Source organism: Lipotes vexillifer, unplaced genomic scaffold (genome assembly GCF_000442215.2).
Source record: "Lipotes vexillifer unplaced genomic scaffold, Lipotes_vexillifer_v1.1 scaffold1470, whole genome shotgun sequence".
Taxonomy (NCBI): Eukaryota; Metazoa; Chordata; class Mammalia; order Artiodactyla; family Lipotidae; genus Lipotes; species Lipotes vexillifer.
Genome location: NW_006771008.1, coordinates 383,210 through 454,677, shown reverse-complemented (window position 1 = coordinate 454,677; position 71,468 = coordinate 383,210). Strand labels below are relative to the sequence as shown.

General features: G+C 38.4%; 2 pseudogenes; both read right to left on the bottom strand.

The window, feature by feature from the left end:
* Nucleotides 1–20,421: 20,421 nt before the first annotated feature.
* LOC103073983 (lysosome-associated membrane glycoprotein 1 pseudogene) lies at nt 20,422–26,249 on the bottom strand (annotated as a pseudogene).
* Nucleotides 26,250–28,485: 2,236 nt separating this feature from the next.
* On the bottom strand, nt 28,486–28,800 carry LOC103073159 (pterin-4-alpha-carbinolamine dehydratase pseudogene; annotated as a pseudogene).
* Nucleotides 28,801–71,468: the final 42,668 nt, after the last annotated feature.

Here is a 71,468-nt window from a genome sequence, read left to right as displayed (position 1 = left end):
ACTCTTTCAATTTTACCCAAATCTGTGTTTCTCACATTGCAATACTTAAGACCCCACATAAAGCTCTTTTGTTCTTTGCAGCCTTGATACTGATTACTGTTTGACACTTACATGTTTACTGTGGCTTGTTAACCTGCTCTAAAAACAGTTCCAAATGGGAAATTTCAAATCTACTTTGAGAAATAGAAAGAGTTGAAGGGCATCCCAAAGCATAGCTGAAGGACAACTGTGTTTTTAGGTAGTTACATTTGAAAGTATTTTTAAAATCACTTTGTATATGTATAGCCACTTTCAAATCAAATCAATTTTTAATAGTATTAGCCTCAAACCTATGAGTCAGTGTAATTTTTTTGGAAAATATATCTTTGAAGCAAGATTCGCAATTATTAAATAAATTTGTCCTACTGCTTAGAACATAATAGGCAGTTGATAAATGCTATTGGATACTTGAGTTTCAGTCAATTTAAATAAATAATAGGTTGAAGAACACTTGCTTGGAAATGGTAGTTTTTTTAATTATGATTTTATGATTATTATCTGGTAGTAAATGTAGTCTTACTATTGACACAGAATATTTAGGAAGTGAGCTTATAGAAGAATAGCCTACTTACCTGTATCATGATAGAACCTATATTTTTCATTCTGCCTACTACTTTCATATTTAAAGATACATTCCTGTGAGAGAAGCTTCGTAATATAGAATAAGTGCCTAGGTTTTTAGAAGCAATACAGATTACATAGATCAGGATTGCAAATCTGACCGTGGATTTGGCCTGTAATAGAGATCGCAACCATTAAAACATTACAAAATAAGTGACTAAGGTAGTTGACACAGCCCTAGTGGTTTAAAGGCTTTGCTCTCCCCTGTAAATGTCTTAAGCACTAAGATAAGTAATTAGACCACTAAGTCATTTAGAACTTTAGGTATCGAATTATGTCTTACCAGTACTTTATGGAAATTACCCGGAAGTAGCAGTAACTAGTTTATCTAACAAAATGACTGGGCTTAATTTTACCTACACCTGTGAAAAGGGAAATTTAGTCCACAAAGAAAGGGATATATTAATATAGGTGAGTGTGCCCTCTAGACGCGGAGCTACTCCTATCTTTAACTTAGTACATTGTAAAAGCAGACAAATATAGAATAGTGAAAGATGGTCAGACTTTTTGAAAGTGTAACTGATATGGTATCTTGGTGTACTGTGCTTGTATTAATATGATGAATATTTATTCTTAGTGCAAAAATTCTTCATAACAGATTTTGTTCACCTTTACCCTGTTGCATTTCCCTACTCTGTTCTCCCAAAAGAGTTAACTTTCCAATTTATATAGGAATATTATATATTATATACATAATATATATAATATGTATATAAATATATAAAACACATCACTCTGGATGTCTCAAAATGACGTATTTTTATCACAAGGACCCCCAGTTCATTCATGCCTTTCTTCAAATTGCTTTTCTTAATACAATATAAATGTATGAAGAGCTGGAAACCATACTAAACTATATTCCTGAGGAACTGTACCTTACTCCTACATTTCCCAAAAAGGATGCTTGGCACGTGCTTATTATTTACTGATTTAATGTGGAAGGGGAGCAAAGTATCCTCTCTTGGCCATCTCTCTATTTGTGTGACTTTGGAAAAATAACTTTCCCTTTCTGAGTCTTTTTCCTCATTTGATTACTGAACAATTTATGGTTATTCTGTGTATCCTATGATTATTCCCACTTTGCATGTGTGTACTGTCTGTACAGAAATTAAGGCATCAAGAATCTCTGTGTTTTCCAATTATTCTCCCCCAAGCTAGTTTCTGCTCAAAACATATATACACACATATGTAGATACATTTCTATTTCATCATTTTTTCCCTCTTGATAGAGAACATTATAAAAATAGTCTGTTGACTTCTTAATAAGATTTAAGAGTACATAAAAGGTAAAGGATTATCATTATTTCTCATTTGTTTATCGATGCACTCTTGTATTTAATGCTAATTTCATGCAATGTATTTTCCCCAGAGAACACCAGACAGCTTTGAAATTATTGTCTCACTAATCATTTGTAGAATTCTTGGAGGTAGGCTGGCAATAAATATCACATGTATTTTATAAAGAAATAATGGTCTAACGCAAGGTATGACTTATTAGCTCAGAGAATAAGAGATCATTAAAGGCAGATCTGCAATTGAACTAAGACATCTAGGTTTTCTGGCCAATGATATTGTACAACAAATAATGTCATATATGAAAACTGAATACAGAAAATTATCTTGTATAGTCAAGTTGTTATTTCAACGATAAAAAGAAATCAGGAACGTCTAGAGTCATTTCACACTGAAACAATAACTCCGCCAAGATGTTCGCAGCAATAATTCTTTGATCTCTATAACACATGGATGTACAATCAAAACCAGGGACCAAGAGGGAAAAAAATGTGATGCAACAGCCTTGGAAGCATCACCCCACTACTGTTGTGTGTAGGAGTTCAGAGCTATTCATATATATATATATATATATATATATATATATATATATATATATATATATATAAAAAATAGAATTCTGAAATTATGTATATATGATATATAAACTGGATTATTATTAAATGGATTAATAGAACACAATTCACTTCCTTCCCCACTTTGTAATCTCTGTTCTAAAATGTCAGGGCGCTCAGCTAATAACCCCAGTATATGATAGATACCAATCTCACCAGACAGACCCTGAGCCATAACAATACAAAACTATAGACCTGTACTTTCCAACAAATATATATTGAGCTTTATCTACTCAGCACTCCACTGAATTCTCTAGAAGGATTGAAAAAATTATATGACATTGTCTTAAACCTTTCAAGAAATAGGATTAAACATTCTCCCTGCACAATCTGAAGATCTTAATATGTTCCTTGAATGCTAGCTTTTCCATTGTCACTATAAGCACTATAAGCAAAACCTTTTGCTTATAAATTCTTTATTTTTAGTTTTATGAAGTATGTGGAGTGCCTGTGTTCTCTGCAAACTTTGCCTGGCTAGGCTACTCGGGTCTCAAGCTTCTCTTCCTTGGAAAATATCCTATGAGCCCTTGTTGAGGTTGGTTGCCCATCTCTGTTATACCCCTATACTTTCCCTATCCTGGCCTTTATACTACTTTATTGTAATTTTTCAGTTGTCTCTATCCTCTGCTAAACTGTAAATTCTACAATGACAGGGACACAGCACATAATGGGAAGATTACGAATTAATGAATGACTGTAGTTATACTTTCAGAATCTTATTGCTTGAAATATGCATATTAATTTCCAGGAATGTTACTATAAATCCAAGCCTTCCCAGGTACTGAAGACTTATAAGTTGAAAACCACTGATCTGTTATGTAAGTCAGAAGTTTTTACTCAAAATATATCAAGGTACTATCTTGCTATATAATGGAAATAAAATTTATAATAGCTCACATTTGTCACACACTCATCTGTGCCTGTATGATAAGCAGTTTACTTCATTATTGAATTCACTTTTCACAACAACTCCAAGATGTTAACACTCTTCCTATTTTATACCTAGGGCAAATTAATTTTATCAAGTAACCAAAGATCACATAGCTATTAAGTGATGAGGTCCAGAACTAAATTAGGGCAACCTACCAGTCTCCTCTTATCTACCATGCAACACTTATCACTATGCTTCTTGCATCAGTTATTAACTTATCTCGTGGCCTTTCACCCCTGTGATTTGTGATTCTCAGGCTGAGAAGCCATGTTTCTGCTTCTCCAGCTGTGTCTATGTTAGTCTCTGCCAAGAGGGGGCGTGTGAGGGCGACTGGAAGCGGGGAGGAGGGAGAGGAGGAGGAAGGCACATGCTCTTTCCTGTTTCATGTGGGATTCCTCTAGGCTTCTTGTCTGCATGTGTGTGCTACGGGTATTAGCCCTGAAGGTTTCTCACTCCAACAGAAGTCCTTTCTCTACCTGCAAGAAAGTCCAGTTTGCAACTGTCCAACTCTTTTTTTTTTTTTTTTTTTTTGCAGTATGCGGGCCTCTCACTGTTGCAGTTGCAGCACAGGCTCCGGACACGCAGGCTCAGCAGCCATGGCTCACAGGGCCAGCCGCCTCGCGGCATGTGGGATCTTCCCGGACCGGGGCACGAACCCGTGTCCCCTGCATCAGCAGGCGGACCCTCAACCGCTGCGCCACCAGGGAAGCCCCAGTTGTCCAACTCTTGCAGAACCAGCTTCATTAAGCTCTTCTCCTCGGAGGTCTGGGTCCCATGCCCTGTGGTTGCAAATTTCAATAACTTCATCTCTTTTTCCCCTAGTATTAAGAGATGAGGGCTGCTTCCAGCACTTGCAACCTCGGAGAAATCTAGACTTCTACTTCATTTAACTTAAATAACAACTTACACTGAAGTAACAGTCAAGCTACTGGTGTTCTCTGTCCTGACTGGACCTTGACCCATACAAACTCATATGTACAGCTATTAAATGATAGTCAGGAACTAGAACTGGGCCAGTCTACCAGCCACTGCTCTTATCTCATGTGAAATACTATTATTACTATGCTAACCTGTATGAAATTTATTAACTTGTCATCAATTTCTAAATAATAATACCAGCAAAGAAATAAATTAACAAAAACAATATAAAACTTGGAAATTGTCAAATTTAAATCATGCAACCCCATGGACTTCTTTAAATAATCTTTTCACTTCCCATATAGGCCATATATATAGATATGAAAACGTGCACCTCAGATTGGGACTTAAACACATGCCAGGACTCGAACACAGCCAACACCCACAGTCTTCCAACTGAAATCACACACTTGGTTTTGGGACTTAATGAAGCTCAGGTTGTTGATGTCTCATTGCAGACAGAATTTAGTGAGAGACAAAAGTGATAGGAAAGAAGTGGATTTATTTAGAGAAAAACACACTTCACAGACAGAGTGTGGGCCATCTCAGAAGGTGAGAAAAGGCCCCAGGGTATGGGGTTGTCACTTTTTAGAGGAGTGGGTAATTTCATAGGCTAATGAGTGGGAGGAGTATTCCAGCTATTTCAGCAAGGGGTGGGAATTTCCAGAAAATTGGGCCACCGCCCCCTTTTTGATCCTTGTGGTCAGTCTTGGAACTGTCATGGTGCCTGTGGGTGTGTCATTTAGCTTGCTGACGTGAGCATATACTGAGGCTCAAGGTCTAGTGGAAAAAGTCGACTTGTCTGCTATCTTGGATCCATTTGGTTCTAGTCAGTTTATGTCATGTCCTCGGATTATGTCATTCTTTCAAAGGTTGTGCCCTGCGTCCTTCCCTCCTGTTTCAGATATATATTTTGCTAGCTTGAGAACCAACTATATCTGTAGATATATAAACGTAGATCTCTACATAGATAGAAAGCTATATTAAAAAACTGATATTGGGCTTCCCTGGTGGCGCAGTGGTTGAGAGTCGTGCCCTGGTCCGGGAAGATCCCACATGCCGCGGAGCGGCTGGGCCCGTGAGCCATGGCCACTGAGCCTGCGCGTCCGGAGCCTGTGCTCCGCAACGGGAGAGGCCACAACAGTGAGAGGCCCACGTACCGCAAAAAACAAAAACAAAAAAACAAACCAAAAGAAGTAATATTACATAGCTAATATAAAGCTAAAAATAGCAACTAGTCCAACTCCTAATTTGGGCTTTGAGATGTTTGCTGAGGGAGTTAAGAATCATCACTTTCCACATCTAAAATAGATAATTAGAATGTCTGTACTTCCTATGCAGAATATATACCATAAGGAAATCTGTGAGTTTACTTTGTATTTCCAAGTTTAGTTACTAGATTGTCACTGCTGCTGCTGTTATTGTTTTCCACACCATTCTAGTGATAAGTTTAAGTGAAAATTTTTTATAAACTTGTCTTATTTGGAGAATTTTCAACAAGTGATATATATAGCCTTCATTTGCTCTTCAAATAATCAAATATTTTAATCACGTATACGCTAGGTAGAGCGCGAAGGGCTAGTTACACAATGGCAAACAAGGCAGAATATACAGTTCCTGCACTGCACCACATTCTAGGGGGGTAGACATGTTAAACAAGTGGGTATTTTATAAAAAGTATTTAACTTTAGGTCACTTATTTCTGAGGGTTTTTTTTTTTTGGCGGGGTGGGCATCTTTGGTGAACATAAGAAAATACCTCAATATACAACTGGATGATGATAATCAAAATTTTAAGATTTTTTTTCTAGAAAATGAATTTATTATCTCAAGTCTGCGCTACACAGAAACCTCGCAAGAACAAGGAGCTACAAAGTGAGTGTGTATTGATAACCCTACTTTCCCTAATTTTAGGCCATGTTCCCACTTAAATGTCTACACAGAGTTAAGTATGTTTGTGGAGTAACAAGGTGTGATTTCATTGACTTGTGAGTCATATTTACCTTTCATATGTACAATGCTCACGGCCCACACGCCAAACACTTTCAAAAGCTTCCTTTAGTATTACCACAGAGTGGCTTAGTTTGCCTCTATGAAAGGTTCCCTGACTGGAGGAAATGAGAGCAGGATATTAGTATCTGCCTCCTGTGCTCGCACCATTCATTGTCTTCTCTTGCTCTGTAGTCTGTAACTTTTGCTGTACCCAGGTACCACCCAGGAGGCTTAGAAATACAAATTTCTGAATTGTTAGAAATGCAAATTTTTGAACGCCACCTTCAGAGATTCCCACTCAACAGGTCTAGGGTGTGGATCACTGCATTTTCAAGAACAACTGCCAGTTGGGAAGCTCTGATGTAACAGAATCATTGCTTAGAATATTAATTAGGTGCACCAGAGTGAGAGTGAACCAGAAGACAGGTGTGATATGGGGCCAGGATCCGGAACATAATGTCAATTAAACCCCACATGGGTTCTGAAAACATCTCTTATCCCAAATAAGAGAAACTTTATATTATATATATTACGAACTATATATTTTGTAGTCAGTCAAATGTGGATAGTTATTTCTTTAAATAACTTGAAATATATCCTTGTATATCAAATTTAATAACTTCCAAACTTTGTGTTCATAAGAATTACCTGTAAGCTATTGCTAAAAATACTGATTCTTGGTCAGTATTTTGACCCTTGATTTCTGGGATCATTCTCTAATCACTCCAACCTTGGCTGCACATTGAAATCACTGGGGAGCTTTAAAAAATACTCATGCCCTTGAAATAAGTCAGACAGAGAAAGGCAAATGCCATATGATCTCACTTATATGTGGAATCTAAACGACAAACAAACACAGAAGAGCTCATAGATATAAAGAAGAGATTGGTGGTTGCCTGAGGTCAGAGGCGAGGGTAGGGTGTGAGGCGAAATAGGTGAAGCAGGTCAAAAGGTACAAACTTCCAGTTATAAAATAAATAAGTCATGGGAATGTAACGTAGAGCGTGGTGTCTATAATTACTAGTACTCTATTGTATGTTTGAAAGCTGCTGAGAGAGTAGATCTTACAAGTTCTCCTCACAAGAAAAACATCATTTGTTAACCATGCATGGTGATGGTTGTTAACTAGACCTATTGTGGTTATCAAGTCACAGTATATACAAATACTGAATCATTACATTGTACACCTGAAACTAATATAATGTTATATGTCAATTATATTTCAGAAATAAGTACAAAAAACAGTCACACCCAGGCCAAGCCCTAAAGATTTTATCACGTGGCCTGGATATCTAGAGCTTTAAATGTTCCCCAGGTGATTCTACAGAGCATGAGAAGTTGGGAAAAACTGCCCTAGGAGGCAAAGCCAGGAATGATCTCCTTCACAAAGTTCCCCAAAGTTCCCTAATCATCAGGCAGGTTTGTAGAACTTCAGATGAGCATCTTGAATGACAATAATTTGGGATTGATGATTCTGACATTTCCTGGGTCAAAATGCCTACTTTTAGTTGTCACTGACAACTGCATTAAATGCGCACACACACACTGTAGCATTTTTACCCTTATATTGCGAAATAAGGACTAAACACACAGATGACAAGTTATTATCGTAATAAGATTTGCTTTTTGACCAACGTGATGAAACATTACCTCCCTGAAAGATGATTTTTCTTTTTAGGGTGTGGTGTTAAAATTGCTTTTCCTGATTTAAACTTAACATTCATTTCCACGAAGCCCTTTAGAAGTCAAAGTGGAACAACTTGTTCCCAAGAAGAAAAGATTCCACCCACCTTCCATAAACTTAAACTGGAACACAATGTATGTCCCACTGAGTACAGCAGGACAGAGGGTATGTCTTAAACTGTACCCAAGAGGGCAGAAGGCTAGTTATTAAAATACCTCAGTGATATCCTACAACTCAGACATCAGGGTAGCACTGTGGCTTGAGTTGATGAAATCTTTTTTTTTTTAATAAATTTATTTATTTATTTTTGGCTGCATTGGGTCTTCGTTGCTGTGTGCGGGCTTTCTCTAGTTGTGGCGAGCGGGGGCTACTCTTTGTTGCGGTGCGCGGGCTTCTCATTGTGGTGGCTTCTCTTGTTGTGGAGCATGGGCTCCAGGCACGTGGGCTTCAGTAGTTGTGGCTCACGGACTCAGTAGTTGTGGCACGTGGGCTCTAGAGCACAGGCTCAGTAGTTGTGGTGCACGGGCTTAGTTGCTCTGCAGCATGTGGGATCTTCCTGGACCAGGGCTCGAACCCGTGTCCCCTGCATTGGCAGGCGGATTCTTAACCACTGCACCACCAGGGACGTCCCGTGAAATCCTGACGGTGATTTCCTCCATCATGTTCTGCAGCCATCTCACAGAATCATAAGACCTCAAATCTGAACTAGACAACAGAGACCTCTGGTCTAGTCCAACTGCCATGTTTGAAAGAAAAGGAAAACGATGAACAAAGAAATAATTTGCCTCCAGTCAACACCAGGAGTTAATGCCTGGTTTCCATGCCTCCCGAATTGAAGCCCAGGACTCTTAACCGCCCCCCGCATTGTCTGTTTCCTAACTCACTCACCTTTACACCAGCACTCTAAACTCTAGTAATTTAGGGGGGGTCTAACACTCCTTCTCCTTCACCTCTGAGGAGTAAAATAACAAACACTTGTCTGCTAGGAGGATGGAGCTTTGGCTGTGATTCAGAAGGCTTTAAAAGCCTTTGTGTTGTGCCCTTTCAATAGGTTTTCTATCTTTCCATTCCCTTGAGTCTTTTAGGGCAAGGCCTGAGTCAGGAAGATAAATACGTGAGCAATTTATTAAGCTGTGTTCTAGTCTTTAAGGAGATTTCACTTTCTTTTGACCCTTGTTTCCTTATTTCTGCTCATCTACTGTAGCCTCTGTGATGGTAAGATCTCATGAACAGGGTATGTGTTCCTGGAAATGGCCTGTTTTTCATTTAGGCCAGAATTTCTCCAACTGGTATGTATTCTTTGGCATCCTAGAATTCTCCGTGAGAAATTAAAATTAATTTGAGTGCATTCTGTAGCTTTTGGAAGACAACCTTTTATCCTAGTGCCCACATTTCTGTTGTGTTCAGAAGTGTGTTCTCATCAAATGAAGCCCAAGCCCAAATAACAGCACAGGATGCTACAGGAAGGAAAGTTTTGCAGTACAGTAAGTCCCCTACATACAAATGAGTTCTGTTCCAAGAGCACGTTCGTAAGTCCAATTTGTTTGTAAGTCCAATAAAGTTAGCCTAGGTACCCAACTAACACAATCGGCTATACAGTACTGTACTGTAATAGGTTTATAATACTTTTCACACGAATAATACCTAAAAAGAAAAATAAACACAAAAATAAAAAAAACATTTTTAATCTTACAGTACAGTACCTTAAAAAGTACAGTAGTAGAGTACAACAGCTGGCATACAGGGGCTGGCACTGAGTGAACAGGAAAGAAGAGTTATTGACTGGAGGAGGGAGAGGAGGTGGGAGATGGTAGAGCTGAAGGACCGTCAGCAGTAGGAGACGGAGGGCAAGCTGCAAATTCACTCATGCCTGACGTTGATGGCACAGGTTCTGGTTCCTTGCTGGATTCAATTCTATCTACCCTCTTGAGAAAACGATCCAGTGATGTCTGGGTAGTAGCTCTTTTTTCTCATCATAGATGACATGGTAGCACTGGATTGCATTCTGAACGGCTGCTGCAACCTTCGTGTATGGCTCTACCTTCAGGTCCTGTGCCTCAAAACCTAACAGTGTCTCCTCAAATAAAGAAAATCCCCTTGTCATTTCCTGCGTCATGAATCTCTTCACTTCTTCAGCTACTTCTTCTTCCTCTTGTCTCTCTTCATCCTGTCTCTGGGCCTCCAATTCCATCAGGTCTTCATTAGTCAGCTCCTCGTGTTGCACAGCAAGGAGTTCAGTGAAGTCGTTTTCTTGCAGGTCTAGCTTCAGCTTCTCGCTGAGGGTCACTAAGTTGCTGAAGACCTCTTTGGACTCCTCATCCACCTTCTCAAATCCATGAAAATCATGAACAAACTGCGGGCAAAAGTTCTTCCAAACCCTATTCATGACGATGGCCGTAACTTCACGCCAAGCAAAGTCAATGTTTTTTATGGCCTTGTAGATGTTATAGTGCTTCCAAAATTGTCACAAGGTTGTTCCAGATTCGTCACTCACCTTTACTGCCTGATGAAAAGTGTGACATAAATAATATTTCTTGAAAGTCACTATAACTCCCTGGTCCATAGGTTGGATGAGCGACATTAGTATTCGGTGGCACATGCAGTACTTTGACGTTGGGATGAAAGTTGTCCATGAATGGAGGGTGGCCCGGAACACTGTCGAGCAGCAAAAGAATGTTGAATGGGACATCCTTCTCTAAGAAGTATTTCTCTACCTCAGGGATAAAGTGGTGGAAAAAACCAGTCCTCAAAAATGAGGGGCTCTCCCTGGTGGCGCAGTGGTTGAGAGTCCGCCTGCCGATGCAGGGGACACGGGTTCGTGCCCCGGTCCGGGAAGATCTCACATGCCGCGGAGCGGCTGGGCCCGTGAGCCATGGCCACTGGGCTTGCGCGTCCGGAGCCTGTGCTCCGCAACGGGAGAGGCCACAACAGTGAGAGGCCCGCGTACCACAAAAAAAAAAAAAAAAAAAAAAAATGGCCTGTGTAACCCAGGCTTTGGGGTTACTCTTCCACACAACAGGAAGAGCCCTTGGTTACATTTTTAAGGGCTCTTGGGTTCTCTGGATGATAAACTAAGAGAGGCTTCAGCTTCATATCGCTGGAAGCATTGCCACAAAACAACAGAGTTAGCCTATCATTTGTTGCTTTATAGCCTGGCATCAACTTTTCCTCCTTACTGATATAACTTCAGTCTGGCATCCTCTTCCAGTACAATCCTGTCTCATCCACATTAAAACCCTGCTAGGGTAAATATGCACCTGCATCAATAATTTCTCAATGCATTTCAGGAAATTCCTGGGCAGCTACCTTATTTGTACTCACTGCCTCACCACTTACTTTTACATTGTGAAGGTTGGCTCTAGCCTTGATCTGATGAAACCAGCCATGGCTGGCATTAAAAGATGCACCCTCTGATCCTTCACCGTGTTTCTACTTCAAGTCTTCATAAAGCCTTTTACCTTTCTCTTGAATCAGCATTAAGTTGAGCGGAACTTGACGCTGATGCTGATCTTGCATCCACACACTGAGAAGTTTCTCCATCCGCTTCATCACTTTTCCATGCTTCTTCAGTTTTATTGTCGACATCACTGGCACAGCACACTTCACGTGTTCCATGATCTTGTCCTTGTTCTTTAGAACTATGCTGATGGTTGAATGATTCATGTTATATGAACGAGTGACATCTACCTCATTTTCGCCTCGTTCTACCCTCTCAATTCTCTTCACTTTTGTTTCCATTGTTGTTGCTTGGCACTTCTTAGTACCAAACACATCACCGCTGCTTATATGCTTGCTTCCGGACATCTTGGGCTCAAAATAAAGATACTGTACTACTGTACTCTATGCAGTACTGTACAGTAAAGTACACAAAAGTACAACCACTTGTAGAGGATGCACGAACGTGACAGTGTATGCCAGACACGTGAACTAACTTACGTGATTGGACATGTGAACTCACGTTCGCATCTTTGAAAGTTTGCACCTTGAAGGTTCGTACTGTAGTTCAAGTAAAGAAAAGTGGGAGGATAATTGAGTCATTACAGAACACATGGTAGGATAGACTCCATGGCAATCAGACTCTATTTTTATTGTAATTGGTAATCTGTTAGTTTGTAGCCACTTCTTTGTGCAAAACAACTCATTTCAGGAAAACATCTATATTTTTCCTCCATCATGCTCTGTAAACATCTTGCAGAATTACTTCACCTATAAGTAACATGGCAAAAAATAATTGTTATGTTCTCTATCCCAGCAATCATCAGATAAGATACTATATTTCAGTGGATTTCATATTCACCATAATACTGATCTTTAAGTGAATAAGACAGTCCTGTCTTAACAGTTATCAGATGACATCTCATTAAATTAACATTTTATATTGCTTGAGGGCAGTTTGATTATGTATGAAATTTGATTATACAGACTGAGCAAATGGTGATGGAGTAAATCTTCCTGGTCAAAAAACTCAGGCTCTAGAATTAGGATGTCTGGATCCAAATCTTAGTTTTCTAGAGCCTAGATCATTTTACTAGACAAGTTATTGACCATCTGTCTCTTAATTTCCTGATCTGTAAAATGATAATAATCTCTACTTCGTAGAGTTTTTTTGAAGATGAAATAAATCAGTGACACATGAAAAACAGTTATAATAGTGTTTGGTGTTATACTAATTGTTCAAAAAAATTGTTGTTGTTCAACAGTAGTGTTGAAGTTGAAATGTAGAAACATTTTAATTCTGATTTTACATCTTTCTACCATTTCTACCTTTAAATCCAGCACTGGTGATTTAGGTTCAGTAAAACAGCATTATCTGTCACAGCAAAAATATTTATTTTAAATTTCATTTAATGGGTAAAGAAGGTGCTGCCTTTGGAGTTAGGCAAGCAAGTCTCAGGGTGGGGGAGGGGGTCAGTATGTTCCGGGATGAATTTGGGAAAGTATTAAGAAACAAATGTTAATGCTAGTTTGATTTGAATGGGACACGGGATTATATGGTACAAGATAGAACTGAAAAGGTAGCTTGTTTTAATTTATTCATTCATTAGATATTTAGTAAATATTAAATAAGTACCTGGAACTAGGAATATAAAAACCAGGGGACTGCCTGTCTACTAAACCTATAAACATGTCATTACAATTATTTCCAGTGTTTTGGGAACCCAAGAGGAGATAAGCCATGGAAGGGCCAAGTAAGGCTTCTCCAAAAGGGTGATTTGTCAGCTTGGTCTTATAGGTTAGCAAGAGTTGCTTTTTCATGTGGAAACAGAGGTGGGAAAAGTATGTCAGGTCAAAGGAAAGCAGATAGTATGAAAGATGACAGTGAATTCCTTGGTTTGAGATAGAAATGGTGGAAGGTGCCAACTGGAGTCCGACTTGAGACTTTATCCGGTAGGGAGTGGAGAGTAGTGATCAGAACTGAGGGAAATGAACCCAAGTAGGGAGAGGTCAACATTTCAATAGGTTATAAAACAAGACAAAAACAATAGAGTATAAGATCTTTCTTTATGACAGAGCCAATGAGGAAAGTGAATGTATTTTGAAGATTATTTGTGTGTGTGTGTGTGTGTGTGTGTGTGTGTGCAGCTCAGATAAATGTTTATTTTACTGAAAATATTTGCAAAATTACAATATAAATACATGACTATATTAAGATAGGATCACTAATTTTTTTGAGTATCCTGAATATTGTAGAAAGAAGGGAATCGACAAGTAACTTGAGAGGTTAAAAAGAGGGAGAGATTCTTTTTTCTTTCTTTTTTTTTTTTTTGTTTGAGAATGAGTTCAAAGGGAGAGAGAGAAGGCCCAGGGATCAAGGAGAAGGGAGTACTACCGAAAAAGAGGGAGTTGTGCATGGAGGAGTGAGAGAGAGAGAGAGGAGAAGGGAGACAGATGGAGGGGGAGAGATTAAATATGGGAAAGAGAGAGAGAGAAAGAGAAGTACTAAAAGGAAGAGTTAACCTTGTAATATCTTATCCTCTCCACCCAGGCTCAGCTTCATGAGGACAAGAACCAAATTTATCTTGCTGCGCACTTCGTAGGAATTAAATAGATGCTTGTCTCAGAGGAGATAAGAGGGGCCTGGGTCATAAATAAGAAAAGGATGGTCTATGAGACTGCTCAGGTTGCCATAACAGAGTAGCAAAGACTGGAGGCCGTAAACAACAGAAATTTACTTTCTCACAGTTCTGGAGGCTGGAAGTCTGAGATCAGGGTGCCAGTATGGTCAGGTTCTGGTAAGAGCTCTTTTTCAGGCTTGTAGGCAGCTGCCATCTTGCTGTGTGCTCACTTGGCCTTTCTTTGGAAAGAGACAGAAGCCGGGGTCGGGGTGAGGGGAGCCTCTCAGAGATTCGGAGATCCCTCTCTGATGTCTCTTCTTAGGAAAACATTAATTTTATCAGATCAGGGCCTCAGCCTTATGACCTCATTTAACCTTAATTACATTTATAAAGGTCGTGTCTCCAAATACAGTCACATTGGTAGTTAGGGCTTCAACATATGGGTTGGGGCATGGGACGTGGGGGGAGGAACACAAACATTCAGTTTATAACAGATGGGTTAGGCTGTGAAATAAGAGGGGCAGGAAGGGTAAAGAATCCTTGCAAGAGAATAAAGAATAATTCAGTTTTTTCATTCCTTCGGCATTAAATTTAGGCAAATGAGGGAGGAGAGCTGAGCTGCAGCTCTAAGGCTCTGGAATAAATTCAGAGGAGCTGCTATTGCGGAATTACGGGCTTATCTATGCATTGCTCTCTAAACTCACCAGATTAAAAGAATCAACTATAATATTATTTTAAAAGCCAGTTTTCGTTGGAGATTGTTTCTCTGGGCCTGGGTTGAGGTTCTAAAATTTTTAAGAGGCCTCTAGAGAGATTTTTCTAGCTTCCAGCTGTGGGAAACTAGAAACCACAGAGAGAGGAAGTTAACTAAGAGTGAGTAAGAGGACTGGAAGATAAAGTTTGGGCTCAGGTCGAGGGGCGAAAGGAATGAGAAGTGTTGGTGAGAGTGCAGACAAAAACGTTGATCCCTACCTTGCAGGCTGAATAGGGATAGGAGTGAAGCCAAGGAGGGAGAATAGGCTTGGACAGTGAAGAAAGATTAAGGGGCTGTTAGCCCTAAAAAATGATGAGGGTGTGTTTACTGGGAGACTTAAAGAGCAGGCAGTTATAGTAAATGATTTCAGAGATCAAGGTTTCACTCGTAGCGTAGATTCTGAATTTGTGTCGACATGAATGCCATGGAAAATGACATAATAGTTCTTCTGGCTTTACTTCCTTCAAATCCATGATCTATAATGCTGCCAAGGAGCTCTTTTTAAAAGGAATGATCATTCTTTTCTGTGGCATCAAATACTTTCCTCACTCCCTTCTGTCTAAGGTATGCTTAGGGTGCTTCTTTATTGCCTGCAAACATTGTATACCATTAACACCTTACTACCTATACATCCTTGAAAATGCTTCATTCATTCATGTTATGCCTTTTATTGTGTACTTTCCTCTGCCAGGTCTACCTGGAAAAATGGCAAATTCATTTTTGTTCTGTAAAATCTCTATAGGGAGCTTTTGATAAACTATTCCTCCTTCCCACGCCCATCACACGTTAGCTCATCTTTTCCTTTGCTAGCCTACTTTTGTACTATGTATGTGCTTTCGTTGTTGATCTTAACACTTTAGGGTAAGCGTCACAAACCAAATACCTGCAGAAGGTGTGCATTTCAAATAAATGCCAGAGATAGGTAGGACGAAAGACCTTCATGTTACTTCATGGTACTTGTATTGTACCTAAATATAACACCTACAAGTTAAAGTTCTCTTTTAAACATTGTTGGTTTAACAAAACAAATCAAACAAAACACATCCAAGGCACACAGAGTCTTTTGCTACACAGGTCACGGCAGTTGTGAAATGAGAGGTCCACGTTGAGAAGCAGCAAATAAGAAAAGCAATTCCAATTTCTGGTCAAAGGGAATTGCATGTGTAAACAGAACGACACGATTAATCCAGCGTGGCATTGTAGGATAACAATGCCCCGAGAGATTTCCTGATGTATGTGTCTCTTACTCAAAGAGGCTCAAAGAAAACTAGTGACACGGGATCACTACTTAGCAAGGAGATGAAAGGATGAACTTTGAACTGCGATGTAGAGACCTATAGAGTCCAGCTGTCACTTTGTTGGCTCTGCCATCATAATGGCCTCTACAGTGTCTGGAAAAGACCATGTGATTTTTCCCAAAGTTATAAATCTTCTGCTGTGATTTATTTCTCTGTGCGTGGACTGGCTGGAGTCAGCCTAGAAGAGGACGCTTAAGAGAGTGTCTATGGAAGCAGGACTTGCAAGAATCCTTTCAGCTGCATCAGCAAAGGACAACTTTCATGTTTTTATTTTCTGACGGCTCACAAATCTCTAACCCCAGCCAAAAATTTCTCTCATGAGCTTCAGAGACAGATATCCATCCAACTCCGTCCTGAACATCTCTTAGATGACGTTACAGGCATATGCTCACAACTGAATCTCATTTCTCCATCACCGAAAACAAAAACAAAACACTGCTTTACTTCATGATTCACTTAGCTGCCCCATGCAGAAACCTATGAGTCATTTTGGAGAACTCCACTGTTCTCCCCTTCCTTATCTAACCAATCACCAAACCTTTTCAATTTCTCATCCTAACTCTCTTTTAAGTCCACTCCCAGTGATATAATTTCAGCTGGCTCAGGTAACTGACAGACTGAGTCCTGGCTCTTTTCCGATCTGTTTTTTTACATTGCAGTCAAAGTGATCTTTCTGAAATGCAAAGAGTAGCTTTAAGCTCTTTATCTCTTACTTCTCTTAGAATTCAGGACTCCTGAATACGGTCAAGAAAGCCCTGCTTAATTTGTCTCCTGGCTGTCTCTCTAGCGTCTTTTCTGCTATTCCCTCCCTCACCTCTCAGCCACTTGTTGATTCAACAAATATTGAGTGCCTACTATGTGCCCAAAAGTGGGGTAACAAAACAAGCAGAGGAATGACAGACATTTTTTAAAATTATATAACTATAGAATTGCACGTCGTGTTAAGTATTATGTAGGAAAAGTAGAGGGCACATTGAGAGAGTAACGTAATTTATATGACGTGACGTTATGCAGGGACCCCAATCCTGACATTCCAGCCGTAGCTTTCCTGAAAGAGCTATGTCTTCACACCTCTCCGACCCTCTTGTCCATCAACCCACTAACACCTGCTCATCTATGTCTCAGCCTATATGGTACTTCTTCCAAGAAGACAGCCCTGAGACTCAAAGCCTAGGTTTGCTATTTCTCCGTCCTCTGAAGTTTCCTCATCAGTTGTATTGTCCTTTTAGTTTCCTTTTCTGTAATTCCGTGATGCAGGGACTCTCTCTTTTATCACATTGGATCTTGACCTTCTAGCACAGTGACTGTTACAGAGTAAGCCCTCAATAAACATTCCCTGAATCAATACATGGAAGTACTGCTGACACTGACAGAGCTGAAGAAATTCTAGGGGATTCATGTTCACGAAAGCTCTGCCTTTTACCACTGACCCCTAGAATTAAATCTTAAAATCTTTCTCTTGTCCAGTTTGCCCAAACATCAACCCTATTTGTATTAATTGTCTGATATACGTCAGGTGCCTGACAACTGCAAGAGGGGAGAAGACTGCAAGTTGTATAAATGGATAGATGTAAAGGAGTTACTACTTAGGACCCAAGACCTGTGTCTTTATGACAAATATAATCTTGTTCTATCGCCAACGATTTCATCTACTGGCAGCCATCTTCAGCCCTACCTGTCCATGAGGCATCAACAGTTTAAGCCCTTATTTATTTGTTCTTACATTAATCAACCTGAAATGTGGCAATAAAACCCCTGCAAACCTGACATATTTGAGAAGAAGCATCGGTACTTGTGAAATAACATTTGTGAACAGTTGAGGAGGCATATTATGGAGACAGTGGTAAAAGCTTTAGGAAGATTACTTCATAAAAGGGCTAATGGGTGAGGTCAGTTTTCCTGAAAAGGAAACAATGAATTCATAACCAAATGACTGCCTTTCTGAATCCAGGTGTGTCATAAACACATCATCTGATGTAAATCATGTTATTGGTTGAGAACAGATTAAACAAATTCATACAAATCAGCCAGTTTCCACTTCCTTAACATCACTTCTTGGTTTACCAGGCCTGGTGGGCACTGGGCTTGCCGGTGACTCGTAGCCTTGGCAATCGCCAGACCTTGTGGAATTCTGTAGTTGATGACCCTCACACTTTGGGCCTTTCCTCCTGCACTTCACTGTTTAGCAGAAGACCCAGCATGACTATATTGTAAAGTTAGGAGGAAAGGCCTATCCATCTCATCTCACCCTACTGCTCAATGCATGTAGAACACCTGTAATGTAGCTCACAGAATTCTGATTGACACACACACATACTTTCTTGCAAAGGAAAGTGGGAGACAGAAATGTGAAAAGGTCAAGTTTAGGTTTCACAATGATCTGTTGAATTTTAAAACTCAAAGATGTTTTATAAGAGGAATTTCAAACAGCATGCTATTATTACCTAAACAACTTATCTCTATGCTTTTACTCATGTTGTTTCCTAGAATGCCTTCCTGTGTCCCTCAGCATCATCGTATTTTATGTTTAAATCCTACCCACCTACCCTAGGTCAAATGCCAACTCAACCACGAAATCTCAGATTTGCCCAGCAAGAAGTGATCTCTCCCTGTCTGTATGAGACCTTAACTTCTGAAACAAAGTGTATACACCTGAGCTTTCCTATGGGTTAAATTTCTTGAAGGCTTTGTATTTGGTAGGTGTTTACAAATATTTCTTTTTTTAAAAAAATAAATATATGGGCTTCCCTGGTGGCGCAGTGGTTGAGAGTCCACCTGCCGATGCAGGGGACACGGGTTCGTGCCCCGGTCCGGGAAGATCCCACATGTCGCAGAGCGGCTGGGCCCGTGAGCCATGGCCGCTGAGCCTGCGCGTCCGGAGCCTGTGCTCCGCAATGGGAGAGGCCACAAGAGTGAGAGGCCCGCGTACCGCAAATAAATAAATAAATTTATTTATTTATTTTTGGCTGCATTGGGTCTTCGTTGCTGCCTGCGGGCTTTCTCTAGTTGCCGCGAGCGGGGCCTAATCTTCCTTGCGGTGCGCAGGCTTCTCCTGATTGCGGTGGCTTCTCTTGTTGCAGAGCATGGGTTCTAGGCACAAGTGCTTCAGTAATTGTGGCTCATGGGCTCTAGAACACAGGCTCAGTAGTTGTGGCACACGGGCTTAGTTGCTCCGCGGCAACTTCTTCCCCGACCAGGGCTCGAACCCGTGTCTCCTGCACTGGCAAGCGGATTTCTTTTTTTCTTTCTTTCTTTTCTTTCTTTCTTTCTTTCTTTCTTTCTTTCTTTCTTTCTTTCTTTCTTTCCTTTCTTTCTTTCTTTCTTTCTTTCTTTCTTTCTTTCTTTCTTTCTTTCCTTCCTTCCTTCCTTCCTTCCTTTCTTTCTTCCTTCCTTTCTTTTCTTCCTTCCTTCTTTTCTTTCTTTCTTTTCTTCTCTTTTAACAAAAAGACTTTTTATCAGCATCCTTAGGGCAACGCATCCCAAGAGGGGATGCTCCTCAGCACACAGGCTACCCAGCTGCAAGTGATGAATCAGAGTGAAACGATTATTGTACACAGTGCAGACAAAGGATCACCCCAAACCTCCAACAGAAGAAGGAAAATTACTTTACAAAAAAAGTAAATAAAAACAACGCCCATTTTTCTATTTTAAAAGGTGCAAGCCCTCCAGTGGCAGAGCGTGGGAAGCCCGAGGACCCGGCGTCCTGGAGTACCGATGCTCGAGGGGCCAGCCTCTCAGGTCTGCTTCTTCGTACTACTGCTTGCTCTATGATTCTCGTTCCTACTGATTTCTTCAGCGCGTCAGGCTCACAGCTACCAGACTTCATCAAAGCATTAAGACCAGAGACTCTCCCTTTGCCAGGCTTACACCTGAGTAAAGAGTGAAGCGATCAAACACCAGAATCTTAAAAAGCCAAATGACAGTGGAGCCAGTGCCCATTTAGAAAAGCTGTCTTACCCTCCACCCCCCTTCCAGTCCTACTTTGGTAAACATTAATGTTTAACCAGTTAGCAAAATATTTAACCCAGTTAGCAAAATTTAACACCGTCATTTCCATAGTTGCTCTTTTGTGAATAGTAACTGTGGCCGGATGAACTTCACATTGGATAAAGCAGTTGCGAAAACCAGTTTGCAAGAAAGGGTGCCTCCCTCTCAACAAGCCCAGGCAACCGGCCCGAGGCCCTGCAGCTGCTGCTGGTCCGCGGCGGGTGCGGGCGGCCGGCTAGATGGTCTGGCAGCCCGCGTGGCTCCTTTTCCGGCCAATAAGGTAGGCGATGAGGACGCTGAGGACCAGCCCTGCCAGGGCGCCGCCCACGGCGATGGGGATCAGCATGCTGTTCTCACGCAGGCCCAAACTTGTCCCTGTCCACGCGGAACGCCGACCCACACCCTGAATAGGTCTCCGTGACCTGCACGCGCTCCTCAGCGTTGCCCTCGTAGGAGTTCGGCGGCTGCCTGCAGCGCGCACAGCGGGCCGTGGGCGGCCTTGAAGGCGGAGTCTCCGGCATCGGGCGGAGTCAGCGTCAGCTGGACTCCTTGCAGGAAAACGGCTGCAACTTGCGTTAATCGCAAACTGGAGCGCCAGGAGCTGGTTCCTGCCGCGGGGCTCCAGGGTCACCAGCTGGGCTGGGCAGCTCCCCCCAAAGGTGGTCTTGTTGGGGTTGATGCTGAACTCTCTGGTCACCGTTGTGTTGTCCCTCGTCCTGCAGGTGACGTTCAGCTGCAGCCCCATGCTGGCCAGCAGGCAGGTCCCGCTGGTGACGCTCACGTTGTACTTGGACCTCGAGGGTCTCTTGGGCGAGGACTGGGCGGCGCCGCCGAGGTGGGCGGGGAGGGCCAGTCTTACAGTGCGTTGCCTCCCTGCAGAAGCTGTTGTTGGAGAGGTAGGGCTGGAGGGTGGCGTCACGGAGCCCGATGGTCACGTTGCGCATGCGGATCTGGTTGCTGCTCACACACCTGTACCTTTTATTTATGTCTGCCTTGGTGTCGGTTACGGATTCCACAGTCTTGATTGCCCTGGAGCTCGAACTGAAGAAAATCCCTGTATCTGACAAGTTATAAACAAAACGCATCAGCTGGACACTAACGTGTTGCATTTCTTGTGAAACTTGTGAGGGTCAGCATATGGCCTCTTCCAAAAGCCATCAGGAGACTGGAGACAGAAGCATTCCCTTTGGGCAGGTGGATTCTTAACCACTGCACCACCAGGGAAGTCCCCAAATACTTGTTGATCGAATAAATAAATGAATTACACGATTAGGTAGAGTAGATGACCTCAAGTGTTCTAGAATATTGAATTAAATCCTGGATTTTGAAACGTCAGTATTCTTTGTAACTTTCTGCTACATAGGGGAGTTCATATTCAATCTTATAGTTGAGAACACTTCTCTGACTTCACAGCTTCCTTCTCTTTCCCCTGTTTCTTCAACCATAGTTTTAAATAGTTCTGTTTATTGAACTGGTTAAGTTTGGTCCCGCCTTAGGTGATTTGTACTAGCTATTTCCTGAGTCTGAAATTCCCTCCTGTCAAATTTTCTCTCTCTACATGACAGGAGCTTCATCATTCAGGTTTCAGGTCAGATACTCCTTGCTCAGAAAAGCCTTACTTAACTAAGCTAAATTAGCCTAGTCCATCATACCACCGTGTTTGATTTTCTTTATAGTATTGACTGAATTTATCTTCTCTATATTTTTCCTAGTTTATTTTTCTGCCTTCATTAGATTGAAACTTCTGTGGGAGAAGAAATCTTGTCTTTGTTGGTATAGGGCCAGCTCCAAGAAGAATGTTTGAAAATGGAAGATGCTCAATATCTAACTGTTCAATGAATGGATGAATAAAAGAACAGCTTCCGAACAGAAGTGCTTTTACATATATTTTTAGTGAAAAGCATCACGGCACACCAAAGCACATAGTTTTAGATGCTGAACTTTCACTGGGGAGGTGGCCTGATTTAAATTCTCTGTCGTATAGGAACTTGAGTCATAGCATCTGTAACACCTTATTAAGCGTATTGTTTATACCTTAAAGACAGGGCAGGCCCTTGATAATACATGTATTCACCTGTACTTAGCACAGTACTTCATGGCATTAAGTGGAACAAATTAAGTAAAGGATTAAGTAAATGTAGCTTGACTCTCAAACTCTGATTTATTTACTACTTACCCAATTCTTAATAATAATAGCTATCATTTTTGGAACAGCTACTCACTAGACAGGTGTTTTATATCCTTTATATTAATTCTTTTAAATAACCCTTTAAGGAAAGATTACCATAACCCATTTTAAAGATGACTCAAGCAACAAGTGATTCTTTGCCGTTGGACCGAGGTCTAGTTTCCAAAATTCATAATCTTAGTTTAATCAGTCAACTGCCTGTTCTTACTAGACTAAAAACATTTCAAATGTACTTGACAGTCAGCTTATTTGAACACTAATTATTATCTCAAACTTTGCTAAATACTTCCTAATTCTCTTCATAGCAAATAAACAGTTTGTAGCATGAATCTGTTCTTAATATCTAAACAAATCTATGGAGATTTTTGCTATACATCCAACCTGTCATTTTTAATAGTTTAATATAAAAATAGCTCTTTTGTGATTGTAAAAAAAATAATATAGTCATTGCAGGAAAAAAAAAGCTCAACTAATACAGAAGATATGGAGAAGAGAATAGAGCCTAAAATTCCATCTTAAGTATATATAAAATTTTACATGAACTGAATCAAATTGTATGTGATAGTTTCTTGTCTTTCACTTAGAATTATGTCATGCTACTATTTTTACAAAAAAAATTCAGGCACTATCATGTATATTTGGATTTATTATCTCTGTTTAACACAAATGGCACAAGTAAAAGCTACCCGGGTGAAATCCATTCTGACTTCATTTTGAAGTAGTCCAACTAATCTAACTCTACTAAAATCTAATTGGTTTAGTTTATGTTGTCAGGTTTATCATCACATATGCCTTCTCTAAGGCATAAAATCTACAGAAGTCTTAAACTGGGAACTGTATGCATATTTATTCAATAAACTACAAAGAACTGAAGCAGACTGGTTTTTATTTTTTAATGCTTCCTCTTTTCTGCTGCCTTTCAACTTTTGACAAAAACATTTTTTCACCAAAGGTCACAATAGTGAAGGTACCATTGGTTACTCCTTCCTTTCTCCCTGTGTCCTTTCTCTTTCACTTCATCTGCCACTGTCCAATCTTAGAAGCCTGAACCCAGGCTATTACAATTCTCACATATATTTTACCTGCTCCAACTCATACTGTATATATCATATCATTATCAGACAGATCTTCCTGAAATATCTATTTTTTATAAAATTATACCCAAGCATCTTAATCAGATATTCCAAGTCTTCCACAACCTGGGCTCAGCCTACTTTCCACTTCCTCTCTACCTCCCGGGCTCTGCATTACATCTAGGCTACCCTACACACATGTTCTTTCATTCAGTACCCTTTTCTAGGAAAAATGTTCCTTAAGTCTTTTGTACCCTTTAACACTAAAATATCATCTTCTCCTGAAGTCTCCTGTGACTACTCCATCTAATATATTTCTACGTAATGCAGGTATCTTCCATATAATTCATTCGTTCCTGAATTATATTTATTGAATATTTACTATGGACCAGATACTGTTCAGGGCACTGGGAATATATCAGATAATAAAGTGGACAAAATCCTCTGACTTCATGGAATTTCTGCTCTTATGGAGAGACAGTATGCATAATATACAAGGACGGGAAAGAGAGGGCATCAGGATTGCCGGTGAGTACTTCCAATAATTAACAAAATGTTAAGTGTATCCTAGGGGTAGGCAAACTTATTCTGTAAATGACCAGATAGTAAATACTTTACACTGTGTGGACCATGTGGTCTCTGCCATAACCATTCAACTTGACCATTTTAGCAAAAACGCAGCCTGTGTCTCAATAAAACTTTATTTATGAACACTGAAATTTGAATTTCATGTAATTTCCATGTGCCACAGAATATAATTCTTCTTCTGACTTATGTATTTCTCAACTGAAAATGTAAGTGCCATTCTTACTTTGTGGGCCATACAAACACAGACAGGGGGCCAGATTCAGCCCACGGGTTATAGTTTACCAACTCCTGTGAACACCATTGAAAGGCTGAGATTAGTGAAGACTTGGGGAAGAGTGAGCATGTGGACACGTGAGAGTAGAGTATTCTAGGCAGAGGGTATAGTCATTGCAAAGTTTGTGAGACAAAGACACACCTCCAGTGTGGCTGGCGCAGGTAGAGTGAGAGAGAGAGGAGCAGCAATAAAGGTGAGAATGGATAATGCGATTGATCTGCATTCACAGGTGACAACGATAGGTTCTTAGACCTGGAAAAGGAAACTCTTAGAGACTGTCTAGCTCCTGGAGAGCCAGCTTTGATTGGCGTACTGTCAACAAAGATTCTGAGACCACATTGTCTTAGCCAGACCACTTCTATGATCAATTAGCAATGCACACTCAGGTGTGAGGGCTATTGGTTGCTATGCATTTGTGTTCTTCATCTAGTCTACCCACCGCATTTTCACCACTAGGACACACTAAGCTGTCAGCTGTTTACATGACATATTCAACATGTTCATCTAATTAATAACAGGAATTCTGAGTGCCAGATTAGTGATCTTCACTGTATCTTGGTCCTTCCCTGTTTCAGTTTTTACACTTAGGGCAGTGATCAATACATATCTTTCCTGGAGAAGCTGAAAAGATACTAAAATTAAAAGCTGTATAGAGATAAGAATTACCAATGCAAATTTTATTCCCTTAGCTCTATAAAACCCTTATAGTTTCTAAAGTACTTATGACTTTATCTTATTAGAGTTTTAGGGTGGTCCTATGAATCCTTATTATCCCATAAAACGATCCCAGGGCCCTAAAATGAAAAAAGCAGGCCTTCCAGGCAGCTCTTAAATTGCATTTTCTTGTGGTCGCTGAGATTTATTTTCACAATTCCACGTATAAAGTTTAGCTTAAAATTATTACCAATTTTTTTTCATAATTGTTACTAAAATACTTATTAGTGTATTTAGAGCAAAAGGAAGGAAGAACCAACATTTCCAAAATGTTCAACGATAAGCTTAAAACTGCCATTCTTACTGTGCATCGTGGGGAAAAAGAGGAGGAGTTCATGCTGAGCTACTGTGATGACTAATGAAATTTTTATTCTTTTCAATAAGAAGAGCTTTAACAATTAGGCTGTGTTATAATGAAATGTTCATTTGTCCAAACTCTGATTCCTGGTCCATCAATACCTCTTTGTGAGAGGTACATCCCTAAAATATGCCTTTGTCTTGAATGGAATGCAACCAGAGGCGTTTAGTGCAAGGACTCTCAGTAAGGCAGCCTGAAATGAACAATGGGCTTCAGTAGAGCTAAAATTAAAATGTATATATATATTTTCTGTACCATGTGTTATTCATTAGTCAGATATTCACCTGACTAAATATCTAAAACAATGAGTAAAACTTCACATTTTAATATGATTATAAATAAATGTTTAAAAATCCAAATTGTAAGGGAAGTATATTTTACGTTCTCCATATCGGTATAAAGGACATCTGGAAAATACTTTTTTGTTGTATAGTTTTAAGGGATCTCAGTTCAAAACTATCTAAAGATTTTAAATAGCCCACACTTTCCTAGACATATTTTCGGTTTTATAATTTGATAATAAGTGTTCACTTTTCCTCCTTATGTTTCTAATGCAGCTGGAATCGATTGGGATCTATTTTAATCACTTTCTTATTCTTATACTATTTCATCTCCTCTCATTACTATTTAACATTTAGGGAGGGCCAACAAAATGCTGGGTCTGTATTAAATATGACCTTAGTCACAGTGGGCTCACATTTCCAACACGACAGGAAAGAACGTTGTATTTATAAAGAATGTACATAGCAGAGAATGGAAGCGACATGATAATAATTGGGAGGATTTACATTACCTGTAAGTTGATTCTGGTTCTTTTCGTAGCTTGAGATAATTCCAAAATGCCACTGATGTTGCTAAAGGGGGACATTTTAGCAGGGATGGCATTTGCATAGAGTAGTAGAGACTGTCAGTCTCCTGGAGATGGAGAGACGTGAGGCACAGGCAGAAGTGGGATCAGTGAGCAGCAATGACAGTAAGAAGGGTCCATGACACTACTGACACTACTAAATCTTACATTGTTTTATGGACAACCCATGGCTTCATGGACAGCTAAGGAGTCTTTGGTCTCTGTTCTGCTATCTTTATCTTCCAACCCATGTTAGAGCATCTAATGGGATACTGGAACCATTGGGCCTAATTATTTTCTCATGGACAATGCTTATGTTCTGTTTTCCTGCTCCTGGAATGAGATCCCACTTTTTGTGTCTAGGTAATTTTACACACACACACACACACACACACACACACACATGCTCAGTGAAAGTCACCTGCTCTGAAAAACTTTTCTGGTATCTACAGTCTGAATTAAATGTCCCTCATTTGAACTCTTATAGTATCTTGAGCACACGTGCATTCTTACATGATTATATGTGTTTTTTGATTATATGTACTTTTAACATATGATTGTATTCTTTTATATTTTTCTAAGTTTCTCTTAAAAATTATAAAATACTTGACAACAAGGAATATCTCTGATTGAAATGCATATATATCTCTAGTGCCGAACACTCTTCCTGGAGAGTGACAGGCACTCTAGAAATGCTTATTATTCTTCTTTCTGAAGAACAGAAGAGTAATATTTCTCATTCCATTTTTTTTTTGCCCCTTCCAGGTAATTTTTTAACTGTTAGAAAGATGCTCTAGGTGAAAGAGAAATAAAATTCCAGGTACTATGGCTTTATAGGAGCTTTTGTAAAAGTGGAAGTGATTTTAAAATGATAAAAAGTGATTCGTTGCGTTTATCAACACATAGTATATGTTCCCAATGTCACCCATAAAAGTTAGTTACAGTGAAAAACTATTGCAGGTAAAACTAGCTTGTCTTGGGCTTCCCTGGTGGCGCAGTGGTTGAGAGTCCGCCTGCCGATGCAGGGGACGCGGGTTCGTGTCCCGGTCCGGGAGGATCCCGCGTGCCGCGGAGCGGCTGGGCCCGTGGGCCATGGCCGCTGCGCCTGCGCGTCCGGAGCCTGTGCTCCGCGACGGGAGAGGCCACAACAGTGAGAGGCCCGCGTACCGCAAAAAAAAAAAAAAAAAACTAGCTTGTCTTAACAGGGTGTTTTGTAAAGCTTGTGTAAAATATCATCTCAGGCAGAATTGACCTAAACAAGGAACATGTTTTATCTTCAGAGACAATTTGCTTAGAGACATCGTTAATAGAATAAGTAGTGCCTGCATATAATCATTGATATAGTCCTGAGAAGCTGCCAGCATCCATACTGGTCATTTCCTCTGCCCACCATCATGTTGAGATCATCATGAATTATTTTAGGCTAATGTTGTAACTACTAGGAGAGATAACACTAGAAAGTTGTCATTTCTCACTTGTTAACAGCAGTGAGAGCTTTCTACTCACTGCTTTCTAAGAACTGTTTGCAAGAATAGGAGCAGAAGACAGGTTGTGCATTAAGAAGAGAAATGTGCAAAACCACAGAATCTGAAGTTTATCTTATAACAGCACTAGCTAGAAGATATTTGTGGGACTTTGTAAGACAGTGTCAATTCTTGGGGGGCTTTCATTGATCATCTATTTTATTGATCATCTCCTGGAGATGGAGAGAACTGAGGCACCGGCAGATGTGGGAGCAGAATAAAGGAGTGGAAATTTTGAACTTTATACTTCCATATTTCTTTTATTTCCAAGTGAAACAGTGTTTTTATTGGAGGCATAATAGCACATGCATGTCTGTCACACAGGATGAGGATGACTTTAGGGTTCTGGTTTCTAAGATCAGACTTTATCTTAGACACACTTTCCATCACAGCTTCTTGGAAAATGAATCAGGAAGAGAGCAAGACACTGCCTGGAAAGAAATCGTTGCTGTCGCTAGAAAGTTGTAAAGCAAGAGAAGAACTTATTCAAATCAGTGTACATGTAAAGGAGCCCCAAGGAGGAAGAGAGTGGTGTGCGGAAAAGTGGTCTAAGTTCTGGTGTTGGCGGTGATGCTGGCCTTTTTCGATGGCAGAGACTTGCCTCTAAACGGAGGCAACAGGATAGACTTGTCGGTTTTGACTGCAGCAACATTTCGGGGCTCCCCAGTTCCCTCTCTGGATCCCCAGTTCAGTCCCCCCTTTCCCCTGAAGAACTCAGAGAGGAAGGGCAGGGTCTATGTCACGGACACTGCTACTTGCTCGATGAAGCTGGCCAAATTTATGTCCAGTTCTGAAAGGCCTGCACACTCGTGAGTGCTCGGGGTGATGTGGGCCTTGTCGTAAATGTTAAACCATTCAGGATGGTGGTCCAGTTTCTCAGCCTGCAGGGCCACTCTCATCATGAAGCCAAAAGCCCTACTGAAGTCTTTGAAATGGAACTGCTAGAAGGTGACATCCTGGCCATTCGGCTCGTTCCACCCCATGGCCCGCAGGTCTGGCAGCAGCTGGTACTTCTCCTCAGCACTTAGCCTGTGTGCTTTGCCAGCCATGCTGTGTGTAGCATGGACGCCGGCCGCAGCAGGTGGCAGCGGAGGAGACGAGCGTGTCCTATAGCTCCATATTTCTAAGAGATACTTACCATCTAAGTTTTTATAATAACTGAGAGAATAAAATGAAAGGTTCATACCATATCATTAGAAGGCTCTTGGGTGGGGTGCTTTTTTTTTGTAACTCTCAACCTTTTGTTTTTTTTAAATTAATTTTTATTGGAATATAGTTGATTTACAATGTTGTGTTAGTTTCAGGTGTACAGCAAAGTGAATCAGTTATACATATACATATATCCACTCTTTTTTATATTCTTTTCCCATATAGGTCATTTACAGAGTATTGAGTAGAGTTCCCTGTGCTATCCAGTAGGTTCTTATTATCTATTTTATATATAGCAGTCTGCATATGTCAACCCCAGTCTCCCTATTTATCCCTCCCTGGGTGGGATGCTTAATAAAGAACAAGATAGGCAAGGAAAAACACTTAAAGCTAATAATTCAGAGTATGACATAACAGGGTTAGGGTTAGTGTCTACTGGTTTCACACATTTTACAAGTTTGTTTAAAGCTAGTAAGAGAGAGAAAATGGGGAATTACCAAAAAAAGTTGAATGGCAGGCACAACAGTGGATGGCCCTGAGAGCAATTAGAAGCTTGAAAGATTTCTGGAATAGTACATCTGACCTTGACTATAAAGGAAATAAATGGAATAGAATATAGTTGATTTACAATGTTGTGTTAGTTTCAGGTGTACAGCAAAGTGAATCAGTTATACATATACATATATCCACTCTTTTTTATATTCTTTTCCCATATAGGTCATTTACAGAGTATTGAGTAGAGTTCCCTGTGCTATCCAGTAGGTTCTTATTATCTATTTTATATATAGCAGTCTGCATATGTCAACCCCAGTCTCCCTATTTATCCCTCCCTGGGTGGGATGCTTAATAAAGAACAAGATAGGCAAGGAAAAACACTTAAAGCTAATAATTCAGAGTATGACATAACAGGGTTAGGGTTAGTGTCTACTGGTTTCACACATTTTACAAGTTTGTTTAAAGCTAGTAAGAGAGAGAAAATGGGGAATTACCAAAAAAAGTTGAATGGCAGGCACAACAGTGGATGGCCCTGAGAGCAATTAGAAGCTTGAAAGATTTCTGGAATAGTACATCTGACCTTGACTATAAAGGAAATAAAAGAAAATGAAATGCTAACAGAGTTTGGACTTAACACATTTATGAAATGCTAGCGGAGTTTGGACTTAACACATTTATCAGCTGCCTGAGGTTTTAGTTACAGAAATCTGTTTGTTTTACATAAAAATAACAATAATAATAACTAATAAATATTGGTCATTCTACTGATAAGCACTTGCTAAGTACTCCTTTTATCCTCTCCGCCACCCTATAAGGTACATATCCTTTTTATCAGCATTTTACCAATAAGGAAACTGACACACAAGAAGGTTAAATCATTTGCTCAAAGTAAATGGTAAAGTGCGTTTTGAGGCCAAGGAGTCTGATTCCAAATCAGAGTTGAACTCTTATCCATTAAGCTATAATACATTGATTAAAAATTATCTTAAAGTAGATCCAACAAGAGTTCTTTAAAAACTCAACAGTGTTAAAACTGGTATAGATGATCTTATTTACAAAGCAGAAATAGAGACACAGATGTAGAGAACAAATGCATGATACCAAGAGGGAAGGGGGGGCATGAATTGGGAGACTGGGACTGACACATATACACTATTGATACCATGTATAAAATAGATAACTAATGAGAACCAACTGTACAGCACAGGGAACTCTACTCAATGCTCTGTGGCGACCTAAATGGGAAGGAAACCCAAAAAAGAGGGGATATACGTATACGTAGAGCTGATTCACTTTGCTGTACAGTAGAAACTAACACAACATTGTAAAGCAACTATACTCTACTAAAAACTAAAAACAAATTCTAAACCAAAAAACAAAAACAAAAACAAAAGCAAAACCTCAACAGTGTTTTAAAAGTGATGTCCTTGGAAAGATGTAAAGCCTGTGGAAGTTATTGTACTTCATCCCCAAGGTGTCTGCCAGTTCTTCCTGTTGTTGCTAATAAGCATCTGTTGTCCTAATCTGCTAAAGGGGAAGCAGAGTTTGCTCTGGAGACAGCCATCTTCCCGTCCACCCACTTCCATCCTGTGGGCTGCAGCGGTCCTCTTGAGACACTTGAGCCCTCCAGCCTGAAAGCTCTCTCTATCCTAGTAAGGGCAAGCCAGATGAGGCCCAACTGGATGGGCATCTCCACACAGAAAAATGAAGTGGACGGTATCTCTGTTTTTGTTCACGTTCCCTAAGACTCTGATACGGGACTTATGCTCACACAGACGAAGACGTTATTCTCTCTGATGTCAGAGATTTAGGTCCCTGGCAGGCAACTCAAATCCCAGAATGGGGTTAAGACTCAGACTGCCCCAGTTATCCATTCACCACTTCTTTTTTTTTTTTTTTTTTTTTTAGCTCTGTAGCAACACATATATGGTTTTCTTTTGACAAAGGATAGACAAAATTTCAGGAGAAATATCTAATCATTACTAGAAACTTGTTGAGAATAAACTCACAAATAAAGTACATTTTAAAATTTACCCATTCACCATAACGTGATAAAACACTCCTTTAAAATTCTATGATTTTATGCCAGCATATTTTGGCAGTGCTTTCATGTACATCATATTCACAAAATCACAGAATTATACCACTGAAAGGCTCTTACACACTCTAGTCCTGTGCCTGATTCAGAGAGACTAAACAGCTTAAAGGCCTCCCAGTTACAATTTCCATGTCCTTTCCATTATACCTCATTGTCTTGGAATTCTGACAACTCAAAAAGGTAAATAGTGACAAGAGTTAACACAGAGCCTCAGACCACTTGAATCATCAGATGGCATTGTGGCATTTTTTAAAACATAGTACTCTCTCTCATATACCAATAACCTGTTATCCATCACATAACTTCTTACAGTGAGACTGCCCAACTCATGTAACTTCAGTGAATACCCTTTTAGAAGACACCCCTGAGAACTTTACAGTTTAGATTTGATTATAGTCAGTTTTACATGTCTTTGTATCACATTATATGTCCTATCTTACCAAACTTCTATCTTACAGATACTGACCATATCTACTATTTTATGTAAACCTCCCCTTAGTGCTTTGGTGTCCAGTTTTATGAAATCACTTTTTTAATAAATCACTTTTCCTTGGACAAGCCATGTCTCCCTAAGCCTTTTTGTTGGTTGTTTCTGAATTTAATCTGTGAAACACCCTTCCATTTTCTTCCCAAGGAGGAATCTATCACATTCCTCTATGCCCAGCATGGTACCTGAATGTGTACCTTAGAATCAGACACTTGCCTAAATATACATCTTAAAAAGAAAGCCATAAATAAGTAATTGTTTTGGCCACTTTGGCAACTGCCTATTTCAACATGATCCAAATTCAGTATTCTCACACACTTACCAAAAGAACAGGACCCTTTCTCTTGGACAACAGGATCCTTTCTCTCGCTAGAGCTTCAGGAGGATGTTTCAGAGATTAATAGGGTTCCTGCATCCCTGCAATTTGCTTGAATTAGATTAACATAGTGATAACGTGAAATACCAGCCACACCTTAAATACGTTACTTCGCTTTCCGAGCAGATCCAAACACATGCTTAGATGAAGTCAGAGCCCATGTGGTTGGGCTTAAAAGATAAGGCAAAGGACTCTCTCTCTAGGATGTGTCTTCACCTGCTTGTACTTCTGTCTGAAATCTAACCTCTAATTTCGATTATTTTGAGTGAAGCAATAGATCTGTGCTCATCACGTTTGCCTTTAGAATATGTAATAGCAAATGATGCAGTCATTAAAATTAGCTATCTTTTGTCACTCCTTTTCCAATATAATAATTAAAACTAGCCTCTAACAGGTTGACATAGTACAGGTGGGGATAAACGAGAACTACGATGACAGCCTGGGGTTTCTGGGTATAAAATATGATGGAGGAGAGAAAAAAAAAAAGTGGGAAATGGAAAATTGTCAGACAGTTCTCAGTTTGAAACTTTGATTAGGACTAGCTGCGTTTCCCAAGGTTTCTAGAACATCTTGGAGTACAACCAAGACATAGGTGTTCCCTGCAGAACCTGAAACTTGGCTATGGGCACGTCCTTGGGCAAACAATATGGGTCTCCAGTCAGGAAGATCCTGAATTTTCAGAATTCATGCCAGACCAGGAAAAACTTCCCTCTTGCCCTTTTGCCAGGGACTCAGTCCAAAGAAGCTGTAACATGTTTTTCTTCTAAAAAGATTATTAAAAGAAATATGTGCAGTTAAGATACTGTGGGTTCTTATAGACTTCACACTTCTTATATACGTAGTTCAAATGAGCGGGCCAAAAGAACATCTCTCAACAGAAGGAAAATGTTCAGCCTGAGCAAAGCTGAGCGGCTTAATAATAATGGCTTGGTACATAGATGGTTCATTATAAAGGTGAAAACTGCCAAACTGATCACTCTCTGTGCTGTAGTTATAACAGAAAGAAGTGGATTCACAGTATAGGAAGTATGTGAAACGTAAAGGAGAACATTTCACTAGTGGTAGCGCCTAACTGCAGATCCCTTTCCTTGTTGTGATTCACCAATGTTATGCCAAAGGATGATACTGAGTAACTTGGAAAGGTACTTCATTAACTTTTATTTTAATCATTATTAACCTTCTAAACCACAAAGATAAGAACTGTTTCCTAGTATTTTGTAATAAGGTAAACTATTTTGTCAATGAAGTGATGTTAGCAAAGAACAGTGAGGTAAAAGATTATTTTAAAAAATTTAGTGTATGTGTGTTTAATTTTTGCACATCTTCAAGCTAAATATATAAAAGCAGAGTTGCTGAAAGAGGTCCAGTATATTCCCTTAGATGATTTCTGGAGCTATAGAATTCTAGAAATTCTATGCGAGAATCCCTATCACTCTTCCTTCTAATTTTACATAGTTTTGTTCTAGGTTTAAAAGTGTTCCAGCTAACAAGAATGGTGTTTGAACCTCAATTCACTGTTGCTTAGAAGGATATCTATTCTTATTGGCCCAGGGATCTGGGCGTTATCTTCCCTGACTCTCCCAACACCCTCCTCTACACACATATCTGTTTTCCCATTCAAATTTTAATTCAAATGAAATATTTCTTCAGAATTGTCCATTCAATATATTTTGCTTATTATTTTATGCTCTTTCTCAATTTCACCTTTTTATGGTAGAAAAGCATTTGCTTTAGTCTACTTTTGAACTAAGAATGCAATAAAATCCAGTTTTTCACAGATGTAATAATTTAAATTTCTAAATCAAATTATATCTGAGGAGCAGGGAATTATAAAGCAGTGAGCTGGGAGAAACAGGGAAATTGAACATCACTAAACATCATTAATTATTAGAGAAATGCAAATCAAAACTATAAATGAGGTATCACCTCACACTAGTCAGAATGACCATCATCAAAAAATCTACAAACATGGGCTTCCCTGGTGCCGCAGTGGCTGAGAGTCCGCCTGCCGATGCAGGGGACACGGGTTCGTGCCCCGGTCCGGGAAGATCCCACATGCCTCGGAGCGGCTGGGCCCGTGAGCCATGGCCGCTGAGCCTGCGCGTCCACAGCCTGTGCTCCGCAATGGGAGAGGCCACAACAGTGAGAGGCCCGCGTACCACACACACACACACACAAAACTACAAACAACAAATGCTGGAGAGGGTGTGGAGAAAAAGACACACTCTTGCACTGTTGGTGAAAATGTAAATTGATACACGCCACTATGGAGAACAGTATCGAGGTTCCTTAAATCTAAAAATAGAACTACCATATGACCCAGCAATCCCACTACTGGGCATATACCTGGAGAAAACCATAATTCGAAAAGATACATGCACCCCAATGTTCATCGCAGCACTATTTACAATAGCCAGGACATGGAAGCAACCTAAATGACCATCATCAGAGGAATGGATAAAGGAGATGTGGTACATATATACAATGGATATTATTCAGCCATAAAAGAGAATGAAATAATGCCATTTGCAGTGACATGGATGGACCTAGAGATTGTCATACTGAGTGAAGTAAGTCAGACAGAGAAAGACAAATATCATATCATATTATATGTGGAATCTAAAAAAATGGCACAAATGAACCTATTTACAAAACGGAAATAGAGTCACAAATGTAGAAAACAAACTTATGGTTACCAGGGGGGAAAGGAGGGGAGGGATAAATTGGGAGATTGGGATTGACATATGCACACTACTATATATAAAATAGATAACTAGTAAGACCCTACTGTATAGCACAGGGAATTCTACTCAATACTCTGTAATGACGTATATGGGAATAGAATCTAAAAAAGAGTGGAGATATGTATGTGTATAACTGATTCACTTTGCTGTACAGCAGAAACTAACCCAACATTGTATATCAGCTATATGCCAATAAAAATTAATTTTAAAAATGCTAAAAAAATTAAATAAATACATTTCTAAACTAAATTATATCTGAGGAACAGGGATTATAAAGCAGTGAGTTGGGAGAAACAGGGAAATTGAAATGGTTTGTGCCTCCAAAGTATTTGCCTTGAAGCTATCACCACACCTGACTAGATCCACACTCATGACAGGAGTAGCAGTGGGTGTATTTTGAGTAGTTAGACAACTTACTCATTCAGCTCTGCTTATAAACTAAGAGTGCTTCCATTTTTAAACTTAAAGGAAATTTTGAGTGAGTTCTCAATAAATACTAGTAGTTTTCTTCCTCAGAACTCGCATTCATCAAAGAACACTATCACAGCTATAAAGAAATGATCAATAAACTAACAAAAATAATCCAATATTAAATTCATTTTTTTCTTTCAAACTTACAAAATCCAAGGTCTTATTTCTCACATTCAGATATATGACAAAATAAATGCAAAATATCAATGTTCATAAAGAGTGTTAGAGACCACTGATCCCCTAGAATCTGTTCTGTTCTCCTTCCATAGGAAAAAAGAGTTAAAACCATAGCTGGTCACTCAGAGCTACTCTTTCTCACCAGCCAGAGGAAACATGTGACTGAGTTCTCACCAGTGGAATGCTAGCAGAAGGCACTGTGCCACCTCCAGGCTGGGTCTTACCACACCACGAGTGCTACTTTGTACCTCCTCTCTTCCCACTGGGGGAACTGGACATAATGGCAATCAGACTTCAATGTGCAGATGAGGACAATGCCCCGGAGGATGGTAGAGCAAGCCCTACTCATCAGCATCTCTGGGTGACTTCATAAAGTCCAACTACCCTTCCTGGACTTTTACATGTAAGAGAGAAATAAACTATCTCCATTGGAGCCATTGCGTTTTTGTACCTCTTTTCTATGTAGTCTTCACCATAAACTAATACCAATGGAGATCTAATATAAATCCACTTGAGGCATTTTTTTTTCCCTAAGTGGGACATTTCGTTACTAGAATTGGATATGATTCAAGTGATTAAGTGAAGGGAGCCCTATCCTTTGTATATTTATTTATTAGTTCATGCCAACGTTAGTTATAAACAAGAAAGAGAAACAATTAGCAGAGATTAGGAAAAGGCATTGCATTGGTATTCAAAAAAAAAGTTGGGTAGACAATACAGTTGTTTAACTTGAGGGTTTTCTGCTTTGTTTAATGTAACAATATGTTATAAGAGTGATATGTATAAGAAGCAATGTAATTGAATTGGTCTTGATCAATGACGTTTGAACTTTACAATTATGTTCTAAGAGCAATAAAACTGCTTTAAAATATAAATTTTCTATAGGGTAAATAAATTTATTGTATTTATTCTTAAATTCTTCAGAACTTAACACCTTCCTGCCCATTAGAACAATTTTTTGAAGTTAGTCTTTAATAATATGGAGGTTCTTAGTTCTTTAACTATTTCATTGTAGCAGAACAGACTAATGAAAAAATTTATAAAAATTATTGAATGATTTGGAAACCAATGTCCATTTAATTATGGCCAAAATTTATAGGAAGCTGGAGAAAGTTCTTGTCTAATAAGCACTAGGTCAGTGTCAAAAAATTGAAGGGCACAAAGTACTCCTGCTACATAAGGCTAAGGGAGTATTTTTTGGTGGGGCAAATTTTGAGCTCAGCTGACAGCAGCATCATGCTTTCTGGTTCAAATGACTTAGTCATTTAAAAGTTTGAAAGTCACAAAGCACCAAGCTGATCTCCCTGTGCTATGCAGCTGCTTCCCACTAGCTATCTGTTTTACGTTTGGTAGTGTATATATGTCCATGCCACTCTCTCACTTCATCCCAGCTTACCCTTCCCACTCCCCGTGTCCTCAAGTCCATTCTCTACGTCTGTGTCTTTATTCCTGTCCTGCCCCTGGATAGGGAGAGTGAGAGGGAGATGCAAGAGGGAGGAGATATGGGGATATATGTATATATATAGCTGACTGACTTTGTTATAAAGCAGAAACTAATACACCATTGTAAAGCAATTATACTCCAATAAAGATGTTAAAAAGAAAAAAAATACTAGAGCTGAATTGGTAAGAATAAAAATAGCAAGTTAAGAAAGATGGAATAAAAGAAATGAAAAAATAAAAGACTGAAACACCAAAAACAAAATAAAATAAATCTGGTTTTAAATACTACAGTCAAACAACAACAAAAAAGTTTGAAAGTGTCTGGGCCATGCCATTAGAGAGCAATCTCTGCTCAGAGAAAACAGACAGGCTCCCTAAGAACAAGGCAGCAAAGGAGACAGCTAATGAAGGACAGCTAATGAAGTTCTGATTGTTCCACTGAGGTGTGCAGGGCAGGAAATCTCCATTTACAAGCACATCTTTGACCTTCCTAAATCCTATTGCTTGGCAACAACTTCCGACAACAATTTATGTATTGGAAAGTATCCTTTGACTAATAATTTTTTCCTCATACTTACACTGACATTAAAAATATGGGAACATTTTCTTTTGGGGGATGTTATAGTGGACACGCTCTTCAGTAGTTAGAATCCATTATCTCCTTCACCTTCCACAGCGAATCCTAATATTATTTAGTTACCTGCATCTCAGCCATGTAGCTTAAGTGCCTCTTAGAAAGTGGACCTGGTAGTTCTAAAGCTAATCCCACTCCCATTTTTAGCTTTTGGCTCAGAGACAGGCATGCGCAACACTCAGAATCCTGAGATTCTTACAGTGATTTGCAGGGAGTTTGTAGAAAAGATCCTCTTCACTATTCTGGAAGAATTTCAGGAAGCCACTCTCTCTTACATTTGCTATGAACAAATAGGCATGTGTCTTCCATTGCAATTGTCAGCCATTCTAGGGATTAATATTAGAAGGAATATGACAATGGAGGTCATGGTGGAGAGACAGAAGGACACTGAGGCTTGAGAACCTTCTTAGAGTGCTAGATCTATCAAACTCAAAGCCTGCCTCTCTTTGGATTTTCAGTTGCATTAGTCAACTCCTACCATGTAATCCAGCCTCAACTGGTTTTTCGTTTACTTGTTTTTTTGTTTTTTATTTAATTACTCACAAATCATCTTAGATGACATATATGGTCATAAAATATACTGTGTAAGCCTGGCTGGGGTGTGCAACATGTGACCAGCAAACTTTTCCAAACTAGGATACATAAGAAATACTCTTGCTGTTGAGTCAATAATGTTTGCTGGTTGGGCCCATCAACAAGTTTGACCCCACTTTTTAATTTTATTTAAGTATATTGATTTCTGATATTAGTTTCAGATATACAAGATAGTGAGTCAATAGTTTTATAGATTTATACTCCATTTAAAGTTATAAAATATTGGCTATATTTTCTGTGCTTTATAATGTATCCTTGTAGCTTATTTATGTATTTTATACATAGTAGTTTCTTAATCCCCTGCCTCTATCTTCTGCCTCCCCGCTTCCCTCTCTCCACTGGTAACCACTAGCTTGTTCTCTATATCTGTAAGTCTGCTTCTGTTTTATTATATTCACTCATCTAAATCATATTTTAGATTCCATATGTAAGTGATAACATACAGTATTTGTCTTTCTTTGTTTGACTTATTTCACTAAGCATAATATCCTCCAGGTCCTTCCATGTTGTTGCAAATGGCAAAATTTCATTCTTCTCTATGGCTGAGTAATATTCCATTGTTTATATATACCACAGCTTCTTTATCCATTCATCTGTTGATGAACATTTAAGCTGCTTCATATCTTAGCTATTATAAATAATCCTGCATGTTATTATTATAAATAATAATGAACGTTAGGGTGCATGATCTTTTTGAATTAATGTCTTCATTTTCTTCTGAAATTACCCAGGAATGTAATTTCTAGATCATATGGTAGTTCTGTTTTTTAGTTGTGTGAGGAAACTCCACACTGTTTTCCATAGTGGCTATACCAGTTTACATTCCCACCAACAGTGTACTAGGGTTCCATTTTCTCCACATCTTCACCAACATTTCTTATTTGTGGTCTTTTTGATGACAGCCATTCTGACAGGTGTGAGGTGGTCACTCATTGTGGTTTTGATTTGCATTTCTGATGATTAGCCATACTAAGCACCTTTTTCTTGTGCCTGTTAGCCATCTATATGCCTTCTTTGGAAAAATTTCTATTCAGATCTCCTGTTCATTTTTTGATTGGGTTGTTGGTTTTTGGTATTGAGTTGTATGACCTGTTTCTATATTTTGGATACTAACCCCTTGATGGTCATTTCATTTGCAAATATTTTCTCCCATTTACTAGGTTGTCTTTTCCTTTTGCTGATGGTTCCCTTTGCTGTGCAAAAGCTTTTAAGTTTAATTAGGTCTCATTTGTTTATGTTTGCTTTTGTTTTCTTTGCGTTAGGACACAGGTCCATAAAAATATTGCTATGATTTATGTCAAAATTTTTTCTCTTTACTAATTGTATTTCTTCATGTGACAATTGTTTGCTCTTGTGCTTTAGTCATTTGTAACTACTGTTATTTTGATGATTTTCTTACTAACCTACAGAATCTGTAGATCAAGGTACAGAAAAATTATTAGTTTTTGGTAATATTTGCTTAATGCAAATTTTACATTTTTATGGTTTGCTTTTAAACTTTGGTTATAAGAGTTACAAATTCAGATTAATTTAACACATTGCACTTTACCTTTATATTTATTGATGTGAAAAAAACAAGGGTATTAAGGAAAAAGTGGCAATCTTACAAGGTGTGAGGATGTTTCTTTCGTACTCAGCACTCTTGTGTTGGCGATGTAACTGTATTTATGATTCATATAATGAATCAAAGAGCCTACTAATGGAGAAATCTTGATTGATCAGTAATGGTCTGAAATGCAGACTGCCTTCTTATTAAACATCATTCTAATTTGAAGTGAATGTTTTGATGGGATGTTTTAGAGTTTTCTAATCCCAACCTTCAGAAACTATAATCCTTGCCCATATTTCCTGTTAATGTTTTGCTTTTATCATCAGTGGTTGTATGTACATTTGCCCCAATAAATGCTATCATATGACTCCATATAATGTTTTAGCATTTGGTTTTATCACTATAATTTAGTCAATGGAGCTGTTTACTTTTCTCACGAGTCACGTTTCCTTCATACATTTATTAATATGCTTTATAAGCTAACACTACCATTCATGTCTCTGATTAATTACCAGAAGGTTTTTTTTTTTTTTTTTTTTTTTTGCAGTACACGGGCCTCTCACTGTTGCAGCCTCTCCCGTTGCGGAGCACAGGCTCCGGACACGCAGGCTAAGCAGCCATGGCTACGGGCCCAGCCACTCCGTGGCATGTGGGATCTTCCCGGACTAGGGAACGAACCCGTGTCCCCTGCATCAGCAGGCGGACTCTCAACCACTGCGCCACCAGGGAAGCCTACCAGAAGGTTTTTTGATGGTGAATTGAAATCTGTTAGAAGAATTTTCTAGAAATAAGCTTAATATTATTTTCCAGCTTACATAAGGGACTGTAAGTACAAATTAATAAAATATCACACAAAACTGTATTAGTGATGATAATATCAATGGCTTATAATGACGTAAGTAGAGAAACTTAAGGGCTGTTTCTGCTACTGCTGTTATGGCTACTAGCTACCATTTACTGAGCACTTATAAAGTGCTACATACTAGCTAAGTACTTTACCTTATTATTATTTAGTTTTCACAATTCTCACATGTATATAATGATTAAAATGGGGATTTTTTTCTAATTATGAAAGGGTTAAGTATTTGATGCAGGTCATATAGCTAGTGAGTGGGCAGAGAGTATGAATTTGAATCAAGTTCTAAACTTATCTGAGCATGGAATACAAATTTCAGAAACACCTCTTTATAATTCTTGGGACAGTTGTGTTCCCCAGAACAGTCTAAAAATATCACCTTAGGTGTTCCAGACTTGATCAGACTTTAGAAGTATCAGTAGTTCAAATAAGGCTCATGAGACAAATATAGAGAAATCAGAATGTGAATTTCATCAATGGACAATGCTAAGTATAAGTGCTAACAGAATTAAGCACTTAAAATTTTTCAACCAGTGGATTCCCCCCCATAAGTAAGTTATAGGAAAAGTAGCATTACAGAGAATTTCTGCACGTTGAAAGAAAAATTACAACAGGGAAAGTAGATTATTTGAAATGAATATTTAAAAGCATCAGGCCAATGTATCTTTTCCCACAAAAGACGTATCTGCCACTAGACTGAGTAACTCAAATTCTTAGACTAGGGATCCCCTTTCTTTGGACAGTTCTTAGATGTGAATGACTAATGTTTGCCTCTGTGATCATGTCTTCTATAATGCCATGACTGAAACCAACGTTTCTTTGACAGACACTATTTCTTTAAATCTGTTAGACTTTCAACAAAAATATAACAAGCATGAAGAAGAACTTGTCTCCTTGATATTATTTTGTATATTTTCATTTTATGTTGATTTACATAGAGAAATTTTGTTTACAAGGTGAATGGGTGAGAAGGTAGCTTGGGATGGGCCCCACGGCTATCCCAACTATCAGGTGCTACCAATAATATAATAGGTACTCATAAACATTATGTTATAATGAATAAACAAGTGAATGAGGGAATAAACGGGTTTCTCCTTTGATGTCCTGAAAATTCCTTGTTTTATTGAGGAAAAAGGAAATGTAAATTAATTCTTTGTATAACCCCTTCTGTGTTGCTTTCATTATCAACATCATATAAAATTCTGATACTCCAAGACCTGTCTGCTACTTCTTTGTGTCGGACGATTTTATTTTACTTTTGCACCTTGAATAATAGATCGCTTTGTGCTTTAATATAGTGAGTTCCCTTTGATTTCAACTGCACAATGCTTAGGATGTATTTTTTGGCTTTATCTCCTGCTCAGAGTAGATGGCTATAAAACAGAACTTACACTTTCTAAACTCTAGCAGAGCAAAATCCCTACACACATTTATCCACCCTGTCACAAATTTCAAGATTTCAAGTTTCCCTGTTTATTGTGCCCTCTCCTACAAATTCCCCTACCACCACCAGTCACTCCCAACATGAATTCATAGTTTTTAGAGTCTTCTGCTACAAAAAAAAGCACTATCGAGAGTAAGATCAGCAGGCAATGAAAGCATTTGACTTTGATGTTCATGTTGTCTCTTGTTAACTAGGAAAGTGAAAAGAAATAGAAGGAGATGGGTAGAAATAATGTGCCTCTAGGATGACAGGGAAGGACGACTGTCCCCTAAAGTGAATTTTTATCCATTTGACCTTACTGATAATCCCTATATTCACATTAGTTGTGACTTTGTTTGCTGAAAGTAAGGGAATTTAACAGGAAAAAGGGGGACTTTATGAGTCAGCAGGTTTTTGATCTTTGTGTGAAAGAGAAAGAAAAAAAGTATAAATGGGCTCAAAATGGGAAGTCAGAGAAGGACTCAGAATAGGAAAAGGGACATAACAAAACAAACTAGACAATTTAGCCGACTTGCCAGATTCACAGGTCTTGCACTCTGGAAAATGCCTGGGAGCTTTCAGGAGAGGTATGGAAGTCAGCTAGTTTTAGTGCTTTTACCTGGGTCTCTTTCTCCAAGTTAGTCTAACTGCCACCCAATTTTAATTCATCCTCCATGAGAAGAGGAGGGGAGGAGAGAAAAGCATAGAGAGGAGGAAGAGATAGCTATGTCCCTCACTTGCTTTTTCCTTTTTAGAGTTAGCAACATGTAATTTCTGGGATTTCCCTATTAACAGAACACGTTCTGTGTGAACACCCAGCATTGTCCATGATGCTTCTACCCCTGCCACTGAACAGCTGGATGTCCTAATTCACTAGGCATTTGAGTACCTGTTATACCAGGATGCTTATGTGGCTTGTTTTTCCTTTCATAGCAGTGGCTTTGCTGCACCAAACACATTCTCACTTTATGCCCTTTAGATGCATTGAAGATAGGAAAAGTTACAGTTTGGGCAGGGCAGTGGCAATACTTTTTAATTTTAAAACAGCTATAAATACCCTTTATGTTTATTTTGGTTAGCTGAATATTTTTATATTTTATTGCTCTATAATTCTTTTATCATGTATATCTATTTATGTGTGTAATATACATGTATGTGTGTATGTGTGTGTGTGTGTGTGTGTGTGTGTGTGTATATATATATCCTTTTCAAGGTGTAGTTGTATCTACATTTTCCAACTAATTAGTGAATGAACCATTTGTTATAGGCTACATATAACCAGAGGGGATCAATGACAACTCAATGCTTTTTACATCTGAAGTATCCATCAGAATCTATATTTGAGAAATATCTAAAGGATGAAAAATCCAGTCTACCAAAGAAATTGCAGTATCATTGTGAGTGCAATGAATTTAACTTGAATGAAAGATTAGAGGCTAAAATACAGAGTCAGTGTCTGCATATTTAAATACATGTTTGGCTGGCTATCTCCTAAAATTGCTTTCTTTACTATCCCTCCCTCACACCATTATTTTTTAATCAAAGTAAGGCAGCTTAAATATTTAAGCTCACTATTCAACTGTTCATAGTTGTACAGATATTAGTAGTATGAATTCAGAAAATATCATAAAAATAAAGTACCCTACTTTTTTATTAACTACTTTGCAAAGTAACAATCGCCCTTGTTGCTAACATGTAACTTGTTAGATGATACTTTACCGACATCTAAATTTTCTACACAGAGACATGGATAGAAAGGTTAAAACTTTTTATGCTTTGTTTTTCATTCTTTTATCCTTAACACACTCACCTGCTCAATGTCCCCACATATATCTCTTCAAGAGTGCCATCTGGTGTTTTTAACTAAGGGAGCCAAAATTTTACTAATATTTTGTGTTCTTTGATACAAACTATCACTGAGCTTATTTGAGAACTTTAAATCTAGCTGCTCTTTTGTTTCAGAAACCATTATACAAGTTTTAGAAGTCTCAGAATGAAGGAAGCCCTGCAATTTCACCATCACCTAAATGTTTAACTAACATTCATTTGAACTAAAATTTATGCAAAATAATGAGCATTCTTAATATTAAATAGTGAAAACAGAATCTTACTTTCCCCCAGGAGAGTGAGCTTGACATTATTTCTGATGCTAAATAAAGAAAAGATTAGATGCTGCAAGCTGAAAGAATTTGCTATGAGATCATATAAAGTTGGTTCTTTTCTCTGGCATAATTTTCTTCCTTTTCACTTATTATTGTTTAATTCAAATAGGTGGATATCTACTATATTTTTATAATGTGTTTAGTTGGGAATGGGAGGACAGCAAGAAGACTAAGACATCAGGCTTAATCTAGAGGTGATGATAATGTAACTGATTTCCCTCATCACAAGCCCCTTAAATAGATTCCTTTGAATCTCATTCTTTTTTCACTTACTGCTCTTTCTTCATAGAGAACATGATTTTTTTAAGAAACATCTGCTGAACAGTTTCTAAAAATTTAGTTTGGTTTCTGTGATAGGTCTTTTTAGGGGTCTGCATTGCTTCAAGAGTGTTGTTTGATACTCCCTTTATCTTGTTCTATAAAAATTGTTATAAGTCTAGACATTTTGGTCATTTTCTCATATTTAGACCTGGTATTTTTCAAAAGGATCATGAATTTGAACTTCCCTTCTCTCTTTCAACTGGAAGCATGTCAAAGCCCGTTTTCTGACCTGTAATTGGATGAAGGGATGGACCAGAACCGATGATTGCCCTTAGGCAGAAAAATCATTTGACATTATTTCAAATTGATAAACTGTAAATACCTCTTCCATACTTACTTAATAAGAAGAGCAATGCTGCCGACAAATAGGTTTTATAAATCAAGACCGTAATACTAATAAGACTATTATTACCACTTCCACCTTGTTAGATGAAGGATTGGATTATGTTTCCATGTTCTAACTAGAATTCTCTGTAGAGCCCTAGCTGCACTGTTACTGCTTTCTTGTTGTTTTAACACCCCTCATAGACTGACTGGCACACCTTGCAGTGGTTTGACTGGCCTTACACTTCATCCAACTCTGGTTGATAGCAGCTGAGTGTTAACAGGATCCCATCTGGAGAGACCTGAGACACTTGACTGCTTACTCTCTGTAAAGTCAGACAGGGGAAATATGTGAAAAGCCATTAAGATGCAGAATTCAAGGCTCTCCGTCTTCTTCTGGCCCTTAGGATAAAATGTAACCATTTCAGTTGAAGACAATTTCCCACTTACCAATCAATATAGCTGGTCTACCCTAAGTTGCCTATTTTTTTAAGACTCCTTCACCTATTTTTCCACCCTATCACTATTGATCTTCCTCAAGAATCTCATTCTTTAGCCAAACTGTGATCTCTCAACTTCCTGGCCTTGCCTATGAATAGATGAGGCATAATGGGAGATTGGGAAGAAAAGAGAAGAATAACCTATGTTAAAGAAAAAAGTATTCCATGACACTTTTAAAGATGGTAAGACAGACTTTATTCAGGACCATCATGGTAGATATAGGGAACATTGTGATGGGGTTTTACAGCTGGAGAGAGAGATGGGCTCAACTCTGAATACAGCAGGGACAAGTGGGAATTTTTAGACAAGGAGCTGGATGGAGGTCAGTGGATGGAAAATTACTATGAGGAAATATCAGGAGTAAGGGGGCCTCTATCTAAGCCTACCTAACATGATTCCTGCTTAAGACAGGACAGGATGATCAGATATGGAGGGTGGGGAGTTCTGGTTCAACTGACTTAACAGGGAATGACAGTTGTGAGAGAGAGAGAGAGAATGAGAGAGAGAGAGAGCTGAGTCCTGTATAAAGGGACATTAATGGGGCAAGAGCTAAATGCTCTGTGGTGATCTAGTGTGAAGATCTCCATATAACCCTAGGCCCACTTATATTGACTCTAGAAATAATGAAAAAGTGGTTAGAAAATATCTCAGAATATCTATGGTGAATTCCTCATTAAATTTGCTGCTGTACCCATGTATTCTCTCTTATCCTGCTTCTATTATGCTATTCCCTCACTCTGGAAAGACCTGCCTAACAACTCTGTCAAAATTCGGCTCAGTGTTTAAGGTTTGTCTCAGATATTATCTCATTTATGAAATAGATAATTTCAAGTGGGTAAGATCATTTTCCCCTAAATGTTCCTAAGCACTCTCTACTAGGTACTAGAGATAGAAATATTTTTAAAATTTACAGTCTTCCCTCAAGTAACGTATAATTAAGGATCAGTGGAGATACAGCTGCCTTTAATTTTCTTTCTTGTTCTAAATTTTAAAAAAACATTAAAAATTATAACCATTTCTATGGTGCTTTTTTTTTTTTTTTGCGGTACACGGGCCTCTCACTGTTGTGGCCTCTCCCATTGCAGAGCACAGGCTCCGGACGCGCAGGCTCAGCGGCCACGGCTCACGGGCCCAGCCGCTCCGCGGCACGTGGGATCTTCCCGGACCGGGGCACGAACCCGTGTCCCCCGCATCGGCAGGCGGACTCTCAACCACTGCGCCACCAGGGAAGCCCTCTATGGTGTTTTTACTTTGTTAAAATGCTTTCACAAATATTATCTTATCAAATGTGAACAACAATTCTGTAAAGTTAGATGCTACTGTTCTTTAATCTTGTCTTTGTTATAGATGAAAAACTGCAGATCAGAAAGGATAAATGCCTAGGTGAGAATAGATTTCAGGTGGTCTCTGTTACATCATGTGTTCTCTAATAAGCTGTAGGAGAGAAAATAAGTTTTCCAAGACCCTCATAGCGTCCCTGCCTAGGTCTGAAAGTTAAACTGATATAGACATATTAACAGGAGAAAGGCATACAAATTCATTTAATAAGTTTTACATGACACGGGAGTCTTCATAAGAAAACGAAGTCCTAAAGAAATGGTTAAGCATGAGTGTTTTTATACTAGTTTTGACAGATGGTGGAAAGTCATGGGAAGACATGATAGGACCAAGAGTAAGCGCTAAGGAAACTGGGGGAAGCTTAGCAAGGCCTGTTTATTCTGATTCTTCTTGGTATCCCTCCATCTTGGAGATAAGGATGCTCCTTTCCTCTGAGTGTAGGGAGGGCACCTCTAATGTGAGTGTCTTATAACCTGTTTCAGGGAGAAGGGCAGGGGAAGGTCAGAGCATTCTTCCTGTTTCTGCCATTTTCTCAAACTCTCTTCAGCTTAAAATAATCAACTCCATTAAAGCAATATCTGCATTTAAAATAAGCTTGGTCTATTATAATGCATAACACTCAACTGTTTACTCAAACTTACTTTGGTCTGATATGTTTCCCAGTATGTAATCTAAAAAATGGTCGAAGTAAAGTTCAAAAGAAAGCTTCCTTAAGGAACCAATCCAACTGTATTACAAGTTAAAATTAATAGATATTTAATAAATACTAGTTTCATTTGATCACATCTTGCTTTTTGCATTCAGATTTTAAAGAAGAAAAACATATACCATCACTTTTAGTCTGTGGATACAGTAATTCAGGGGGCATTAAAACAAGACTAGAAAGTTTTATATGGCACACATTGTGATACAGATGAAGGTATAAGGTGTTTATTAGGGATCAATAACCTTCAAAGAAAAGGAAGGAAGAAGGACTGGCAGACACAGAAGACACCTGGGAGGCAAGTCCGCCACAGCTGTGCAAAACCAGCAGGAAGCTTTTACCAACTACTGACAAATGCATTAGGGTATAAGATTTAAACCTCCAAATATAAGGGAGATGGAGAGACTAGATAAAAAAGTAAGAGCCCACTATATGCTATGTGCAAGAGATACAGTTTAACCTATGAAAACATAGACACCTTTAAAGTAAAAAGGTTGGGAAAAGATATACCAGTATAAACATTGTTCATAAAGATGATGGTGTGGACATATTAACATCAAAAAGAGTAGGCTGTAGGACACAGAGTGATACCAGAGATAAAGTAGGACATTTCATAATGATAAAAAAGGCCAATTCGTTAGAAAGATATAATAGCCATCATACCAGAACTTTAAACACATACATGAAACCAAAACTGACAGATAAAGGGAGAACTGTGCAAACTCATAAACTTATGTGGAGAATTCAACTCCCTTCTCTCAGTAATTGATAGAATAAATAAACAAACTATGAATAAGGTTATAGAAGATGTGATCAACATTAGCAATCAACTTGATCCAACTAAAATTTATAGAATGTTGTTCTATAATCCATGTAACAGTTATGGAGAGGGGCACTTTAAGAAGTGCAATCTCTTTGCAAAAAAAAGATCAAACTCCTGAACTCAACATACTAGATATGCTTGTAAATAAACTTATGGTATAAATGCTTAATGCCTCTTCTCTGAAATATGGAACGTGATAATTGAGCATATGCTTACTTTTTATTTGGGTAATATTACATTTTTAGTTTCTTGATTAAATATGCATGTGATTTAAAAAAATACACATTGGTTTTGGCTTCTACATGAAATGTTCACTAATATAGACAATAAGCTGGGTAATAAATTAATCTCAGTAAGTTTCAAAAGGCTGAAACCTTAGATAGCACGTTCCCATACCCCTAAAGTTATTAAGTGAAAAATCAACAACAAAAAGGTTTCTGGAAAAGCACCAAATATATTGAAATTATACAACATACTTCTAAATAACCTAAGGATCAAATAATAAGTCACAAGAGAAATTAGAAAACATTTCCAATTGATCGACAAGGAAAATACAATGCAACAGATTTTGTGGGGTGTAGTGAAAGAAATGCTTAAAGGGAAATTTGTAGCCTCAAATGATTATATGAGATAGAAAATTTTAAAAATCAGTGTAAACAGAGTGACATCAGCAAACATGCCAGAGATGGTAGCTCCAAGTTTCCCTCCACAAAAACACTGAAAAACTAGTGAAAACTTCCAGAATCAAATGGAAGAACTCTGGGAAATAGTAAAAGGTTTTACAGCAACAAAACAAATGTTGATCAAGAAAAGGCAACTTTGGGGCTTCCCTGGTGGCGCAGTGGCTGAGAGTCTGCCTGCCGATGCAGGGGACACCGGTTCGTGCCCTGGTCCGGGAAGATCCCACATGACGCGGAGTGGTTGGGCCCGTGAGCCATGGCCGCTGAGCCTGCGCGTCCGGAGCCTGTGCTCCACAACGGGAGAGGCCACAGCAGTGAGAGGCCCGCGAACCTCCCCCCCCCCCCCCCCAAAAAAAAAAAAAAGAAAAGAAAAGGCAACTTTAAGATAGCAGGAAAGCTCTGGGCATTTTTCCTTTACCTTGCCCCACTTGTTCCTCAGCTCACTAGCAGTCTTAAGTATAACAGCCTACGTTCCCAGTGTGAGACCTTTGTCCCTGGCTCTGGAGTGATCAGAGCAGAGCTTATTCTCAAAGAACAGTGTTTTATTTCTACCTGCCTTGGGGCTACCTGAAGGAATGATGCACGACACCTATCTTTGTTTCTCCCAACACAGAATTGTCTCCAGGCAGAAAAGTGTCAGAGAAGGCATTCCTAGAAAACATTGCAAGGCAAATGAACAACTCACTGCTTCTGCTGCATGGGACAAAAGATTACAGTTGAGGCAAACAATAGGCATGCCTGGAAGGAAAAGCTGGGAAGAGAATTTCTTTTGGAAATTAGGGCACTGAAAAGCACTTGCATATACAAGGAATTTAGAAAGCCACACAGATACCCACGGTAAGATGCTTGCTTGGAAAAATCCAAGACCCTAAGCTTTTACCTCTGGCTGTTCCTTATGCACAAGCAAGAACTAACGCTAAGGCATAGTTGTAAATAGTCTGGCTAAGCACTGAGGGAGTGCCACAACATAGAGCCAATCCGCAGAGAATGGTAGAATTGTTTTGTTTTTTTTCCCCTTTTCTTTCTTTTTGTTCTTTCCTTCTTTTTTTATGGGGGTGGGGGTGGGTGGGAACCCAAGTATTCAAGGAAATTTCTGTCAGAACACTAGCTGATCACAAGCTTAAGGAACAGAGACTTCAGACACCACACATGACAAAAACTAGTTTACAAAAAATATTTTACAGGGCTTCCCTGGCGGTGCAGTGGTTGGGAGTCCGCCTGCCGACGCAGGGGGCACGGGTTCGTGCCCCAGTCCGGGAGGATCCCACGTGCCGCGGAGCGGCCAGGCCCGTGGGCCGTGGCCGCTGGGCCTGCACCTCCGGAGCCTGTGCTCCGCAAAGGGAGAGGCCGCAGCAGTGAGAGGCCCGCGTACCGCAAAACATATATATATATATATTTTTTTTTTACAAAAATAATTTAGAAAAGTCATTAGCAACCAACTACAAATCCCAGCAAACAATGAAAACATACCCTGAGAAGGGTGAAGAATATGACTTCCAGATTTACCACATTATAATATTCAAATGTTTTAAGGACTAGGATGTTATAAATCATTCTCCTATGAAATATTTTTCAGCAAATATCTCAGGAATGATCAATACCAGGAGTAGGTATTCCTAATGGACTGGACGAGGAAAAATTTAGAGGAGAAATACAAGTTTCTGTCTGTTAACCATACATAACTAACCCTACGTTGTAGGGAAGCAAGAATTCTAGGGATGGTTGCGTTGTAACACAAACCATAGGCAGAAAACTAAATGATTTCATTACACACCATAACTTAACATAGTAATAGGATTCCAAGAACATTAATGACTCAACAACCTAATAGGTGCTCCTTCACTCAGCAGATGCTAAAGAACAAAGGTGTACCTTGGCAAACATTCCCATAATTGAGCTCTCATCCATTTTAAATCTAGATAAGGCTGAGATATGATGAGTCAGAGACCCAGTATATCATACAACTAAATCTTATTAGCAGAGTTCCAAAATGGGAAAATAAATGCATTTATTTAATATAGTACCTGTTATTGTCTAGGTGATAACACTTCTCCTTGATGAATACTTTTAAGAGTACATTAAAAGAATTCCTACATTAAGACAAATCTATTGTCAGGAATTTTTCCCTGTGAAGTTGTAAAAATTTTTTTCTTAATGACATCTTATTAATTCTTATTACACATCTGAGTATATTTGATGAGTAAAGAGGGAGTTAAATTAAAGTTTATGATTCTTACAAAGGTTGCTACTATTTCTTCATTGAATCAGCACTTGGCAAAATCCTACTTATTTATTACTTTAAACAACTTCCTTCAGGGTACACGTTCTAGTGCTCTTTATTACTTTTATTTATGAAATACATTTGTAAGAACATTTCCATTGTGTCTACATTTTCTTCATCCTTAATATAATGTCACAGTGAATACAGTTTTCCTGAATCAGTTAGGAACTATTTCACTCCTTTGCAACATAATTTATCTTCATATGTGGCCAGAGCAGGACATCTCTTTGGAATGTCCTTATTACCAGGGCAGGAATAGAGATGCAGACGAAGAGAACAGACATGTGGACACAGTGGGGGAAGGGGAGGGTGGGAAGAATTGGGAGATTAGAATTGAAATGTATAGACTACCATGCGTAAAATAGATAGCTAGTGGGAACATGCTATAAAGCACAGGAAGCTCAGCTCGGTGCTCTGTGATTACCTAGATGGGTGGGATGGGGGGTGGGAGGGAGGTCCAAGAGGAAGGGGATATAGGTATACATGTAGCTGATTCACTTCATTGTACAGCCAGAAATTAACACAACATTGTAAAGCAATAATACTCCAATAAAAAAAAAAATTTAAAGGAAAAACAATTGCTGCTAGATAGAAAAATAGATAAATATCTATCCATATCTATGCTTATCAAGCTGAAACCCTTGAAGTCATTGGTCATGATGAATAAGGCACGTCACAGACCCAAGACACTCTAGTAAGTTTATTAAAAATAAACATATTGAAAGCATAACCTAGCACATTGCCCAGATGGGGATAATAGGAGTCAACTCCTTTATAGCCAGTAGATGAAATTAATGTCTGCTTTGATATTAACCATTTAACTAATATTTATTCTTGCCTCTTGTTGACATATACAGAAATCATTATCCAATATGCCAACCTCCTCTTAGCACACGCCTTATTGCCATATAACTTGTTTCTCAAGCAAGTTAAATTGCAGTACAATAAGGCAACTCATTTATAAACTCACTCAAAATGTTTTGATTTTTATTCATCCTGTGTTCACATCCTTGTTCCTCTTTTCTTGCACATATTAGGCATGTCTGACCCTCCCCACACTCACTCACAATGTTTTCTGTGTAGCTCTGTGTATTAATTATTGCTAACACATGCAAACATACATGCACAAAAATATAATATCCTATCTATTGTCATCTCTACCTATCCCTATTTTTTTTCTAGTTTTATTTCTGTTTCAATTCAAGCCAGAGATATTTTACTTACATATCCTAGCCATCAATCAGGCAAGTCTACTCTTTTGAGTTACTCCTTTTCTCTGTGTCATCCCTTTCCTCAGCTAGTTGCTTGTTGCCCCCTTCCAAAAACATCACTCCATTATGCTGTCTTCTGCAACTTCTCTAAAAGTTTCTTGATTCTCATTTTAACTCTTTACCTCAGGACTGGCCTGCTCCTTTTCCATTTCAGCCCCAAGAAAGCCAAAGGGAATTTTGTTCTCAACAGGGATCTGGTTCAGGGGTCAGTAAACCAGGGCCTTTGGGTCAAATCCAGTTCATATCCTGTTTTTGTACAGCTCATGAGCTAAGAATAGTTTTTATATCTTTAAATGGTTGGAAAGAAAGTCAAAAGAAAATAATAGTCATGACATATGAAAATTGTATGAAATTCAAATTTCAGTGTCCATAAATAAAGTGCTAGTAGAATCTAGCCATGTCCATTCAGACATTTTGTCTATGGCTGCTTTTGCACTATGACAGCAGAGTAAAAACCTGCAATAGAAACCAGATAGCCTACAAAGCCTGAAATATTAATTATATAGGAAAAGTTTGCCAACCCCAATCTAGATCAGACCCCTGAGTGTTACAAAAATGTGAACTGTTGTTCACAGAAGTTAAATGATTTTCCCAAGGTCATGACAATTTATTTCTGAGAAAGGGCAGAAACTTTGATTCCTTCATTCACTGACTGGCACTCTCCTCATGGTATCATATGCAGCTCTCTTGTTTAAAATATATAGTTAACCTTGTAATTGAAAAATGAGGGGAATACAACTTTTTCTGAGTCTACTGCATTTCCAATATTAGTCAGTTACAAAAGACACCACATAGGAGATCAACAATTAGATGACTACTGAAACAAGGATTATTGCATAATGCATAATTAATTTGGTAGCAAAGATTATATATACCTTCACTAACCAATGGATTTTTTTTTAAATTATATATGAATATTAGCTTACTTTATTTATTTATTTATTTTTTTTTTTAAGATTTTGGGGATAGGAGTTTATTAATTAATTAATTTATTTTTGCTGCTTTGGGTCTTCATTTCTTAGCAAGGGCTATCTCTAGTTGTGGCAAGTGGGGGCCACTCTTCATCACGATGCGCCGGCCTCTCACTACCAATGGATTTTTAAAAAAATCAACGTTTTTTTCTGGTTAGGCAGAGTTGCATTAATACTCAATCTACTCTGTAGTGTTGCATTTAACATGTTATTTTTATATACACATATATTCTTAGAAGAAGATGAGAACAATTCTCTGAGATAATTTGTTATCTTGCTTTTAAATGAAGAAAAATAAGTTCTGCTGCCAAGATGTTTCCCACATATTCCACCTGTATCAGGATAAATAATTGTTTGATCAAAATAGCAGCTGCCTGTGTGCCCCTGGCTGAGGAGCTGATTAGTGAATTCTTATTAGTAGTTACAACTCTAGAACGATCCAACAGCCTTTCGACATCCTCACCCTGATGACCTACCTCCTTCCCCTAACTTCACCTTGGCAGTGACTGCTGTGTCTCCTCCAGGCATCTACAGACCTGTAGGGAGACAGAGGTTAAGAGCAGGGATTGCAGTAGTCCCCTGTTTATTCTCTCCCAGACAAAAGGAACAAGAAACTTCAAACAAAATGCTCTAATTGTCACTCTGTAACTGTATTCCAAATTTCTATTTCTGCCTTTGGTGAAAATACTGCTCTGCTACTATATTTGAGAAAGGGGAAGGAGTCCTCTGCCGTCCTCTTCTGAGCCTATCCACGCTGCTACAGCTTCTCACACCAGTTAGCTCTCCACGGGCCTCTGATCACTGCATTTTTGACCAGCTCCCTTGGAGCAGTGGTATTATTGCTGCCTTGGCTTCAGTGGAGAGCATGTAGGGGAGACAACGCTACCCTTTACTATCTGCTCCCTTGATTCCCTACGACACCATTAAGCCAGTGTGTAGCTGTGATCTGAGGTTACAGGCATAACTAGAGAGAGTAGGTGGGTAACTGATACGGGAGGAGACCCCAACTGTAAATATGACTGCTGCCAGAGTCCAAGGAAAAGCATGACATCACAGACCAGTTCACAGACCTGGTCTCATCTTGTTCCACCGCTCAAGAAGAGAACCCCTTTATCAGATATTCAGAGAATACATTTTCCTATCACTTTAGAAAAATAACTAACAGTATCAACACATACGGGATACATCTGGGGTCTTTTCTGCTTTTCCTTATTAGGGAAATACATAGGGTTAAATAAGAAGAGAGCATTGGCTGGGGCTTTGGTAGGAAATGCCTGATGTTGAATTCCCAAAAGTACCATCGGACAGCCTGTTAGTAAAGACAAACTAAGTTTACTCCAACTCAGTGTAGTGACCTAGTCAGAGTCTTCTTGGCAGTATCTCAGAAGGAGAAAATCTAGGAGGTTTGAGGTCTAGGCAGGCCTTTTTTTGGCCATACCGTGCAGCATGCAGGATCTTAGTTCCCTGACCAGGGATAGAACCCACACCTCCTGCAGTGGAAGCACAAAGTCTTAACTGCTGGACTGCCAGGGAAGTCCCTAGGCAGCCAGAGAAGTCCGTAGGCAGATCTTTGAAGGCAGGGAAGTGATTAGGACTGAACAACATTTGTGATACAACAGTTTAGGATTGTTGGATACAGGGAGGTGAGGGTTCTGAAGTGATAAGTAAAACTGTTGTTTAATAAACTATTTCCTTACTCAGGTGAGCAGTGTTATCTCTGATAAATTAATTGGTAGGAATTTCTTAAAGCCAGGAGTAAAATTATTTATAGGTTTAGTGTTGTCCTTTCCTTCCCCATCCTTCCCCCAAAGAAAACAACTAAGTCATATTGACATAGCTGTTTTTAGTCACTAGGATGATCTTTAGTACTCATAGTAGCAGAAAATGCCAGGTGTGGTGTTGACAATCCAAATTTGTGGATTGGTGGTGTTTCCAATGGTGTAAGCAAACATACACACACACAAACATTTACATCTCCTAAGAACAAACATTAATTTTCAGAGGTGGTATAGCTATGATACTCAGAAAGGAAGAGAACCACTTTTTCTCAGGTAATACTGTTTTTAAAGATTTTCCCTAACTACAATGAAGATAGAGAGTCACATTAACACATAGATTAGTTTGATCCCCTATTTTATCTCTAGATCAGCCTAAGAGATTTCCTGGTTTATACCATTACTAGTAGGGAGACTGTAGCCGAGTACCTTGTGAAAAACAGAAACATCTCCTCCTGAAAACTCCTAGAAAGAACTTTGAAATTAAAATTTCACTTTACCAATGGGTCAGGCCTAATTCACTAATATTTGAAAAATGAGAATAAATCACATAAGCTTTTATTATATCTAAGTTAAAGCCAATCATTAGGTGTGGTAGTTCTAGATAAATAATTTGCCAATAATTGTGTATCTCTTCTCCTTTCCCTTATCTTCTATAAAAATGACTGTAGCTATGCTTAAGATAGTCTAACTTTGAGAATTTACTGAAGAAATATTTAAGCTAAATTTAATCAACTTGAAACTGATTGCTTTATAGTATTTTTATTATTTTTTTTTTGCGGTACGCGGGCCTCTCACTGTTGTGGCCTCTCCCATTGCAGAGCAGAGGCTCCGGACGCACAGGCTCAGCGGCCATGGCTCACGGGCCCAGCTGCTCTGCGGCATGTGGGATCTTCCCAGACCGGGGCACGAACCCGTATCCCCTGCATCGGCAGGCGGACTCTCAACCACTGCATCACCAGGGAAGCCCTGTATAGTATTTTAATTTCAGTAAAATGAGAATGAGAATGTTGAATTAAATCTTTATGGTGCTTTTAGCAAGCAAAACTTGTTCATTCATTCATTCAACAAACATTTATGTATTGATACATATTAATTTTTAATAGGCACTAGGGTAGGTACAAAGGTGTTAAAAAATGAGATAAATGATACAATTACTTTTGAGTAACTTTCAGCCAATAAGTTAGATGCACAAACTCTTATAGTACAACATGATAACCTAATCATGCTTACATAAATGTGTTTCAGGAAGATCCAAATCTATTCTATGTCGAGTTTGAATAAAGAGGAGCCAGGTTATGGGAATGTAGTGGATTTCACCACCCACTATGCTCAGAGCACTTTGTTACTAAAACATCACCGTAGCCTATAAGAAATGCATTGTTATCTCAATTTTATTTTATAGGTGAGGAAGTTTATGCTTAGAAACATTAGGAATCCCCAAGGGCCCACAACTAGCAGGCAGCTAAGCCTGATTTGGATGCCAGCTCTGAATCATTTACTATTTCCAGCACACTGAGCTGAAGCTCCAGAAAACAAAGATCAGAATTCTAAATTTGAGGCAGGAGGTATCTGTAAATTATTGCAGGAAATGAATCAGGAGAATGAAAAAATGAAAGTAAAATTTAGGAAAAGTAATCTGAGAGGTATGTTAAGGAGGATGGAAGTGGATGTAGAAGCAGAGAACCAACCAGCTGACTGAGGCACCAGCATGGAAAGGGCTTAGTCTTCAATGGTAATAGCTAATAAGAATTAACCAATTACTATGTACCACATTCTGTGCTAGGCATTTTAGTGATAACAGATTTCCTAATTAAGTGCATTAACATGGTAATGTTATTTAGGCAAATTATGGCAATGTTTTCTTTCATGTGTCTCAAGAAATAATCACCCGTATGATACTAATTAAACAAAAATGGGGCTGGGATTTTATATTTCAAGTTATATATGTTATTTAGGTTTTTATTAGACTATTGATATAAAAATCTAATTGGTTAATATTCATATTTTAAGTGGGAGCTTCGAGACTAGGGCAGCGCAAAAGCTGTGTGGATGAAAGGCTCTTGGTGCTGCAGCCAGGAGTCACTGCTGTGCCTCTGAGGTGGGAGAGACAACTTCAGGACACTGATCCAAAAGAGACCTCCCAGCTCCACGTAATATCAAATGGTGAAAATCTCGCAGAGATCTCCATCTCAACACCAACACCCAGCTTCACTCAACGACCAGCAAGCTACAGTGCTGGACACCCTACGCCAAACAACTAGCAAGACAGGAACACAACCCCACCCATTAGTAGAGAGGCTCCCGAAAATCATAAGTCCACAGACACCCCAAAACATACCACCACACGTGGACATGCCCACCAGAAAGACAAGATCCAGCCTCATCCACCAGAATACAGGCACTAGTCCCCTCCACCAGGAAGCCTACACAAGGCACTGAACCAACATTAGCCACTGGGGACAGGCACCAAAAACAACGGGAACTATGAACCTGCAGCCTACAAAAAGGAGACCGCAAACACAGTAAGATAAGGAAAATGAGAAGACAGAGAAACACACAGCAGATGAAGGAGCAAGATAAAAACCCACCAGACCTAACAAATGAAGAGGAAATAGGCAGTCTACCCAAAAAAGAATTCAGAATAATGATAGTAAAGATGATCCAAAATCTTGGAAATAGAATAGAGAAAATGCAAGAAATATTTAACAAGGACCTAGAAGAACTAAAGATGAAACAAGCAACGATGAACAACACAATAAATGAAATTTAAATTACTCTAGAAGGGATCAATAGCAGAATAACTGAGGCAGAAGAACGGATAGGTGACCTGGAAGATAAAATAGTGGAAATAACTACTGCAGAGCAGAACAAAGAAAAAGGAATGAAAAGAAATGAGGACAGTCTCAGAGACCTCTGGGACAAAATTAAATGCACCAACATTTGAATTATAGGGGTTCCAGAAGAAGAAAAGAAAAAGAAAGGGACTGAGAAAATATTTGAAGAGAGTATAGTTGAAAACTTCCCTAATATGGGAAAGGAAATAGTTAATCAAGTCCAGGAAGCACAGAGAGTCCCATACAGGATAAATTCAAGGAGAAACACGCCAGGACACATATTAATCAAACTGTCAAAAATTAAATACAAAGAAAACATATTAAAAGCAGCAAGGGAAAAACAACAAATAACACACAAGGGAATCCCCATAAGGTTAACAGCTGATCTTTCAGCAGAAACTCTGCAAGCCATAAGGGACTGGCAGAAAATATTTAAAGTGATGAAGGAGAAAAACCCACAAGCAAGATTACTCTACCCAGCAAGGTTCTCATTCACATTTGATGGAGAAATTAAAACCTTTACAGACAAGCAAAAGCTGAGAGAGTTCAGCACCACCAAACCAGCTTTACAGCAAATGCTAAAGGATCTTCTCTAGGCAAGAAATACAAGAGAAGGAAAAGACCTATAATAACAAACCCAAAACAATTAAGCAAATGGGAATAGGAACATACATATCAATAATTACCTTAAATGTAAATGGATTAAATGCTCCCACCAAAAGACACAGACTGGCTGAATGGATACAAAAACAAGACCCATATATGTGCTGTCTACAAAAGACCAACTTCAGACCTAGAGACACATACAGACTGAAAGTGAGGGGATGGAAAAAGATATTCCATGCAAATGGAAACCAAAAGAAAGCTGGAGTAGCAATTCTTATAACAGACAAAATGGACTTTAAAATAAAGACTATTAGAAGAGACAAAGAAGGACACTACAAGGGATCAAGGGATCAATCCAAGAAGAAGATATAACAACTGTAAATATCTATGCACCCAACACAAGAGCACCTCAATACATGAGACAAATGCAACAGCCATAAAATGGGAAATTGACAGTAACACATTCATAGTAGGGGACTTCAAAACCCCACTTTCACCAATGTACAGATCACCCAAAATGAAAATAAATAAGGAAACACAAGCTTTAAATGATACATTAAACAAGATGGACTTAATCGATATTTAAAGGACATTCCATCCAAAAACAACAGAATACACATTTTTCTCAAGTGCTCATGGAACATTCTCCAGGATAGATCATATCTTGGGTCACAAATCAAGCCTTGGTAAATTTAAGAAAATTGAAATTGTATCAAGTATCTTTTCCGACCACAACGCTATGGGACTAGATATCAATTACAGGAAAAGATCTGTAAAAAATACAAATGCATGGAGGCTAAACAATACACTACTTAATAACCAAGAGAACCCTGCAGAAATCAAAGAGGAAATCAAAAAATACCTAGAAAAAAATGACAATGGAGACACGGTGACCCAAAACCTATGGGAGGCAGCAAAAGCAGTTCTAAGAGGGAAGTTTACAGCAATACAATCCTACCTTAAGAAACAGGAAATATATCGAACAAACAACCTAACCTTGCACCAAAAGCAATTAGAGAAAGAAGAACAAAAAAACCCCCAAGTTAGCAGAAGGAAAGAAATCATAAAGATCAGATCAGAAATAAATGATAAAGAAATGAAGGAAACAATAGCAAATATCAATAAAACTAAAAGCTGGTTCTTTGAGAAGATAAACAAAATTGATAAACCATTAGCCAGACTGAACGAGAAAAAAAGGGAGAAGACTCAAATCAATAGAATTAGAAATGAAAAAGGAGAAGTAACAACTGACACTGCAGAAATACAAAGGATCATGAGAGATTACTACAAGCAACTCTATGCCAATAAAATGGACAACCTGGAAGAAATGGACAAATTCTTAGAAATGCACAACCTGCCGAGAGAGAATAAGGAAGAAATAGAAAATATGAACAGAGCAATCACAAGCACTGAAATTGAAACTGTGATTAAAAATCGTCCAACAAACAAAAGCCCAGGACCAGATGGCTTCACAGGTGAATTTTATCAAACATTTAGAGAAGAGCTAACACCTATCCTTCGCAAACTCTTCCAAAATATAGCAGAGAGAGGAACTCTCCCAAACTCATTCTACGAGGCCACCATCACCCTGATACCAAAAGCAGACAAGGATGTCACAAAGAAAGAAAACTACAGGCCAATATCACTGATGAACATAGAGGCAAAAATCCTCAACAAAATACTAGCAAACAGAATCCAACAGCACATTAAAAGGATCATACACCATGATCAAGTGGGGTTTACTCCAGGAATTCAATGATTCTTCAATATACACAAATCAATCAATGTGATACACCATATTAACAAATTGAAGGAGAAAAACCATATGGTCATCTCAATAGATGCAGAGAAAGCTTTCAACACAATTCAACACCCATTTACGATAAAAACCCTCCAGAAAGCAGGCATAAAGGGAACTTTCCTCAACATAAAAAAGGCCATATATGACAAACCCACAGCCAACATTTTCCTCAGTGGTGAAAAACTGAAAGCATTTCCACTAAGATCAGGAACAAGACAAGGTTGCCCACTCTCACCACTCTTATTCAACATAGTTTTGGAAGTTTTAGCCACAGCAATCAGAGAAGAAAAGGAAATAAAAGGAATCCAAATCGGAAAAGAAGAAGTAAAGCTGTCACTGTTTGCAGATGACATGATACTATACATAGTGAAAAACGGAGCTGGAGGAATCAGGCTCCCTGACTTCGGACTATACTACAAAGCTACAGTAATCAAGACAGTATGGTACTGGCACAAAAACAGAAACATAGATCAATGGAACAGGATAGAAAGCCCAGAGATAAATCTACACTCATATGGTCACCTTATCTTTGATAAAGAGGCAGGAATGTACAGTGGAGAAAGGAAAGCCTCTTCAATAAGTGGTGCTGGGAAAACTGGACAGGTACATGTAAAAGTATGAGATTAGATCACTCCCTAACACCATATACAAAAATAAACTCAAAATGGATTAAAGACCTAAATGTAAGGCCAGAAACTATCAAACTCTTAGAGGAAAACATAGGCAGAACACTCTGTGACATAAATTGCAACAAGATCCTTTTTGACCCACCTCCTAGAGAAATGGAAATAAAAACAAAAATAAACAAATGGGACCTAATGAAACTTCAAAGCTTTTGCACAGCAAAGGAAACCATAAACAAGACCAAAAGACAACCCTCAGAATGGGAGAAAGTATTTGCAAATGAAGCAACTGACAAAGGATTAATCTCCAAAATTTACAAGCACCTCATGCAGCTCAATAACAACAAAAAAAAACAACCCAATCCAAAAAAGGGCAGAAGACCTAAATAGACATTTCTGCAAAGAAGATATACAGACTGCCAACAAACACATGAAAGAATGCTCAACATCATTAATCATTAGAGGAATGCAAATCAAAACTACAATGAGATATCATCTCACACCGATCAGAATAGCCATCATCAAAAAATCTAGAAACAATAAATGCTGGAGAGGGTGTGGAGAAAAGGGAACCCTCTAGCACTGCTGGTGGGAATGTGAATTGATACAGCCACTATGGAGAACAGTATGGAGGTTCCTTAAAAAACTACAAATAGAACTACCATATGACCCAGCAATCCCACTCCTGGGCATATACCCTGAGAAAACCATAATGTAAAAAAGAGTCACGTACAAAATGTTCATTGCATCTCTATTTACAATAGCCAGGAGATGGAAACAACCTAAGTGTCCATCAATGGATGAATGGATAAAGATGTGGCACATATATACCATGGAATGTTACTCAGCCATAAAAAGAAACGAAATTGAGCTATTTGTAATGAGGTGGATAGACCTAGGGACTGTCATACAGAGTGAAGTAAGTCAGAAAGAGAAAGATAAATATCGTATGCTAACACATATATATGGAATTTGAGAAAAAAAAATGTCTTGAAGAACCTAGGGTGGGACGGGAATAAAGACACTGACCTACTGGAAAGTGGATTTGGGAATATGGGGAGGGGGAGGGGGAGGCTGTGACAGAGTGAGAGAGTGGAATGGACATATATACACTACCAAACGTAAAATAGATAGCTAGTGGGAAGCAGCCCCATAGCACAGAGAGATGAGCTCGGTGCTTTGTGATCACCTAGAGGGGTGGGATAGGGAGGGTGGGAGGGAGGGAGATGCAAGAGGGAAGAGATATGCGAATATATGTATATGTATAACTGATTCACTTTGTTATAAAGCAGAAACTAACACACCACTGTAAAGCAATTATACTCCAATAAAGATGTAAAAAAAACACACAAAAAATCATATTTTAATGGATTGGAAAATAATCTTTAGAAAAAAATTAGAATTTTTTTCCCTTAGGAACATGGTTTTACATTATTTCCTTAAAATGGCAGAGCATTATTAGAATAGTATGATCATTTCATAACTCCTACTTATAAAACGACTACCACATGTCAAGAATATTCAACATATGCTATCTTGTCTGCAACATAGAACTTTAATAAACATTACTTGACTTAACCTTCACAAGAGAATGCTATGATTCAGGTTACACTTTCATCCACTTTAAAGGAAGCCCGTAAAAGTAAGATTATATGAGCCTAAGAAAGGTTATATGACTTGCATAAGGTTTCCTGTCTGGGAAGTATCAGGGCTTGGATCAGACTTGAAGCCTATTTGAGAGTGGCCTGTGCCCATGTTTTTCCCACTGTCTTTTGAATCCTTGATCACTCAGTGAGAATTTACAACAAATATGGGGAAAAAACCAAAAACCCAAAATAACATATGGGCACAGTAAGTCCCCTACATATGAACCTTCAAGTTGAGAACTTTCAAAGATGTGAACGTGCATTCACATGTCCAATCACACAAGTTAGTTCATGTGTTTGGTGTACATTGTCACTTGCACCCTCTACAAGTGGCTGTGTTTTGTGTACATCCTCTACAGGTGGTTGTGCTTTTGTGTACTCTACTGTACAGTACTGTTTAGAGTACAGTAGTATGATATCTTTATCTCAAGCCCAGGATGCCCGGAAGCAAGCATAAAAGCAGCAGTGATGTAGCTGGTACTGGTAAGAAATGCCAAGCGATAAAGTCTGTGTTTGTTGGACTTATGAAAAAATTGGACTTAGGAATGTGCTCTTGGAACAGAAATCATTCATATGTAGGGGACTTACTGTATTTCCACTTAATTTTAAATGAGTGGATCTGATGGAATAGTAGAAATTATCCGGTATGTCCATACTTCCTTTGCTTTCTCAGCACTTGTGAAGATGAAGTGAGAGAATTAACGCAGTCACTCTATACAGGAATTTTTCTAACTTCAACATTAGTTGAAATTTATAACGGTAATTTTTAGAGTATGCTTTTATTTGGCTGTCCAAAAAAAAATCTGATGGAAAAATTCCTTCTCTCTCTTGTTTTTATCATAGTTTATTTCTACATAACAGCATAACAAAATAATCTTTCCCTTTAGGGTTTTTGTCCTGAAATTCCATGAGGATTGTCTGACCTTGCAGTTCACAGGTTAATGATTCAACTATAATTTATTAAAGTTAATTAGCTGTACTTTAATGCCTCTTGAAAGGCATTGCATGGCTTTCTCACACTTCAATAGTCCAATAATACAGAGCTATACTAAAGTAAGCATATCTGGCTCACCTACGTTTTTTTGTTTTATATTTTTCTTTTTATAATTTCCTAAGTTGGACTTTGCACCTTTTCTCTCTTAATATAAACCAGTAAATTTTCTTCAATGTACTGCTTTTGCTGCACCCAGTTTTGTTCCAGTGTATTTTATTATTCAGTTTTAGCTACTTTCTAGTTTCTAGAATGATTTCATATTTAACCTATGTATTATTTATAAGTGTTTCTATATTTCTAAATGTATGGGATTTTTAATTTATCTGGTCATTAAATTCTAGTTTAATTGCCTTTGCAGTCAAAGAGAGCAGTCTGCACATTATCTATTTATTGAAAATTGTTGAGGCTTATTTTATGTCCTAGTATACGATTTTTTTTTGATTTCCATGTGTGGTTGAGAAGGACATGTATTCTCATTGCTAGATGTAGATTTTGATATATGTCTATTAGGTCAAGCTTATTGTGTAGTTTTGTTGAGATTTTCTAAATCCTTGTTAATGTTCTTATCTGTGTATCCTATCAATAATTGAGACGTATCTGAAATCTTTCAACATGAAAGTAGATTTGCAATTACTTCCTTTAGTTTATCCCATTAATCCTCATATGTTTTGGGACTATTTTTATTAGATGCATATCTGTTTAGAGATGTTATATTGGTGAGAGATGTTATACATTTTCTCTAAATGTAGCAACTGTCTCTATTCCTCATGGTGCTTTTTGTCTTAGTTTTTTGCTTGATATTAATATAACCATATCTGCTTTTTCAGGATAATTTGTCTGACATATTTCCCATTTGCCAAATAAGAATTTTATTGTGATTTCCTGACCATTTTTCTTCACTACATATTAGGTGTGTGTTTTGGTGGCAGTAGGTAACCTGTTATTTTAGTTCATAACTTCTGGACCAAGAAGAACTGCAGGTGGATCTGAGGGAGAAAGCTGTTTATCATCTAGGTATCCTGGACTTTATGATAGTTGTAGCAACTGGAAGGAACCTGGGATTCTTTTTTGGGTGTTCTCTGGAAGGAAGGGAGAAACATATTTGAGGACCAGAAGAGCAGATCAGGCATAGAGAACAGTTCAAACATTTTCTTTTACTCCTTAGCATAAAAACTGACCGTATTTCAGTCTCCCCTGAAGTTAGAAGCCTGCGAAAATGAATTCAGGACAATGGAATGTGAGCAAAGAGAATGTAAGCCACTACAAACTACCCTAAAATCTCCCTTGGTAGCCTGCATGCTGTCTGTTTTCTGCCTGCCTGCTGGCCGGAAACAGAAGACCCACTGGAGAATTCCACATAACTGAATGGAACCTGGGCCCAGAATAACTGTACAGACACAACTTTCCTCCTGCTGCTACTTTCTCAACCCTCTCTCTCCACTCTCTAAAGATCTACTTTGGATTTTAATGTCAGCAAGAAAAAAATATTAAGCCACTGAGATGTGGACTTTGTTTGTTATGGCAAGACACAAGGCAACCCAACACCCTGCATTTAGCTGCATTAGTTTTCCCAGTAGGTGATCACTGTCTCTTAACTGGCAAGTTTAGTTTATTAACATGTATTTTGAATTTTGGTACATTTAGATTGATTTTGCCAATCTTAGTTTATAATTTGTTTCACACATTTCTTTTTAAACTCTTCTTACTGCTTTCTTTGTATTAAAAAATCTAAATATTCTCTCTAAAAATACAAAAACATTCTCTTATGTTTATATTATGTTGGTCTCTCACTTCCCAACATTCATCTTGATGGTTGTCCAGAATTTTGTTTCTGGGTTCTTATGAGTTCTTATGGGTTTACTGTTTCTCTTTTTTCGTCTTATTTTTTTAATTATGAATTTTATCTAGGTATTTAATCATTTTAGTTAGCATATTTCTTAGAGCATCTCTGAGACTTTTTTCTCTTCATATTGAGTACTTCCTCAAAAGTGTTTTTAATGTGAATTTTTGTGAGGCAAAGCTTCCTAGTCCTTTTATGCTTAACAAGGTTTTAACAGTACCCTCACTTTCAAGTGATAGTTTGGTTGGATATAAATTCTAGATTGAAAGTTCTTTTTTTTTAATACTTTAAAGGTATCACTCCATTGTTTTCTTGCATCTCCTTTTTTTCCTTTAAATGTGATCTCTTTTTCTACAGAAAACTTTAGAATGTTTCAATACTCTTAATTTTTCCTATATCTAGATGTAGCTTTTCGTTATATTTCCTTTTGGTATACAGTGGATCTCTTTAACCTGAGACCTTTCATTTTTCTTTAGTTCTGAGAAGTTACTCTTCGTTATTTAAAAAAAAAAATTTACCTTCTCCCATTTTTTTCCTTTCTGTGATCCCTGTCATATGGATATTAATATTTCTCCATATAGGTTCCATATTTGTTAAATTTCCTTTCTCCTTATCTACTCTCTTCTGGGAGAACTGCTCAATCTGATCTTCCAGCTTTCTTATTTCTTTTTTGTCTGCATGATTCTATTTTTTTTTAATCTATTATGTTTTTCATTTCATATCTAATATTGTATATCTAATATTTTTCACATCTAATATTGCCAATTGATTTTCTTAATAGTGTCTATTCTTTTCATATTGTTATCTCCCTAAACCACAAGTGTTTATTATACCTATTTTAAATTCTCTACTTAGGAACTTCTCTGGCAGTCCAGTGGTTAGGACACTGTGCTTCCACTGCAGGGGGCCCGGGTTGCATCCCTGGTCAGGGAACTAAGATCCCACAAGCCGTGGGGCATGGCCCAATAAATAAAATTTTTTATTTAAAAACACCTGTTTCTGTTGATAACTGTAAAAAGTTAATATTTTAAAATTTTGAAATAAAAATATACTCCCTAGACATCTCTTTATTTTGAATGGTCAACTCATGTTCCTCTGGGTATATTGGCTACTCTGTCCAAGAATGCATATTTGGGGAACATGAAAGACCTAAATCTATGACAATCCAGATGGGCTGAAGGAGAGAATAGGGGGGAAGGACTCAGGGTGGAGAGCCCCAGGACTAGGAAACCACAGTTCATCAGTCCTATGCACCACCAACCCTTGGGACAGGGCTTTACTCCCAGCCTCTTTCAATCGCTCCCAGGGAGAGGCAGCACTAACAGAGGCATTCTTTTAATTTTTGATGCAACACTGCTGGGTAGTTGGATGGGGAGAGGTGGGACTGTTAGCTCTGGCCTAGTCAGTACCCACTGTCTTTGACTGCTCTCTCCAGCTGCGCCTGTGTCATTGGTCAGATTTTACCCCTAAGGATTCCTGTTATCAGATGACTGAGCCTCTGCCACTAAGTCCTGAGGAGAGGCATAGACATTTTAACTGCCCAAGGCAATATGAGGATGGTGGTAGCAAGTAGCATGGTGGATAAAATGTTCAAAAGCAGAACTCAAACTCTTCTTCCTAAATTATCCTCCCATTACCAGCTGCAGCTTCCTTCTTCCCCAGGCCATAGCTACTATCATTCCCCTCCACACACATACCATTTTAAGTAGTACACTCTCTCCGCATCAATTACTCACTGTTTTATTTTTCATAGGTTTTTGACATGTCTTTATATTCTGTTAGGGTTGATCTTGGGGAAGGGAACAATCAGCCCATGTTAATTGAGTATCCTATCAAAACTCAACATACAAAAAATTTTACTTTCTATCATTCTATAATAATGTTTAAACCTTTAATAATGAAAAAGAGCACTTCTAAATTAGATCAGCACCTGTCAATAATTACTTGATACATATTAGCTAATCACATAATAGTCTTATAGCTGAATTTAAAAATGTTTTAAGTACCTTGCTCTCTAATGAGGTCCAAAGTTTAAGAAAAAAGGTCTTATGTAAATACTGTACCTGCAACAAATATCTACAACTAGTTCAAGAACTAAATTTTTTTTCCCTTTTTTTTATTGGAGTATAGTTGATTTACAATGTTGTGTTAGTTTCAGGTGTACAGCAAAGTGATGCAGTTATACATGTACATATATTCATTCTTCTTTAGATTCTCTTCTCATATAGGTTATCACAAAGTACTGAGTAGAGTTCCCTGTGCTATACAGTAGGTCCTTGTTGGTTATCTATCTTATATGCAGTACTGTGTGAAGAACTATATTCTTTAATCTATCACCTACAAGTCCTTCTACTATGTCAGTACTGTATAAGCTTCCTGAAAATGGTGTCATGAAACCATGGCTCGTTCCATGACACTGAAGTGAATCTCATCACTGCATGAACTCTTGTGTTGGGCAGGGAGATATAAAGTTGAAGAAAAACTGGCTGTCAAAATATTAAAAGCAGGTGGGCCAGGAGCATCATCTCAGGAAAAATGATTTAACTGTGGATAGATGGGAATAAGTGACAGATAAACTAACTCCTTGTGTGGCTCTAGTGATTATGACTGCTTCTTTTATGCAAAAGTTTCAAGCCAAATGTTCAATTAAGTGTTAATTTGCCAAATGCAACAGATTTTTCCTTTTAACCACCCTGGGATTATCCAAGTACACTCAGGGTGAAGTGTGTTTAAGACCTAAATTTTCTCTTTAGTCACACCCTCTCAATTAAATCAGTGGCCTCATTCTTTGGAGATAAAATACAAACTGTTGCAAAGTAAAATGTATTACTTTGGATCACAATTTTAAAAAGAAAGCAATCGACTGGTACAGATAATTGCACACTCTCAAAAATGCTTGGCAAAACTTAAGAATACAGGATAAGGTTGCTGAATATAGAATCATTGTGTAGAGATATTACTAATTGCCTTCTCCCAATTTTCTTTCCTTCTTCCCTACTTGAATAGGGAAGCAACGCACCTAGTAAAAAGAAAAAGAAAAAGACACACTTCTCTGCTTCCCTTGAAGCTAGAAGTGTCTACTGTGATGGATTTCTGAGCAGAGATACAAGCAGAATTCATACTGTGGAGCTGCAGGGAAAGCCGTTAAGTGAGCCAGTTCTCTTGGCCTCATTTTTTGTCTGTTTCCCTCTGTTCTTCCCTTGCATACACAGAAGCATGCTTTGAGATACAAGAGTCATCTTCAGACCACAAGCGTAAATATCACAAAGATTAAAAAGAGACACACAAAGAGCCTGGGTTCCTTGACATCCTTAAGTCACAATATCAACTCTGGTCTTTTGTCCTCTGGACTTTGTTATGTTAAAAAATCATCCTATTTTTGGTTTAAGCCACTCTGGGTAGAGTTTCTATTACTGTCAACTGAACTCAATCTTAATGGATACCAATACCACTCTGTATGGTATGATAAAGTTTGCAAGCCATTTTTGTTTGTTTGTTTTTAAAGCAGTAGAAGCTGTTCTTTTATGTATATTTATTTTTGTCTGTGTTGGGTCTTCGTTTCTGTGCGAGGGCTTTCTCCAGTTGCTGCGAGCGGGGGGCCACTCTTCATCGTGGTGCGCAGGCCTCTCACTATCACGGCCTCTCTTGTTGCAGAGCACAGGCTCCAGACGCGCAGGCTCAGCAGTTGTGGCTCACGGGCCCAGTTGCTCCGCGGCATGTGGGATCCTCCCAGACCAGGGCACGAACCCGTGCCCCCTGCATTGGCAGGCAGACTCTCAACCACTGCGCCACCAGGGAAGCCTGCAAGCCATTTTTGAAGACAACATTTAAATTCAAATTCTTTAGTTAGTAAGGTAAGGCTCTTAGGTTGTATTTTCTATTTGGTCTGTATGAGTAAGTATCTTTGAAGGCAAACTATTAATTAAGCACATTGACTCTGGAATCAGACTGTTTAAGATCTTGGCTCTCACTTACTATGTGACTTGGCCAAGTTGTTACCCTCCCACAGACCTCAGGTTCCTCTTCTGCAAAATTAGTACATATCATAGAGTTCTTGTAAGGATAGGAGTTGAATGTGACCCACTTAGCTCTTGGCATAGAGTAAGTACTAAATTAGTGTTTATCATTACTATCATCCAGGGATTATTGATTTTAGGTGGACATAATAAATTGACTTGCTTGTACACTGATAAAAAAACACTGCACACATGGTATTGTAGTTATTCAAGTAGATCTCTTAACTTTCTCCCACCACATTCTAAATTTGTTGAAGGCCAGAAGCACATTTTAAATGTCTTGCAAAGAGAGCTCTGGAGCTTTGCATAAGGGTTTCCTTGAGTCTGTGCATAAGTACTGATTTGTCTAGTCACAAGAAGAAACTACCTAAGACCAAAGAAAGAATCACCAGGAAGCAATAGGCAATTAATTTCTGGAGCACAACAGACTGGGGATATTGTGAGTTTTCACCTGACAGCAGAGTCATACCATATACAGTGTAATTCATTCAATAAAAAATTAACAGGTATTAAAAGAAGAAAGACTATATGATTAATAACTTGCAGAGAAAAAAACTCAATGGAAAACCCACAAAAACTTAGGCAATACAATTAAAGCATAAGGTTATTAAGGCTGCTGTTATAAATATGCACCATATGTTCAAGAAAGGGAAATAGAATTATAATAAGAAGATAAATGGAAGATGTAAAAAGATCCAAAGTAGGAAGATAGTAATAGCAGTTTAGACAATGCAGAAGAAAATATTAATGATGTTGAAGATATAGCATAGAAACATTTCAAAGTGAAGCAAGAAAGAAAAATGTAACTTCAGGGATTAAACAGAGCATCAGTGACATATGGACAATATCAAGTAATCTAATGTAAATATAACTGGAGTTCTATTAAAGGAGGAATGCATGGGAAAGATAGTTGAAGAAATAATGCTCAAAATTTTCTAAATTTGAAACAAAATATAAACCCATAGGTTCAAGAAGTTCAACACACCCCAAGTAGTATTAACACAAAGAAAACTCCACCAAGGCCCATCACAAACTGCTTAAAACCAGTATTGAACAGAAATTCTTAAAAGCAGCCAGAGGGAAAAATCATTTCATACAGAGAAAACACAGATAATCAAAAACCATGCAAGCCAAAAGAAAATGAAAAATAATTTTAAAATATTTAAGGAAAAAAAGAAAATAAAAAATTTTCACCCAGAATTCTTTAACCAGAAAAATATATTTCCAAAATGAAGTGGACTTTGTGACTGCCTGGAGGGGTGGGATAGGGAGGGTGGGAGGGAGGGAGACGCAAGAGGGAAGAGATATGGGAACATATGTATAACTGATTCACTTTGTTATAAAGCAGAAACTAACACACCATTGTAAAGCAATTATACTCCAATAAAGATGTAAAAAAAAAAAATGAAGTGGAAATAAAACATTCTTCATACAAACAAAAGTTGTAAGAATTAACCTCTAGCACATATGCACTACAACAAATTATAGAAAGTTCCATAGTATATGAGTTTACTAGGGTTGCCATAACAAAATACCATAGACTGGGTGGCTTAATCAACAGAAATTCATTTTTTCAGTTTTGGAGGCTGGAAGTCCTAGATCAAGGTATCAGTATGTTTGTTTTCTCCTGAGGCACTTCCCTTTTGCTTGCAGATGTTACTTTCTCACTGTGTTCTAACATGGCCTTTTCTCTGTGTGTGCACAAATA